A 72,089-nucleotide genomic window follows, 5' to 3' on the forward strand; every position below is an offset into this window, starting at 1 on the left:
ATATGTGGAGTAAGAAGAATTTTATTTTAAAAAATGAGTTTAAAATCAGAAAATTCTGTTCTTAAGTCAAATCTTAACCACTAATTACCTCTAAGATCTTGGGCAATTTATTTAGACTAAAAGCCTAATATCTATCTCAAAGAGTTGTATTGATATATAGTGACCATGCATGCAAAAGACTAAGTAAGGAGATGAGTATTTAGTTTATATCCTAACCATTTGTTATCTTTTGCCATAATATTTATTAATTAAGGAATTATTCTTCACGAAATAAATTGATTGGATAAATCTTACCTTTCTAATGGCTGCACAGATAATTCAGAAATGCATCCTCAAGAAAAATGATGTGTTCTAAAAATTTTTTCCCAATTTTTACCACAATATGGAGTGAGTTATTGGATATCCATTATTCTTTAAATACTTAATTAATAATATTTAAGACGGGGCACCAGAGTGGCTCAGTGGTTGAGCATCTGCCTTTGGCTCAGGTTGTGATCCCAGGACCCTGGGGATCAAGTGCCACATCAGGCTCCCTACAGGGAGCTTGCTTCTCCTTCTGCCTATGTCTATGCCTGTCTCTCTGTGTCTCTCATGAATAAATAAATAAAATCTTTAAAAAAATAAAATAATATTTAAGATGCTCAAACCTGGCCTTAAAACTTCAGGAAGTCCCTCCCATGAGTTAATTATGCTATATAAATCTTGCTCCTTTAAAAAAAAACAATACATTTTTAATACTAAGTTTCTCAGTAGTCTAGAAGTTAGTAACACAAATGAAAATTTACTATCTCAAGCAGTAGTATAATGAATATATAGAAGTATATTTAATATATACCTCTATACAAATAGAAGTATAATTAATATATAAAAATTATAAAGGCTTCCTAAGTAGTACATATTACAGTACTAAGTGATGAGAAAAAAAAGAAAATATATTTAGATAATTTTCAGCTTTAATTTTGGTGATCATCATATGCTTAAAAGTAAAAATCATATGTATAATTGGAACAAGAGGGTGTCTCTTTACGTATAAATAACAGAAGTACTTCTTATAGCTATGTCAACTTAGCTTGTATCAGACAAATTTACCAACCCCAAACTAGAAAACAGATAATTAAAAACAACAAACAAAGTTACTTCAAGGCTGCCAAGATATGAAAGAAGTAGATCCTGGACAAAAGGGAAGTAAAGAAGTGAGTCTAGATTTCCTAGGTGCTTCTTCCTATTGGCGTTTAACAATCCACATATGTTGGTGCAAAAGCCAAGATACTGAACCAATATTTTTGCAATCTTTCAAAGGTAAAATAACAGAATTAAATTTGAGACCCACCAAGGGGAAGGAGAACTTGTAAATATTTCAGTTTTTCATTTGTGATACTTGAAGAAACATTCTCTAAGAGTAATGGCAAGCTTAGAAAGAGATTAGCTCTCACAAAGTTTGAAACCACACCAAAGATGAGGTCAATTACTGATTGAATTATGATTATATATGCTTAGCCTACATTGAGACCCAAGGGTTAGACTGAAGAAAGCTATTAATAATTTTACTAGGCATGGAAGCAATATTGGAGTTCATGACTTGTAGAGGTGGAGCATTTCTGATTAATATACTATACTGTCACTCACACTGGAATTCAAGGTCAATGAGATGTAAGTCAGCTATCCAAAAGTGTCATACTCAGCTTTAAGTAAGCTTACTTTATACTATACTAAAGCATATGGACCTAATTGAATGGTCTATGAAAAACAAAGTAAAATATCTATGAAGAAACAGGATCCAGTATATTACCTTATTTCTAGAATTTTTCTTCCACAATGTTCAGAATTCAACTTTTAAAAAACGGCCTAATAAGAGACAAGAATGAATATGATGATGATGATGATGATGATGATGATGATATGATGATGATAAAAAAAAAAAACAAAATACATTTCCATTTCCAGAGGAAAGCCACAGTTTGGAGTTTTGAGACAGATTTTAAGACATGTGAAATTAGATTTTTCAAGAAAATATAGATATACTGGAAGTTTTTATAAGGGACCTGAATTCTAGGAAATGGTCATGAAAAATTAAAAGAATGAAAGCCATCCCATAGGCGAAATTGAGAAGTAAAGAGCTAGATTTAAAACCAGATAAGATAGCAGAAGACAAGATTAAACATTTGAAGAATACAACAAATGAAAATATCCAAAGGAAAGAAAACAGAAAGCAAAGGATACTATGAACATGTCTACATATGTGTAAGTGGAGTCCCACAAGAAATAAAATAGAATGATGCAGAAAATATATTTGAAATTTAATATCTGAAGATTTCCAAACTGATCCAATGCCATCAAGTCAAAGATTTAAGGAGCTTTTCAAACTCAACTAAAACACATATATAAAGAAAGTGATTTATAGTCAAATAGCTAAAATGTCAAAGGGAAAAAAGAATATTTAAACAATCTAGATATCTTCAAAAATGATAGGACTAATAGTGGCCTGATGACAGAAGGGAGCAAAAATGACCATGAAATTATTTATTTTCAAGTGCTGAGGTAGAAACAAAAATCGACCAACAAAGAATTCTACATCTAGTACGAATAACCTGAAAAATTTAAGGCAAAATGGAGAAAAAATTTTAGTCAAAAAAAATTGAGAAGTTTCATCAAAAGTAATTTTTTACTAAAGGTATTTTTCAAGCAAAAGTGTAATACTATTGGTAAACTGGACTTATGAAAATAAAAAAAAAAAACCTTCCACTCTGCAAAATATGGTATCAAGAGAATTAAAAGACACGTCAATAAGTGGGAGAAAATATTTACAAAAAAAACCCTCATCTAATAAAGGACAGTTATACAAAATAGGCGAAGAACATTTAAAACTCAACAATAAGAAAACAAACAACCCAATTTAAAAAATGAGCCAAAGATCTAACAGACATCTTACTGAAGAAGATCTACAGTTGGAAAATAGGCACATGAAAAGATGCTTCACATCATATGTCACCAGGGAAATGCAAATTCAACCAACAATGAATAACAGTACACATCCATTAGAATGGCTAAAATCCACTGACAACACCAAATCCTGGCGGAGTATGAAGCAAAAGGAACTCTCATGCATCGCTTGTAGGAATGCAAGATAGTACAGCCAGTCAGGAAGACAGTCCAGCAGTTTCTTACAAAATTAAGCATATCCTTACTATATGATCCAGCAATCACATTCCTTGGTATTGTACTGTCCTTTGTTAACAATTATACCTCACTAAAACTGTTAAAAATACTAAATTAATATGCAAGAAAAAAAAAAAAACTTTCTCCAGAAAGTCTTTTTTTGCCCTATGTCATTGTTCTCCAAAAAATTAGAATAAATAAAATGTGAGTGTGTGTACATGTGTGTGTAGTGAAAAAGACAGAATGGGAAAGAGAGATTTAGAGGTATAAGATTAATTGTGCAGGTACAAGTCCAAAATTTACAGGGTAGTCTAGCAGTCTAGACACAATTCTTCTAAGGGAAGAATTGCAGGTCAGGTCCATAGGTAGCCTGATGATAGAAAACTCCCTTCTTTGGGGAAGTCTACCTTTGTCTTAAGGCTTTCAACTGATTATGTGAAACCCACCCATATCATCAAGGGCAATATGCTTTATTCAATGTCAACTTATTTAAATGCTAATCCCATACCAAGCAAAACAAAACAAAAACTCTTCACAGAAACCTCTAGAATAGTGTTTGGCCTAATATCTGACTACCACAACCCAGCCAAATTGATGTGAAATTAACCATTGGGATGCCAGGGTGGCTCAGTGGTTAAGCATGCGCCTTCTGGCTCAGGGAGTGATCCCAGGGTCTGGAATCAAGTCCCACATCAGGCTCCCTGCTTCTCCCTCTGCCGTGTCTCTGCCTCTCTCTCTCTGTCTCTCATGAATAAATAAATAAAATATTTAAAATTTATTTTTTAAATTAAATTAAATTAACCATCATACCCAATTTCCCAGAATATAATAATTTTCCTGTTTGTCATTCCTTGTCATCCTACACTTTTTTTATTATGGTATTTCCCACATGTAAATGACTATCTTCACTGCTAGAGTATAAACCACATAAGAGAATGTAATTAATCTACCTCACCATTGCTACCTCGATGAGCAGGAAACCCACAGCACTTGGTAGACATTTAATATTTATGTCTAAAGTGAAAGAATGGAAGACTGTATATAAGAGATACTATGAAGGTAGATTTGACAAGGTGTGGTCATTGAGGCATGTCACATTAATACAAAGATTAATTCCAGTTATCAAGCCATGTGACTCCAAGGTACTAATAACAATTAGGATAAAAAGCTGATGGAGGGGTGGACATGTTAAAATTGAGGTTTTAGTGGGATACTGGAAATGAAAAATTCTGGGAGATTTGAAAGTATTGAAGGTAATCACTCAGGAGAAGATGGGACAAGATACGTAAGAATAAGAGTTACAACAGAGGATGAGATTTCCAAGGAAGCCACACAAAGAAAAATAAAAGGCTGCCCAATAAAACTTCTACTATTGTAGAAAGTGTATATTGTGCTTATTTTGATTTTTATCACTTTTATTAATGATGCAGCAGATACACTTCTAAGTCAGACTCATAAAAAGCGAGATACAGCGGGAAGTGAATGAAGAATTGCAACTCCTCAGAGTCTAAGTAATTTTATTCAAGTGTCAGGGTCTCCGTATCACGAGGTGGTTTGGGATTAGTGTCTGTGCTCTCAGCGAGCTGTCTCTTTTGACACATTGGAAATTGATAAGACAGAGATGGACAGCACTTGGACAAATGCTCATAGTTCCTGGATGAATTTAAAGAAAAATCACTTAAAGAGACTGAGAAATTATAACATACGTAGGCAGGCTGGGCGAGCATAGATTTGCAGAAAGGTACAGTTTTCAAGGGAAGTTTGCAATGCCACAGAGAGGTGAGGGAAGAGAAGGACTGGACAAGAAAATGTGCCATTCCTTCTCTTTTTAAGTTTTAACATCTACAGTTTAATAAAAAGCTGATATTAAGTACCTTAAATTTAGAAAAGGTATCTGCTAAGATATTAATTATCCTTCTTCTCTGTTCTCTGAACTGGGATAATTAATATTCACTAGCCTTTTTACTGTCTGACATTTTGACTTTTAGACCTCCAGGGCATCATCATCCTGGTCGTTCTTTCAAATAGCTATTATAACGATAACTGTCAACGATTTAGAATTATTTTAATGACATAATACCCTCTTTGCTGCCAATCATTTATAATAAACAAGAAATGAGATTTCATTTTTTCCAGGCTATCAGGATAAATTTATTCTAAACTTTGGCATTTATATCACCCAGAAAATAAAACAAATGAAGAATGCCCACGTCATGCTGAGATCTTTTCTTTTCTAACCTTGGTAAGTGCAGTTTAATATATCCATAAGACATTATTTAAAAATTTGTATTTTGTGTTTATCTCAGGATCTCAGAGACAGTTTGCAATATCAAACAGTGTATGTCAAGCTTTTATCTTTGGAAAAACATTTTGCTTAAATTGATCATTTAAAGGCTCAAGGGTTTATAGGCTCAAGACATATGTGAGAAAAGGGCTGACGGTGAAAGGAAATGTAGCTGGATTGGTCTTCATCCATTTGTTCACAGTTAAGAAATAGTTGGTCTAAAGGTTAGCTGAAAGTCTGAAGAGAAACTATAGAATAAAATGCTCTACAGATCAGAGGGCAACATTTGTCACTGTCTAAATGACTGGCCTTCTCTGCTAATAGGCAGCCCATATAATAAGTAATCGGAAATGACACAAGGGAGAGTAAAATCCTAGTAGGTGATAGAGAAGAAGGATCTATGGAACTCAAGAGGAAATCTGAAGATCTTTTCTATTATCTACATTAAATCTCTTGGAGGAGAACAGAAAATCTTATAAAATACCCAAATTGGAATTAGTCTATAACTTCACAGTATCTTTGCCTCTGTTTACATTCCAATTTGAATACCTACAGTCTGATATCTATCTGCACAATTATCCAGGCAGTATTTTATCCAAGGTTTCCGGTGCCCACTTTTGTTTCCAATTCCTCTGGCCTATACTCAGTCCTGGGCTTGTTAACCCCTTGGAAGCACTGAACTCCTCTGACTGCACCCTGCATATATATTTTGTTTTCCTGCACATCATTTTTCTTGAAATCCTTTTCTCATTTGTCTTGCATAATAATGCACTCGTCCTATATCTGCAGTCATTTATGTCAGCACACTTCACTGGCTTTTCTTACTCCTCAAGTTAAAAAGAAAGAAGAAAAAGAGGAAGAAGAAAACCAAGGAAGAAAAAGGCAATCCTCCAGGTATTATCTTCAGCCCTCTTTTCTTGCTTCACACGGTCACTTTCAACTATTTAAATCACAGGATAGCTTTCAAGATCAACTCTCTGACATGACTCTTAAATCTCCAACCTATAACCCATAAACCACTCACACTAAATCTTTCTCTACTACTCCTTTCAGAGGAACTTGTGGTTCTCTTTCCAGATTTTTCACTCTAATAGCAGCTCCATTTACCATATTGAATTCTTACTCTGTCAAAACACGATACAAAATTCTCTATTTAAGTTTCTGCTACTTCCATAGGAAAACATAGTATTCTCAGTTTGTCTCTTCATAAAGTGTGTTACTCTACCTAGCATTTGCTACCCTCTATTGTATTTTTTCTTTTAATTTTCTACCACATTACACTGTGAATGCCCTAAGACAGAAGGGCCTAAGTCTTATTCATTTTTATCTCTTCCATAAGATTTAGTACTGTGCTTTTTGAATATGGAGAGCCCTTAATAAATGCTAGTTGTTTTTCTTTGACAATGAAATCTTATGTCTCCCTAAAACATTATGAGAAGCTATAAATAAACTATGATGTAGTGTCTCTAAACAAGGAAGTGCAAGAATAAATTAGCTTTATTTTTCTTTCCAAAGAAGTATATTATATCTATTTTTAGGCTTCCTTGTGATATCTATATTCAGCGTTTTCCCTGGAACTACTTTATTGCAGATGTTCTTCCTGTTACAGAATAGACTTATTTTAAACAATGTAAGTAAGAAGTGAATTTTGCTCTTTCTTTTGAAAATTAAATATAGTTTTAAATATACTAAAATAATTTATATTTAGGCCTAAATTGAAGATATATCATTAATTTTAATATAAAATATATGCTTGATATATTGGGTCTTTTGTTAGTATTTTAATCAAAGCGCACACAAACTCTTCTCTATAATATATATATATATTAATTCCTTCAGTTTGTTTGTTTTCTAATGTGGGGTTTGAACTCATGAGCCTGAGACCTGAACTGATATCAGGAGTCAGATGCTTAACTGGACCACCTAGGCACCCTTGTATTAGAGAGAGTCTTAAATATTTTGTAAGAAAATCCCCAATATTGATAAGTATATTTATAAAAGTTTCCAATGTGCTATATTCTCATATAATTATTCTAGAAGGCCCATAATAGAAGTAGGTTTTGAAACAGATGGGCCCTGGTGACCAACTTATGTGCTTTAGCAGCTTAACTGTTATTGTGTGTGTGTGTGTGTGTGTGTGTATTAGCAAATAATTTTTGATACTGCATACTAGAAAAACGAATAAAACATATATATGTATCATTTGGTGCTCAGATATGTAATTTTGTATTAGTCCTTAAATGTTTCTTTTACTTCCATTGGATGTGAAGCTTTGTGAGAAAAATAACATTCTTCACTGCCTTGCATATCAATAGCATGCTATATCATTGTTTGATTCTTTTTTTAAAAGGCTGGTGAGATCCAGATAATTGGCCAAAAATCTAGATGAATAATCTTTGCTCTTTTTTCTCTCATCTCACATTCAATCCATCGCAAAATAATTTTGGCTTGCTTTCAAAATGTATCTAAAATCTGACCACTTTTTTTCCATCTCCATTGCTACAACCCTCATCTCACCTTAATCATTTTATACCTAGAAGACTAGAGGAACATTCAAAAGAGTCTCTCTGCTTCTCTCTTTCATTTCACAAACAATTCTTATAATTTACAGCCAGAATAATTCCTTTAAGGCCCAAGTGAACGAGGTCAAACTTATTTTAGTACCTTTCACTAGCTCCCCACTTCACCTTTTTTTAAAATATTTTATTTATTTGTTCATGAGAGACACAGAGAGAGATAGAGAGAGGCAGAGACACAGGCAGAGAGAGAAGCAGACTCCATACAGGAAGCCCGATGAAAGACTCAATCCTGGGTCTCCAGGACCAGGCCCTAGGCCGAAGGCAGGTGCTAAACCACTGAGCCACCCAGGCATCCCCTCACTTAAAGTTTAATAGGTCTTAGAATGATCTTCATAGTTGCTTACAAGTTTCTACATTCTGTGCAATACCCTGCACCTCCTTTCCACTCTATTTTCTACAACTATTCCCTCCCCTACTCCACTCCATCCTTATTGCCCCCTTGCTAATGCAAAAGCATGTGAACACACCTGGCCTCTTGTTCCACCTGGTATCTCTGCTATACAACACAAATGTTTACTTGGACTATTTTTTTCATAGACTTTATAAGCTTCTATAATAATACATAACTTAATAACTTAATAGTTACATTTTTAATTGGCATCTCCAACTAAAACATAAGGTCTAGAAGGGCATATGCAACTTTTAATATTAAATTTACAAATTATATTTATACATTAATATTCCATAAATAATGTAAAAAACATATTTGCATTATATATTGCTATAGTTTTACAGAAATTTATAGTTATATACCAAAACACTAGACTAGAGCTCAGCAAATATTAGCTTCTCTAAGTCACTTTAGTATGAATGAATTCTGAAATGAATGAATGATTCTAAAACACAAAGTCCCAGAGTTATATTTAGGCTTAATGTAGTTATTTGAATATTCAACTAGAAATCACAATCCTTAAAATTTGAGAATATCTTTCATTCCTATATATTTACTGCATTTATAGGCCAGTTCAATTACTACAGCAGTAACCTTTGAACTAAAAAAATGACATAAAGTTCCTGATTTGTCCTAAGAATTACAATGTTTTCTCTTGTAACATAAATGAAAATGAAGAAGAGCCAGGGTAGAGTATTATGTACAGACTGATCAAGGAAGGAAGTTATTCAGAGATTCAGAAAGGTAGAAGGTAGTTTTATCATACTGGGCTGGATTTCAAGAACAGACTGAAATCCTGGAAAAAAGACTTGGGGGGGCAGGGAATAAGAAAAAAAATGCTATGTAGGACATAGGATATAACTACTAATAATGCAAGCTATAAATTATAATTATCTTCTGCATTGCAGTCATCCAATCCCAGTACATAGGAAAGTTAGATAAATGGGAGCCTAGAAATAAGAGTAAAAGCAGGAAGACCATTATAGTAAATGGGAAGAATAGACTAAGGATTTCAACTTGTAAATCCCACCATTATCAGCCCATGAGCACTGTGCAACATGAACATATCACAGTAGAGGCGAAAAATGGCTAACACTTAGTTTGGACTCCTCCATTCCAACAGCATCCATTTCAATACAGTGCCTGTTTTGAACCATGTAGTTTTCATAGCCTATACCCTAGCACTAATTTACCGGTACAAAATAATTAAAGATATTTTATGATTTCACTTAGATCCATTTCATTAAAAAAGACATTATTTTTGGATGTTTAATGTCTTCACAAGCACACTCCTTCCTGCTGGTCAACATATCACGTAAAAACCTATATAAAGAGTCAGTAATTATGTCTACTTATATTCAGAGCAATGAAAATGTCAGCATGTTAAGCATCCTCATAAGATTACAACCTTCCCTTTACTCCAGAACACGTACAACAGTTAATTTAATACCTGGCATAATGGAAAACTTCAGCAAATCTAACAACTCCCTAATGGCTTCTTGCCACAGCTGCTTGATGGGGGAAGAGAGTGTATCAAATTTTTATTCCTATTTAAGCTCTAGAGAAACAGGCCTGTTTATTTATAGGAAAACAATGCTATAACAGTAGCACTTAAAATATATTGCCTGCCATTTTTAATATTTATTATTTCATAGTGACTGATAAAAACAGAAAGAAATAAAATTTTAAAGGCAGAAAGAGATATGGCTTTGCCAAATTCTTTCTGAGACTCAGGTTAAAAAAGCTATCAATGACAGGTCCTTTGGAGAGAAAATATTATTTAGTCAAATTTTAGATAATGACAAATAATATAACAGATAAAAGGCAACTACTATTTAATTTATTTGCTTTCACACTGAAAATTGAAACTATCGTGTAGATGACATAATCACTTCTTTCTACATAACATATATATGTATGATATATATGTATTTTATATATATGTAGATAGATAGATGATAGATGGATAGATGATAGATAGATAGATAGATAGAGATAAATTGAAAGCTAAGTAACCAAATAGATGGAAAGATCTAACTCTTTGCAATAGACCATACACAACTGTCAAGGGGTAATTCTGGGGAAAGAGATTTTAAGAGCAGATTGTGTGCACTGATAACCCTCCTTTTTCCTTGAAGGATATCATCAGACATGAATACATTCCTTTCTTGCTATTATTTCCTCTTATATTTCTGAGTTGGTTTCTCCCTTGAAATCATTTCCCCCACCTTTCCTCAGGGGTAAATAGTACCTCAACTAAAGAAAGTAACCTAATCTAACAAAAACCCTAAACATTTATATTTTGAATCCTTTTCTTTAAAAAAAAGATTTTATTCGTTTGTTTGAGAGAGTGAGCGAGAAACCACAAGCAGGGGGAGCAGCAGAAGGAGAAGCAGGCTCCGCACTGAGCAGGGAGCCCCATGAAGCTGGATCTCAGGGTCCCGAGATCATGGCCTGAGCTGAAGGATGCTGCTTACCCAACTGGGCCACCCAGGTGCCCCTATTTTGAATCCTTTTATAGCCTATACTTGGAAATAAAAAAGATAATTACTGGCTGTAAAATGCACCTTGTTATTACTATTTAATAAAAATTCTATGAAATTAAAAAAAAAAAACTTGAGGGAAAAGGTCAAAGAACAACTGGTTTTAAAAACTGGATGATTGGATGAATAAGTAATAGAAATGGGGCTAAGATATCAGCCAAAAAAATTTCCCTATGAAAGATTTCATAAATGACTAAGAACTCATCTAATACTTGGTTTTTCATTCTCAAGGATTATGTAAACAAAGTCTTTTATAAGTCTTTTGAAAATCATAATCCTGTCTAGAACCTAAACAATTTTAAGAAATGTGTGGCTGTTTCAGGGAAATGTGGAAGAATCAGACAAATGCTCATGAAATCATATTTCAAATGATAACACCCATATCCCTTACCAAAACACAAAGTGCTCTGTGACCTGCGCCCATCCAGCTATCTCCTTGCCCTCACTTATTTATTTTAGTGCAAGTGATGTGGAACAGGTCATAACTCCTGCATGCAATATTCTCCTTTACATCTCTTTGACTTTTTACTAGTGCCCGGAAAAATAAGAATTTTTCCCACCCTATTTCTTTCACAAACAAGAAAACAAAATCTTATTTATTTTCAAAGAATCAAATCAAATATATCCTCTAAAATTCTTTTCCTGGACCCCTGAAATGGGTTGAGTTCCCCTCATGTACCATACAATCTAAACAAACCATTATAAAATATCATAGCTTAAACATACTGTGTGGAAATTATCTGTTTTTTGTGGTTTGCTTCTTCTACTAGGTTATAAATTCCTTAATTAGAAAAACCTGGCTTTATTTGTCTCTGTCTTTCTAGTGCCCAGCATAATGATTGACACTCCAAAGGCGCTAAAGTGTCTATCATAAAATAATGAGATCGTCCTCAGTGCTTGGTAATTGGTAATAGGTCAAACCGCCTTAGTATCTGTGGAATTAGCACATACCACATTCACGTAACTTTTATTGCCGTATGTTGCTGTAATTGTTCCATTTTATTACTAGTTACTGTTGTTAATCTTTTACTGATTTATACTAAACATTATCATAGGTATGTTTGTATAGAAAAAACATAGAATATATGGGATTTGATACTATCCATGGTTCCAGGCATCCACTTCAGGTCTTAGAACATATTCCCAGTGGAAGAGGCAGGGGGCTATTCTACTCTATATTTTAGTGTCAATGGTCTGAACAGCAGTCAGTTTTCCTTAAAACACAAAAGCCAACAAATTATGTTACTGGATAACATCGTGGCCTAAAGTCTAATTTGTAGTTATTTAATTGAATAGGAAAAGTGTAAAACAAGCACATAGAGACTTTAGATGTTGATGAAAACATTTAAATATAAACATTTTAAGCACAGTCATATGCAAATATTAGCCTTAATCATTAACACTGAATATAAAATATAAAAATATACATTACAGTTTTATGATACTCAGATACCAACAGTAGCCTTGATCATAACATTGGTAAGCAAATATCTGATTTCTTAGCACAATTAACAGAACCTACATTCTTATAATCAAAAATTCACGAACTATTAATATTTTTGACATCATATAAAGAATTATCTTAATTAGGTTTTACTTTCTAAAATGTATGTATGTGCATTTGATGTCAAATTCTGAGTTAAAATAATAACATTGAACCATATTTTCTTTACCTCTGGAATTCTAAACAAAACACTTAAAATAACTCATTAAAGATTGCTTGCTTCTCTAGAAAAAAATTTTCCATAGTGTTGAATATATAAGCAGGTTTATCATCAGTAACTATAAGTCAATACTTAGAATCTTCTTCTTTTTTTCTTTTTTAGAGAGATCTCTGCACTCAGCATGGAGTCCAATGAGCGGCTCCCTCAAACAACCCTGAGATCTTGACCTGAGTGGAAACCAAGAATCAGATGCTTAACCAACTGAGCCACCCAGGTGGTCCTGGTAATGTGAATGACTTTAAGGGGTATTATTTCTTTTTTTTTAAGATTTTATTTATTCATGAGAGATACAGAGAGAGAGAGGCAGAGACACAGGCAGAGAGAGAGAGAAGCAGAGAGAGAGAAGCAGGCTCCATGCAGGGAGCCCGATGTGGGACTCGATCCCGGTCTTCAGGATCACGCCCTGGGCGGAAGGCAGGTGCCAAACCGCTGAGCCACCCAGGTGTCTCATTAAGGGATATTATTTCATCTCTTGATCAATCTATTGGCTAGGTGTTCCATTGAACTTATATTATTATTATTAATTATTATTATTATTAATAAAGATAATACAATAGAAGTCATTAGTACCCAGAAACCATTCTGTTGCAGTGAAGTGGCTAAACATAAATTGTATAGGAAAACCTTTGAAGGCCTATTAACAAGGTGAAAGTATACCTAATACACTCTGAGATATCCTGGTAATGACTAGATAAAGTTAGAGGATTTTTTCCTGTTTTATTAATAGTTATTATTAATACTTACCTGCTTTTCTACACACAAGTAGTCCTTGATACCAATTTCAGGAAACAGTAAGAAATAGTAAAATTTGTGTGTATAATGATTCTATGACCACAAGAAGTTTCAAAGAAGACAGATGACCAGATATTGCAATGAAAAAAAAAATTTCTAAAATTTACCCACTTTTGATTAATGTTTTCTCCAGTACTTCAGCCACTGTTAAAAATATAGAAGAGGAAAAGACTAACCAAAAATAGATGATCATACTAAAAATTAGTGGTGAAAACCTTAATGAACATCAGAATCACCTGAAGGTGATCAACCCACACCCCCCCTCACCCGCCCGAGCTGAGTTTCTAATCTGAACATTTGGGTTAGAGATAAAGAATTTGAGTTTCCCCATGCTGAGAGGATAGCAACAGATATTTGAGGTTCAACCGTATCTGTACATTATTGGCATCAGGGGAATATTTCCAATATACTCATGCTCAGGCTCACCATTTTCTCTGAGATTGATTGTTGGAGGCAAGACAATACCATACTGCGGAAGCTCTCCAGGTGTTTCCAATAAGTCTAGAGGAAATGTGCAGTTTTCAGGAATGATGTGAAACAGTTGGGCACTGACATATACACTGAATACCCAAAGCTTTAAAACACTAAAGGAGGATATTTAATAACAATTATTTATATCACATTTTCCACTTTGCAACATGCTCACCTATGCTTTATCTTGTTTAATTTTGATGTTTACAATAATTCAATACATAAGAAATAATTTCCACTCTTCGGAAAAATAATCAAAAGGTCAGAAACCTTTTTGAAAAAGTGCCATAGGTCGCAACTTTCATATGCAGGCAGCACAACTGAAATCCAAGCATTTGGGCTATAAGTTGGGTTGTTATTGCTGTATACCATATGATTCTTACATCTATAGGACACTGAAGAGAGATCAATGTAGGCAGAGCACATGCACTATTAGGTAGTAGTGAAAAATTATACAGGATATTATACAGGAGGAAAATAGATTATCAATGGGGTAGTGAAAATTATAAAGTAATCTTGAAAAAAAATCAAGTCAAGAATCTGAAGTGTATAGTAATGAATGAAAACAGGATAAAACACTGTCACAGAAATACATGCAAATCATACACGTAATTATATTCTAACATCTTATTATCTGGAATCTCTATGTAAAAAATCTTATGAATCAATCCACTGTAAAAAGCTGTAAAAGAAAATATAATTCCTCATTTTCTCTAATTATAACAATCAACCTCATTACAAACCTCAACCACAGAGTAAGAGGCTATTGGGCAAGATCGGTGATAGAAGAGAGACAATTAACTCCATGTATCCCTGCTCCCGAAAGAAATGGTTTCCACAATGTGGCCATTTTGCTACCTCTAGTCATGCAGTTTTGCTCTCTCAGTCCTCAGACCGATTTCTTGGGTGGTCAAAATGCTTTGGTATTTATCCAGCTGTCTTCAAGAGATAAGGAAAGCTTAGAGTTCTCTTACTCCTCTGCCATCTTAACTCCAAACACACTGCAAATTTTAATTCCAAGACTCTTCATCATCTGCTTCTCATTTCTCTGTTTGGTCTTAAGGAAAGAGTATGGTCCTCTTAGCTGTGGGATGAAATATGCCCTGATCTCACATGGGGGGGTGGTGCTATCTCCAGCTATCTCCACTGGGCTTTACATGACCTGGCCCATTCGTGAGCACTAAGAGCTATTGTTGAATGCCACTGGGTTAACCTCCCTCTATCAAGGGAATCTTGATAGTATTCTCTGCTGCATGCCCTAGCAAGTGTATCTCCTGGACACTGCCCTCTAACCTTTCTAGCTGCCTTCTAGCCTTCGATAAAATATCATGTCATTCCATGGTGGAATCACCTTATGACAAGTTATGGGCCAGATTCAGGGATGGGAGGAAACTCCTCAAGAATCACAAATTACTCTTTTTGTCCAAGTGGTAAGTGATAGTGGGGTGGCATGTCACAAGTTCATCCCTGAACATTGTACATGCTAATGAACAGGAGTCAAGTCAATGGATAGAATCTGAATGGTGAGAGGTAAGAATGAAATAAGCAGCCCAAATGGTGCCATAATTATTCCTTGTTCTCCAACAAGATAGGAAACAGAGAATAGCCTTGGCCACTATCAGGAAGGGGAATATTAGAAGACTGAGGGGCATTTATTTGATGTATTTGTGCATTGCGGTTGAGTCATTAAAGGACAAATTTTGCCCATGGAGACTGATCTCCCTCTCCTGGGAAAACTGAGAAGCTGAGTTGTTGCCTAAGAACAGATAAGCCTTCTCTATAGTATGACCCTGAACTACCGCATTCTGATTTACCAGAAGGAAAAGTGAACTATTGGAAGATCCAGAGTCCCTTCTTTGAGAAAATAGTGCTCAAGTGTCTCTCTTATCAGGTTCTCTTGAGTGGGGAGACCTGTTACACATTCAGTTTTCCAGATTTGGAAAAGGAGTTAAGTGGGAAGGGAAGTATCTGTATCATCACATTTACTATGCTGCCACAGGGCACCTGAAATCTCTTGTTATTTTGCCAGCAATAAACAGGCCAAGACATGAGACTGGTCTTTCTTTCAGAGATGAATTGATGATATCTGATAGCCTGAAACCAGTGCTAATGACTTTAGAGCAGAGGCTGATTCACACTGAGGGCCCAGAGATGACTCATTAATTCTAGGTCTTTGGCAATCATATCTCTCTCAGGCTGGGTTGCTACACATGTTCATTCATTTATAAAGGGACAAAGAAAAGCATCCAAGCAAGACAATTTAATTCCACACATATTCTTTCATGCATCATATAAACAAAACAAAACAAAGCAGCCCTACCTTATTCTGATGGTCAAGGCTAATAACCTTGCCAAGATGTTGACTCTTCTTCTTGCATGCTGGTCTCTGGAGACAAGGAGTCAAAATTTCCCTGGTGATCTCCATAGTTTACTTTCATGGGACCTTTCCTATGACTCCTGGCACAAGTATGACACAAGACCTCCATTCCTATAGAATATAGAAGAATGGGGACAGGAAGAAACAAATTTTGCAGTGGGCCACTGGGAGTTTTAGAAGTGCTTCTGCTTCTACTCTTTCCAGAGTGAGGTCTTCTCTCTATTGGGAATAGAACATTATGTGGGGGTGAGGAATATCTTTGACTTGATGGATATGGCTAAAGGATGGCAGTCTTAGATGTGTTGCCTCTGAGTTGGTGTTTCAGTTGTACCTTTAGAAGGATATACCAGTATTCTATGAAATGCTAACTACTTCTAAATTGTGTGATTTATCTATAACCAATGGATCCCACAGTCATGGGCTAATTCCCAGACTTCAACATGAAATGGTCACCCATTCATATACTATTTTGTGTAGGATTTCAGGTCTGTGGATGAGGTATTCCATAAACCACTGGATAGTCTAGGTGACTAGGGTTCTACAAGAAGAAAAGTCAAATCCATATCAAGGATAGGTATGTATTCCTATGAGGAAAGATTGCTTAATTTCACTTCTAAGACAGAAAGATCCTGATGTAATTACTTGCTGCCAAGTGGCCATTTGGTCTCCTTGAAATTATACTGTCATATTAGCATGGCTGCATTGGTCTCTGTTGTTGACTGATTAGATCTTCAGAAACTGCAAAAGCTAACTAGTTTTTATAAGTGATAATTAATGTTGATGGGCTCATATACAGCCTCCATCACTGCAACCCTAACCAATTTATTCATGCACCATTTTGCCAGTTTCATTGTGACCTCAACAAAGTTAATACCAAGTAACCAAGACATTTTAAATTCAGTTGTTCAATGTCTCTTCTACAGTGAATGCTTTATTCCTATGTGTTAAAATGTGATATAATATTCCACATTTTTTGTCCACTCTCATGTCTATCCGTCCTCATGTGTGATGCTTCAGTTGGCCATACCTTTAGTTTATAGTATATATTCTCATCTTGGGCTACTTCTCTTTCCATACAAGGTAGATGATCATTTTCGCTGGTCATGTACTCAATCTATGGGAAATTTTCCCTCATTACTGTCTTTTAAGGTCACTTCTAACTGAGGCTATTATGGAATAATAGTTCATTTTCAGCTGACACCCACATACAGAGCCAAATCATCTATAATCCAAGCTTATACCATTTATTCATCTTTTATCTGGCAACAACTCCCATATGGTCATAGGTACAAACCAGGGGAGGGACACTGGGGCAACTCTGGTGGGCAACATAAGGGTCTTGGCTTCCTTGTGCCTCTGTGGCTTACTTATGCCTCTGGTCCTGGTCAAGCTTGATGTTATACTATTTAATGATAAACTGTAAATAGGTCTGTCCAATTTCATGATCTGATGTGCCCGAGAGACCCTCATTCATAGTGGGCAGGTCATTTGCTACTTATGAGCAAGTATCCTGTCTCTTCCAGGAACCAATAATATACCTAGAGCCAGTTGTCAAAAGGGGTAAAATTCTCCACATCACTCCAGAATCTCAGAAGCCCACATTGTAATTCTCCCTTCAAAATCCATTGTGAGCTCCACATTGCATTGTTTCCTAGCACTGGCATTTCTGATCATACGTTTTTATGGCCACGTGGTAGGGTTGTTTTCATCAAAACCTAGATCTGCTGCAAACAGATCTTTTACTTTAGAAGAGAGGGATCAGGAAGACTGTTAGGGTGATCATGCAAATCTGACCCTTAAGAAGGAGAAGGAGGAGGAGGAGGAGGAGAAGAAGGAGGAGAAGGAAGAAAGAAGAAAGAAGAAAAGAAGAAAAAAGAAAGAAGAAGAAGAAGAAGAAGAGAAGGAGTAGGAGAAGGAGAAAGGAAGGAAGGAAGGAAGGAAGGAAGGAAGGAAGGAAGGAAGGAAGGAAGGAAGGAAGGAAGGAAGGATGATTGTGTGGAAGAGTCTTACATCACAATGCAGTTCTAAGAATTTTGGAGCCATGCCAAAGGGTAGACCTGTTGGATGTGTCTGATATCTCACATGAATGAACCTGCATTAGTATCCCTTTCTATGCTTAGTCATTGTCTAGGAGCAGCCTATGAATGTGTGATCTGGGTAAAAAAGTCAATGGTAGATACAGAGTATCAGCAGATGGGGTATTGTTCAATTATGCTATCAAAAGGAGGAACTAGGAGAGGCACATTTTCATGGCCTCCACAGACATAAACAACCTTCTGATTCTGTATTTTTGCCAAACAGAATGTGGAGAACAGAATCACTGAATCAGATTTACGCCTCTAGATGCGACATTCCATTGTACTACAACTGCTCTGCTATCAGCTCCCATCCTAGAATAAAGACATTGTGCAAAGCAGACTCTTTCAAAGATCTCATACAGAAAATAAGTCAAAATCCCTCTGCTCTAAGATTTCTCTTAAGCCTTTGAACCTACCTCCATTTTCCAGGAGACGGCACAGTATATCCCACTGGTTTGACTTTTCTCCTTTCCCACAGTCTTTTGGAGCTAGAAGCTACTAGGCTTTTATTCTCTTCTCTTATGACAGGGACTTTTAATATTTCATATCCTGAGTTATTATTACCACAGCTTTAGTTTACTAAATTTCTGACCTAATCAACAAGGAAGATTCTTTGTGTCAGTGAAAGGTGAAAGAACCAAGACAATCTGAAAAAAGCTTGATTTTTCATGACTTAAAATATTACTTTAGATATCAAAAGGTGAATACATTGTGTCTTCATCCTTTTTGTATTCCTGCTATAAATCCTACTTATTTCCAAAGCAAATGGATGCTTCTGGCAGACTAATCCTGAATAAGGGAACTTGAAAGAAAAAAGAAAAAAATTTTAATGCATTATCATCATTATGAGTTATGACCTAGCTGAGGAAAGCAATCAGAGAAACAGCCCTATATGGTAGTTTGTAGTTATTAACGCTTGCAAATTTTAGCCCTTCTGTTGCCATTGCTGAAGGAATCCCACTAGCCTGCTGATGATAGGGTGTGTATCAAGGCAGGTGGTGAGCAATGGGAGAATAATATCACAGTAATATACCTGTGATACACAGATCCTGGCTAGCACATCCCTTTGCCTGAATTTTTAGAAGTGATCTTAGCTCAGGTATTTTCACATGGAAGTTTTATTTTCCTGTGGAGTGGGGCCTTTCCTAGGACTTCTCTATTGTCCTTCATTATTGAAAGTCTAGCAATCCAGAACACAAGCTTAGAAAGGATTTCTCACCAAATTTTCTTCCCATTTTTGTCTGTCGAAAATACATTTGAGCCCATACACCATATAAAACATCTTTCAAGTTTCTATGGAGAATACAAGAAAAACATCTGGAATGTAAAGCCAAAAAAATATATATATATTTTTTTCTACAGAGCATAAGCATGTAGAGCACCCCACCCCCATTCAACATCATTTTTGCCAAGAGAAATAAATAAGAGGTGAGGAAAATATCTTAAATTTACTCTAACATGTATGAAAACTGTCCTTGAAGATCCTTTGTTTGAGAAGTGCTTAAGCACACAGACTACAGAGCCAAATTTCCTGTGTTTAGATTCTGATTCTGCCATTTAAGTGATGACCATGGAAAAATAATTTCACCTACTATGCCTCAGTTCCCTCTTCTATCATCTATCAAAATAAGTATATCTTCAAGGAGTTACCCCCGCCCCCCAATAAATAAATTTATATAAGAAAATATGTAGGGCAGTGTCTGGCGAATATCATTACTCAATAACTGTTAGCTATTATTACCATAATTCCTTCTATATCCCTCTTAAAGAAATATTCATTTAAAACCAAGTCATACCAAGAGTCTAAGATCACAGATTAATGATCAAGTTGTTTTCCTATCTTTAAGAGAGATGTTGAGGTGGACAGTCTAACAGAGTGAGAGAGAATGCTAGAATAAGGGAGTAAGATTAATATTAATTCAGCACTTCAAGTTTGCCAGACTTTTCCATGCACAGATTTTTCCCTCAATCCCTAACCCTAATTTGCTCAGGTTTGGTACAACCAATAGTGGCAGATCAGGAATTAGAACATGCTCTTCTCTTACAAGTGAATGTGATATTCTCTAAAAAAGTAAGGCAGAGAAGGCATAGGTAAATGCATATATTTTAATCAGAAGTTTATGCAGCAAAAGCTAACTTGACAAAGTTTATTATGAAATGGCTTAAAGTTTCACTTTACTCATATAGGTACTATTCACCTCTTCTAATTCTCCTGTCAATAATAAACATATATAGAAAAGAGCCTCTTGTGTTTGACTATTACTCATTGTATAAATATTTTATATGTTTACAAAGTCTTTGGTTATTTTCTGCTGCTAATAGTTCTTAAATCACTATAATTACAGAGTGTGATGTGTAAATATGAAATTTTAAATATATGTTTAATAAACTTGCCTTTGGAAAACAGAGTAAGGTTTTCATTAAGTTGTCTTTTCAGTTTTGTTAAATCTACCAGCACATAACTTGAAATGTTAATAAAATGTGCCCTTTAATTTTAGGTGGTGACCTTTATTAAAATTAATTTATCTCTACAGTGCATTTTCAAAAGTTGAAGGAAATAGATCAAAATGATGTTCTAATTCTGAAACACTAATAAATCTCAAATAAATATCTCTAAATACAGAACATAGTTCTTACTTCACTATCTTCTCACATGTAATGTACCTGGAAGGTATGCTATTGATTTATTATTGTGTTTCTTGATAAGCTTATAAAATATGTGCTTACCTATTTCTCCTCAAATTAGCAAGATAATATAAACATGTAGGTAAGCCATAGGCAAGGACTAAAGGACAGCCATTTAAAATCAGAGAATGTGTATAATTCCATTTCATCATATCTGTCTGATTCTAAAATGAAGTTAGCTTAGACTTGGCATTATATTGATATGATTCAAAAAGCTCTGTCCCCTGCTTATCTCTCCAATCTCATTTGTTCCTATTCTCTTATATAAAGAAACTCTTACAATGTCTTCTTGTTGGATGCTTTTGGCTTTTTATATGCTATATATATATATATATATATGTATATATATATATTTTTTGCTTAGAATATCTTTTCTTCCTCCCTTACCATCTGATAAATGCTTATTTATTCTTTATGATCATTTATTCTTTTTTAATTAAAAAGTATTTATTAAGTACTATGTAATAATATTGTTGGGGATATGGCAGGAAACAAGAGACAAAGATGCTTCCCATTGTGGAGCTTATATTTCAGTATGAGAAACAGATAACACATAAATGCTCAAAACATCAGAAGACGGTTAAGTATCATGAGAAAAACAAAACAACAAAAGGAGACAAAAACTACTATGGGTTTTAGATAGGAAGGAATTGACAATTTATAATAATGTGGGTTGGGAACATCTTGATGAGGAAGTGATAACTGAACAAAGATCTAAAAATCTAAAAAGCTGACTCAGCAGAGAGAGCCCCATGGTTATCTTGAAGAAAAGCAACCTATCAGTGAGAATGGCACATTAAATGTCTTGGCAAGGATGTGCATTCATGTTCAAGAAATTGTAAAGGAGACCAGGCTGATGTCAGCAGGGTGCATAAAAAGGGAGTTAGAAAATGAGGTCAAAACACAAAGGAGAAAGGTGCAAGTTACATATAGCCTTGAGGAGACCTTGCCTTTTGTTCTACAATGGAGCAGTTCAATTTCCTGCTTTGGTGAAGAGAAATTGCCATAAACGGAGTTATGCTTTCATAGGATTATTCTAACTGCTGAGTGTAAAACAGTCTCTACAGGGATAAGAGTTAAAACAGTGATATAGGTAATCCAGGAGAAAAATCATGGTGACTCAGAACAAGATTTATTTTATTTTATTTTATTTTATTTTATTTTATTTTATTTTATTTTATTTATTTTTTTATTATTTTTTTAAATTTATTTATGATAGTCACACACAGAGAGAGAGAGAGAGAGAGAGAGGCAGAGACACAGGCAGAGGGAGAAGCAGGCTCCATGCACCGGGAGCCCGACGTGGGATTCGATCCCGGGTCTCCAGGATCGCGCCCTGGGCCAAAGGCAGGCACCAAACTGCTGCGCCACCCAGGGATCCCGATTTTTTTTTTTTTTTTTAGAACAAGATGTTAATAGGAAAATAGTAATAGGTTATCAGAATTTGAAGGCAATAGCAACAGGATTTACTAACATATTGGAAGTGGACTATAAAAAAAAGAGAAAAGTGAATGATGACTCCAAGGATTTGGAAGAGAATCATAGAATGGTATTAGTTTTCTCTTACTGTTCCTCCCAGAAAATCACCCTTCTCTGTATAAGCTAGAGCCTTGCACTCACCTTTAATATTAACTGTGAGAACCTTCTCTTAATATGTCTAATACTAAAGTTTTATTTATATGGTCCCATTTATTTGAAGGGAGTACACTATTATTACCCCCATTTTATACTGAGGAGCTTATACTCATCACTCTGTATGGCCATAAATTATCAGGACTTCGTCATTCCCAAAGCACCATTTTTAAGGACAAAAACAAAAATGTATCAATTTCTGAATGCCAAACACCTGGGAAAATTCCTTTCTCACAATTGCTGCCCACTTCTATTTTGAATGAATGGATGAAATGAATTATTGATGAAGTTTTTTAAGTCGAGTGTTTTGAATTATGGCAAATTCCTTATTATGTCATCAAATATGTGTCCTTATGTGACCCACAAATCTATTTGAGGTTCTTCCCATTAGTGTTTTATTAAAGTAATTTTTATAAGACTGTGTAATGTATATGTGTCCTCTTAACATGATAAAAAATAATACATATTTTTTCTTTCTGCACACTTGTCCTTGAAGATTAAGAAAAATTCACAAATTTAATCATTCTCTTACTATAAATTTATATAAATGCAGGCTATTTAAAACATGATCAAGTGAATAATAATCCCATTTGAGCCGTTTTTCATTATGTTACAGATTTCCTTTTACTTTTAAAATTATTAACTTAAATTAATAAAGAATGGCCAAATAGCAGAATGAAATAACTAATAGTATGTGTAGTCCTCTGTAATTAAAAGTTGTTTCTAGTCAATGTTTGTGACAAAGCTTTTAAAAGCAAGGGGAAAAAGATCTAGCTGAGTCAATGGAATATACAGACTAAACTGGTTGCTATTTTTTTTGTTAATAAAATCATTACTGATTTCTTGTATGTTGTACTGTATTAAAAACTAATATATCATTAGTATTGGCTCAGTGCCTATGATTCTTTGAAACCTGGTATCAGTATTATAAAAATAATCATCATGGCCACTGTAGCATCTCTTTAGCCAAGCCATTTTCAATTATATTTTAACTAAACCTCAAATAAAGAATTTTCTAGGGCCTGTACCTTATATCTGGTTAAGCCTTGTGACAACTGACATTCATGTTATTCAATACTACTCAGGAATTATTTGGTTTTGCTTGTTCTTACCAATTTAGTCTTACTTAGAAAGATTCTTTTTCCTATAAAATTGAAATGGTGAGATAAGAGGTAATAAACTCAGCTAGAGCTTATTGTCCTTTTAAGTATCTCAGCTCAGATACAACTTTACCAGCTACATCAGCTCTGTCAGGAGCTATGGGCAGACCATAGACCATGGGCAACCAAAGTACCAAGTTTTCTTGCACAGCCAGGGGGTGAAGCTGCAGAGAAAGCAAGTCCACTCTGATGGAAGAGAATATACTAGCATACATACTACCCTACTTCACAAAACTGACAGATTCTTATTATAAAGTAAGAATAGAAATAATTGTAACTGAGGACTTCATGTTACTTTGGCCTTTAAGTTACTTGGCTTATTCCTCAAATCTAACAGCATGAAATGTATTATTTTAAGAATAAGGAAAATGAAGCCTTAGAGAGTTGATAGAAGTACCCCCAGGTAACTGTACAACTGGCATAGTTGGCCTGGAGCCCAGGTCCATCTTCACATCACCTTCCTCCCACTCCACTATGGCCAAACCCTGTATGAAAATTTGAGCATTTAGCTTGTCTCCAAAATTTTATTATTATAATCTGAGTTATACAAGTTTTATCAGGGGTTTGCTTGGTTAACTACGCATTTCCAAAATATCACATTGTCTTCAGTATATTGAAAAGAGCAGAAGGGTCTCAGGAATGTGTAGAGAGGGCAGCCCCTCAGTGGTTTGGCGCCACCTTCAGCCCAGCATGATCCTGGAGACCCGGGATCGAGTCCCACATCGGGCTCCCTGCTTGGGGCCTGCTTCTCCCTCTGCCTGTATCTCTGCCTCTCTCTCTCTCTCTCTCATAATAAATAAGTAAAATATTTTTTAAAAAGAATGTGTAGAGAAAATATATGAAATATTGTTTAGAGAATTCCAGCCATGATAAGATGCACCCTTAAGAGAGTGAGAGTAGGCCTGAGGAATATTTAAGCCATTAATTAGAAAATGTTTAGCAACTGATAGAAATGGGGGATAAGTGACCAGGAAGAGTCAAAGATTATACTTTAAATTCTGGCCTAAGGTACTGGTTAGGTAGTGGTGTCAATACTGAGAATGGAAAACACTAGAGGAAAAATAAGAGGAGAAAGTAAATGTGTCTATCAGAAATCTAAATAAAGATGCACGTGAAAAATAAAAGAAAAACCTTGGCTGGAGATACAGATTTGGAGGGTCATTGACATACATATAGGCTAAAAAGGAAAGCATTCAGTACTTTTGTTTTTTTTTTTTTAATTTTTATTTATTTATGATAGTCACACAGAGAGAGAGAGAGAGAGAGAGGCAGAGACACAGGCAGAGGGAGAAGCAGGCTCCATGCACCGGGAGCCTGATGTGGGATTCGATCCCGGGTCTCCAGGATCGCGCCCTGGGCCAAAGGCAGGCGCCAAACCGCTGTGCCACCCAGGGATCCCCATTCAGTACTTTTGGACAAAGAGGAATAAAAACTTACTAGGATGGAGATTAGGACTGCTGTGGATTATTGAATAAATAATAAAAATACATTGAAATTAAGACAGTGACATTTTTGAATCAAGGTCTGAGTACTGGAGCAGATTTAGATTCCTGTAAATTCTAGAATATGGTCATATTTTGTTGGGGTAGAATAAATAGTAAAGTCATTTAATGTGAAGAAGTCAAGACAAGGAAAAGCCATATATGACTAATGTATGAATGTTGAAATCGAGGAAAGTAATGCCAGTTCTTGAAATATGGATAGATTTATGGTATTAAGCACTTGGAAGGTACTAGAAGAAAGTGATAAATATGAGAAAGTACTGGTAGAGTCAACTAGGATAAGCCACAAAAAATAGGTTCTTTTCTAAAGAGTAGTAAGGATCTCCACTTCTGTGGCTGATCTGTTAACCAATACCTTCAGCTTCTGCCTCAACGCTTGTCTCCCTAGGTTTTGTCACTAGCTGATCCTTGGGACTGAATAATGCCTCACTTCTCAGCATAGTGTTTGAACGCAGAATCAACTCCTTGTTAGTGTGTTCTTTGAAATATCTTTCTGTTCAACATGATGAGTTGTTTATTTAGGGCATCACACACACACATACACACACACACACTCACAATGCATGTACAACTTAGTATCTTCCTAATAAGTTATATAAAAATGTGTGGAGAACTTTAATATGCATCACCCTTCTTTTATTCCTACATAATCCTTCTCTTTACATGAATTAAAATAGGAGACTTTATAGTATATCTTAAAAATAGTGTTACTACATAAAAAGCACAGGGGGTAATAATAGATATGACTAGTACTCAGTAGATGTTAGTCCCATGTTTTGGAAAATTCTTAGAGCCACAAGGGGAAAAGTACCTGGGGCAACCCAAAATTTCCCCATTGTAGAGATGACTCATGGATCCCAAATCAAATACTGACTCACCACATAAATTTGTAAAGACAGTTTAGTTCTAAAATGATTGTGTGAGCCTAGCCGCCATTTTTATATGCTTTTGACCAAAATAGTCCTTTAATATCTGCACAGTCTACCTTTGCCCTTCAGCCAAAAAGCAGAAATGAAAAAGATAAACAAGAATAGTGATGAACAAACATGAAAACTCTCAGTCAAATCAAGTAGATTACAGCATTAGCATAAGTAGGTAAAACAAAGTAATAAATACATAATATGATCTAAGATAATGACAAGTGTGCTGAATCCTAATAAAGTCAATTAAGTGGTAAGAAAATGTTCCATGACTATTCTATTCTAGAAGGGAGAGCTTCTCTAAGGAGGTGACCTTTGAGCAGATACCCAAATAAAAAAAGCTGAATCACATGAATATGAATAGAAAAACATTCCAAATAGTCACAGCCAGTGTAATACCATGGTTTTGATACATTTGAGGTGGGGAGTAAAAGTTCTCTCGAGTTTGAAAGATTCTAACAATTTTAATCTGTTGGTAAGTATAAGAAAGCTTCCTATTAAATCAATTGGGTTTTCAACACTATCCCTGCTTCTATATCCTCTCCCACTCCCTACCATGGCCTCCTCTATTATCCAGCTGAGACCGCAGGGGCTGGTAATATTTCCACTTTAAATGTTCGGTAAATTTGTCACTGAAACCACCTGTCCCTGGAGACGTTGTTTATGGAAGTTTTTAAATTACAGATTCAATTTCTTGAATAGATATGCGGATGTTTAGACTATTTCTTCTTGAGTCAGTTTTAACAGTTTGCATCCTTAAGGAATTCGTTCATTTCATCTAAGTATTTGAATTTATGGGCATTTTTATTTTAATATTTCCTTATACTTTTAATGTCTATAGAGACATTAGTAATGTCTTCTTAATCACTAATATTTATAATTGATTTTTTCTCTTTGCCAATGTAGTTTGGAGATTTATCAATTTATCGATCTTCTCAAAGAAGCAGCTCTTGTTTCCATTGATTTTCTATAATGTTTTGTGTTTTCAATTTCTTTTATTTCTTCTCAATTATATTCCTTTCTTTTCCTTGATTTAGTTATATTTGACTTTTCTTTCTCTATTTTCTTAAGGCAAACCTTATATTCTAATATTAGATCTTTTTCTTTATTAGTATTATTTTTTAATACTATGATATAAATTACTCTCTGAATGCTGTTTTATGTTTATCACATATATTTTGATATGCTATCTTTGATTTATATATCCAGAAGTGTGATTATTGGATCATATGGTAGTTCAATTTTTAATTTTTTTTTTCAATTTTTAATTTTTTTGAAGAACATCCATACTGTTTTCCACAGTAGCTGCACCATTTTACATTCCCAACAACAGTATATAAGGGTTCCAATTCCTCCACATCCTCACCAACACTTGTCATTTTTTTTATAATAAGCATCATAACAGGTATGAGATAATAACTATTGTGATTTTGATTTTCATTTCTCTGATAATTAATGAAATTGAGCACCTTTACATTACTTGTTAACTATATGTCTTCTTAATCTCTAAATTTTTTGGCCATTTTTTAATCAGGTTGTTTGTGAGGTTTTTTGTTTTTTTTTTTTTCTTTTTTGCTGTTGAGTAGTAAGAGATTCTTATATATTTTTGATGTTAATTCCTTATCAGATAGATGGTTTGCAAATATTTTCTACCATTCCACAGGTTGTCTTTCCAATCTGTTGATTACTGTGCAGAAGTTTTTAGTTTGATATAGTCCACTTGTCTAATATTTGGTTTTATTGTCTGTTCTTTTGTGTGTTAACTTCATGAAATCATTGTCAAGAACACCATCAAGAAACTTTTCCCCTATGGTTTCTTCCAGGAATTTTAGAGTTTCAGGTCTTATGTTTAAGTCTTTAATCCATTTTCAGTTGATTTTTGTGTGCAAGAAGGTTTTTTTTGTTTTTGTTTTTGTTTTTACCATTTTTAAAATAAACTTTAAGACACTTTGGATTACCAATATTTTATTTACTTACTATCTTCAGCAATTAAATTGTTCTTTTTGTAGCTATTCAAGATCGTATTTTTAAAATGACTGCTTTAATATTTATGGAGGTCTTTAAATTATTGATTACTTCAGAATTTTATCTGGTTAAAAGCTAAAAATGTCAGGAGTTTACACGTGACACCACTGTGAACTCCTTTGGGCCTTGACACCCCTAACAGAGATAGGAACTCCTTACTCTATGCCACCAGATGATCTGATGCCTGAAGGGATTATATTTATAGCAGCGCACTGTTACTGATTGTTGGCATGCTTAATTTGTCCATGCATGAAAGAGTTTTGAGCTCTTTGTATCTCAATAGTGATATAGTTCCTGGCACAGCATATATAGTTAATCAATGTTTGTTGAATATGTGTCAAAAAAATACTTCGCAAATAATTTAAGCACTCAACTTCATATTTGACATTGTTAAATGATACAATTCTACAAAAATCACTAAAGATCTGTTTGTTTTGTTTCCATTTTCTCTTCCACTGCAATTACTAAGTTGAAACTATAACTCTCTATCTTGCAAATTCAAATCAATTCAGCAAATAGGTACTAAGTACCTCTTATTTTGGTAAATACAATGATGAAAAGATGATCTTAAGTAGTTACAATCTAAGAGCAGAGATAAGTACAAATAACATTGAAATGTATGCAGAATGTGAAAAATATAATAAAATATCTAACGCAAAATAATGTATTAACACAAAAGAAAGAATATTCCTTCTATAAATCTTCCTGAAGAAATTTAAATGGGTGTGATTCATATACTTTATGTCAGAGAATATGAAAAAGGATATTTCAAGAATATAAAATAAGGAGGGACGCCTAAGTGGCTGAGTGGTTGAGTGTCTTCCTTTGGCTCAGTGATCTTGGGGTCCTGGGATCAAGTCCCACATCAGACTCACCATGAGGAGCTTGCCTTTCCCTCTGACTCTGTCTTATAAATACATAAATAAAATATTTTTTAAAAAAAGAATATAAAATAATGAGATAAAGTGATCAAAAATTGGTAAAGAAGTTTTATTCAGATAAAATATAGATATCTTAATCTTTAATCAGAGAAGGAAAGAAAATGTGTGTGCATCTGTGTGCACACACATGCTCAACCTCATTAAAAACAGTGAAAATCCAAGCTACAGTAGTGGCAGTGGAAACATACATTACCATAAATGTAAGAAATGTCATGGAAATGAAACTCAAAGGCACACTATCTGCACATAGCCTGATGCTTGAGAATAAATACAGTAATCAAGAAAGAACAGAAAAAAAGAATGAGAGCTCTGAGGATGGAATACTGTATAAAAATATCTATTTGGGAGACAAGATAGTATTTAAATTTTGTAAACTGATTTAAATTACAGTTGGCACAAGGTTTTACACTATAAATTTTAATGTTTAATAATGTTATGAGCTAAAGGATGTTTTTTCTAATTTCCTCTTTATTGTGGATTTTTTAATGGAATTTAGGGTACTAAAGTTTTTAAGGGTTTGTGGTTGTTAATTACTATATCTGCTTCCTTTGTAATTTTGTAATTTATATAAAATACTCTTGCACCTGCCAATAAAGTGATTATAATTGCCTCATCTTACCTTTTCTTATTTCATGTTATACGCAAAAATCTCCAGGTATTAATAAAATTTTTTAAGTCATGGAATCAATGACTTTTCTGAAAGCCATGGGAAATATATAACCCCTAGCAATTCTGTACTTTGTGAGCACACTACACCTTGCATCAGGACACTCATAAAAGTGCATAATCTTCTATTGCTTTATTGCCTCTTTGTGTTGTAGCCATTAAAAATTAGCCATTAAAATGTTTCTGGAGAATTAAAGTATGATGCTATGCCTTAGATCCTATTTTATAACTTTTTAGTAATGTGTCCCATAAGTTCCATTGCTATAGCTTCATAATAACATTTAGGAGGGTTTGTGCCAGTACCTTTTCATATTAAAATTTCAGTTTACACATAAGTGCTTAACTGTTTGATTTGTAAAGAGAAAATTGAGCAAGTTAATCCAACAGTACCTTCAATTTCTTTACGTGAAAATCAAGCATCAAAGTAAAAGGGACTTGGCAGATAATTCAGTTTATTTCTCTGCCTATAGGTAAATCTCTACCTAAACTGACATATATGTTAAAGATCCAAGGACCTACAGGTTATTTAGCTCTCCAATAACAGATTTTCAAGTCCTTCAAGTACTTGACCTTCTTCTAACGATTCCAATGACTTTCAGTTACTAGTAAACTATAATCATTGCACTCCCCCCACCCTCTACATTGAAATACTCATATATCTGAAGAGCAGCAGCAAGAATCCATCAGGTATCTCTTCTCCTGCTTAAATTTTATATATATATATATTTTTTTTTTCCTCTTTTTTAATTTTTTAAAAAGATTTTATTTATTCATGAGAAACACAGAGAGAGAGGCAGAGACATAAGCAGAGAGAGAAGCAGACTCCATGCAGGAAACCCAACGTGGAACTCGATCCTGGGACTCCAGGATCATGTCCTGGGCTGAAGGCAGACGTTCAACTGCTTAGCCACCTAGGTGTCCCTATATATTTTGTCCTTTATTGCAAACTTTCAAATTTATTTTTTTAAGGTATCATCCAAGAAAAATAGTTTCATGAAAAGGTGTCATACTAAAACTAATGACTTTATGAAAGACTTCTCAATATTTTTAACTGGATGAAGTAGACATTATAAAATATCTTGTGAATATAATAAGCAGATATGTTTCACTTTAAAGTATAATGATATATCTTTAAATGTGCATATTCTTTTTGCTTTTTGATATAAAACACAAATTTTCTTTCTAGTTTATGATTAACATCTCTCTGCCTTCTGGGCAGTGATTGTAATTCTTAAAAATACTAGTAGGGATTTTTAATCAGTAATAGGCCACTACTGGACCCATCATATTGCTTCCACAATTCAATTTTTCCCATTAGTATTTATTAGTAGATATTCTTCTTTGATGCTTTCATCATAGTTTCCTTTGCACTCAAGTATATCCTTGTACATTTTCCCAAGTTTGCAAAGTTCTAGCTACTACAATTTTGTTTTCTAACTGGTTTGAGCTGTGCAATTACAATTGTAAACATAAGCCTTTCCATGTTTCAATATTTGTTGTTATTTTAATCAGAAAAGTATACATGATAGACTATGTAATGAATATATGTTACTTTTTTAGTTTTTCATTGAAAATAGCCAATTTTAATGAAGCATGTAATTAAAAACTCCTATACATTTAGTGTCTCTGTCTTTGTTCCCATTTGTAGTATGACTTAAAAAACTTCTTAGAAAAGCCAAAAAAAAACAAAAAACAAAAACAAACAAAACAAAACAAAACAAAAAAACTTCTAAATATATCTCTTTGATGGGTCATTCCATTTTCTGACCGTCTCGACTCCTCCCCTGTCTGACAGCTGCCAAGGAAAGAAGATGTGAAACTTGTCATTTTTCTTTCACCCACTGTGATAAACACATGTTTTATTCATTTGTACCTCAATTCTTCTGTGAAATTGCTCAGGAAAGTACAATAAGAAAAATAGAATATAATGTATTGTTGATAAAGACAATTATTCTTGCAGGACTAGAACAGCATTTTCTAAAAATCAATTGATTCAACTATTTAACTTTAATTAAAAATAATGTGTCATTTTGTGATAGTTATAAAATTATCTGTTTTGAACATCAAAGCATAAAATAAACTAGAGAAATAACACTATTCGGAATTACCAAAAAGTCATTTCAATTTTGTACAGTTTTCATGCAGTCATTAGATCAAAAGTTCAGAAAATATTAAAAGGATCACCTTGAATACTTTTAAGCAGAGGGTTTTATTTATTTATTTATTTATTTATTTATTTATTTAAGCAGAGGATTTTAAGAGAAAAAGTGAATATTATGCAACTTTAATATTTAAAAAAGAGAGAAATTTACAGCCAGAACTTATGTAAGGAAAATCTGATATAAAAATAGACTCTTGGGTTTATTGATTATTGCTGTTGCAAAGCAGTGAAAATATTGTTTTTTTATTTTTTTATTTTTGAAAATATTGTTAAATCTGTTGAAGAATGGATAAAAAGGTTTAGTAACTAAATGTACTGAACATTAGACCACATAATTTATGTACCTTATTTAGTATTCACAAAACATTATGAAGTAGATTTATAATTCTCATTTTAGGCATAAAGAAAGAGAGGAATTTAAATATGTTTCCCAAAGGCACATATCTAATAAGCAGACACTATTATATTTAAAACTGTGTATATCTCACTATGGAATCCATCTAATGTCCACTATATGACAAATGCGTAATCAAGAGGAAACACAGATGTCAATGATTTATTTACACTATATCAAATATATGTAAGTGCTTAGTGTATTTTTAATGATTCAATGAACTCATCTTTTTATGCAACAAAAATCACTGAACACACATGAGAAGATGAATTATAAAGGCAGAGAATTTACTTGATGACAAAAATTCCAACACTGTGGATGGAGAGAATGACAAAGTCCATGAATAGTACCATGCTAGAGACGCAAGCCGTGAAATAGTGCAGTTTCTACTGTTGACTCTTTAGCATGAATTAAACAAACAAAACTTTTATTTATGCCAGTTTTTATATTTAACACATATCTTTAGATATTCTATTATTTATTAGAAAAAGAGCACTCTGATCATCATTTTGGTGATTATAGTCAAAGAGAATGTTGACAATTTATAGATGTTTGCAAGGAAAGTACCTAAGGAAAAGGCTGAGGAGATGCAGGTGAGAGATCCTGTGTTCTAGTGGAATCGATTATTGGTCCAGATATCTCACTTCTCCAAGGTAATATTTGTAGTATTTGTAGTTTTGACATGGATTCTTGTTGGTCAGAATTTCCATCACTACCATTGGATTTTGGGCTTTGAAATGTGACTTGCTTGGACCAATAACATATTAATAATGTGACTTTAGTGGAAGCTTGACAAGGATGCGCTTGGTGTTTGTCTGTTGTGCACAAATGATTTGCAATAAGAACAATACCCAGATAGTCAGAATCTCAACATGGTTTACATGGGGCATTCCATATGCTCTGGGCAAATTCTGTTTCCAGAATGTTGTTCCAAAAATTCGAGAATAGGATACATAAAGAACAGATTCCAATCCAACCTGAAGTTTAGAGCCTGAAATCCAGCCTATTCCTGTCAAGTTGTAACTGCCACAAGAATACTGAACTTGAAATTAAATTACTGCTTGAAATCATTAAGTTTGGAGTTATGGCAGTAACTAACCAATACCATTGTTAATAAAACCTGTGATTGCTATGATTGAACATATTTTTTAGGAACCCTCACATTTGAAGTTTAGATAAAATAGGGCTATCAAAGGGGTCATTTACTTTTTTGGGGTACAATGGAATTAGAGATTATTAAATATACCAAAAGGAATAATACCAAAAGAATAATTTCTTTAAGGATTGAGGTATGATGATCAATAGATTCTGAATTCATGTTAGATCAATGTTTGATAGGTGCCAGGGAATATGCTAGTGCTAGTAAACGAGGTCTAAGACTCAGCCCATCATACTTAGAATTTAAATTTCAGTATCATTAAGAATATCATTTTATAATTTTTTTCTCTTTTTTTAAAGATTTTATTTATTTATTCATGAGATACACAGAGAGAGGGAGAGAGAGGCAGAGACACAGGCAGAGGGAGAAGCAGACTCCACGCAGGGAGCCCGACGTGGTACTCGATCCCGGGACTCCAGGATCATGCCCTGGGTGGAAAGCAGGTGCTAAACCACTGAGCCACCCAGGGATCCCATTTTACAATCTTTTCTGAAATATTAGTGTTATACACTGCTACATTTATTATAATTAGTGGTTCAGACTATAAATCAGCAGTACAACCAAAATCCTGAATTCAGGGATAGGGAATTTGGTAAAATAGATAATTTTTGACAAAAGTATGACATTTTTCTTCTTCAAAATTTTAAACTGGACACTGCCAGTTCTCAAACTGACATTTTAATGCTCTCATTTTCTGCAGGACAATACTTCTTAGAAAGGTGTTGGGGACTCCAGCTGCTTCTTTTCCTAAGTCCCTGCCTTTAAGTTCTTACCTAGATCCACAGATTCAATTATGACTCTGTCAAACTAATCCCTATGTCTCTATTTTTCTTCTCTCTCCAGTGATTTTTTTTTTTACCTGCTCTGCCACTAGTTCCTCCATTCCTAAAACTCTCTCTTTCAAGTTTTCTATCGCTGATGATGGTACACTCTTCTCCCTACCGCAAAGGTTTTAAATCAACTGTTAATTTTTGATTGCATATGGTTGAAAGAAATAAACGTGTATAGTCAGGTAGAAATTTCTAGTCAATCTCCTCTTTTCAGTTACCATTACACTGTCTTGAATCTGGATTGTATCCCATTTAAACCACTACTATAACTTTTTAGTTGTATTCTCCATTAGATTAATCACCTTAAAACTGTGGGACTCTGTAGAAACAGACTTATTTTCAATGTCTCCTGGTAGCCTATTAAGTAAGGCAAGTACATAGACCATATCTTGGCACTCAGGATATCCTTAATTTTAATACACCTGTCTATCTATAAATGATTTTTTGTTAATCTTTATTTATCTTCATTACTAGAACATACTTTGTGTTACCTTGCTTTGGATGCTTACTGATATTACTTCCTTAATTTACAGCAACCCTCCATTCATCCCATCACTTAATATTCTTTTGCAGTTTTTCAAAGGTATTTCACATGTGACATATTCTCTATAGAGCCTTTACTTTTATCTCTAATACAGTAAGCTAATGGAGCATTGCTCACTGTGGTTCCTCATGATTTTGAACTACAATAGCATTCATGATAGCCAGTTAGATATTATAATTATTTTGATAATTATTTCATATTTTCACAAGGTCAGGGGCATTACCTTAAATTAAAAAAAAAAAAAAATATATATATATATATATACAGGGGGATCCCTGGGTGGCTCAGCAGTCTAGCACCTGCCTTTGGCCCAGGGTGTGATCCTGGAGTCCTGGGATCTAGTCCCACATCGGGCTCCCTGCGTGTAGTCTGCTTCTCCCTCTGCCTGTCTCTGCCTCTTTCTCTCTATAACTCATGAATGAATAAATAAAATCTTTAAAAATAATAATAAATTAAAGTAAAAAAATGAAAATCATATATATACACTAAAACTCCTGCATTTGTTAGCATGTGTCTCATATCACTGTAGTGCAGTACATTATTACTGAATTGAAATTAAAGATAACGTAGGAGCTATAAATCTACATACTAGATTCTAGCTACTTTAAAAGAAATAATAATAACTTGCATTTATTGAGGGTTTACTATGTGCTTGGCACTTTATAAATTGAAACAACACTAAGAGCTTGGTTGTATAATTTAATCACCTTTTACAGACAAGGAATCAGAGGTAAATACAGTAAGGTAAATTTGCTTGCCCAAGATAGTACTACTATTAAGTGGCTGAGAAAGGATAGAAGTGTAAGTGACAAGGACCTGTAGCCCATGTCCTTCCTGTTCCTCACAACATAACTGATGTGAATTAATGGATTAAAGACTTGAATTTAGGACATAAACCCATAAAATACCAAAAAGAAAACATAGGCTGTAAAGTTCTTAACATCAATCTTCACAATGATTTTTTGGATCTGACTCCAAAGTCAGGGGAACAAAATCAAAAATAAGCAACTGAGACTATATCAAACTAAAAAGCTTCTGCCCAGCAAAGGAAACCACCAACAACTATATCAAACCATCAATAAAATGAAAAGGCAATTTACTGAATGGGAGAGAATATTTATAAATCTTATATCTGATAAGGAATTGATATCCAAAATATACAAAGAATTCCATATAACTCAATAATAACAACAAAAAAACATCTAACTTTAAAAAGTGAACATCTGAATGGGTATACAATACCAACACATACACAAAAAGACGCTCAACATCACTAATCATCAGAGAAATGCAAATCAAAACTTTTTCTATTTTTATGTGATCTCTCATAACAATAAGATACTACATCACATCTGTTAGAATGGTTAGTATCAAAAAGACTAAACATAACAAGTGTTGGCAAGGATGTAAAGAAAAGGGAGTATTAGTGCTCTTCTGGAGGGAATATTAATTGGTACAATCATGATGGAAAATAGTGTGGAGTTTTCTTTAAAAAATTTAAAAAAATAGAACTACCATATGATCCAGCAATTCCATTCCTGGGTCTCTATCCAAAGGAAAAAAGTCCACAAATTTGAAAAAGATACATGCACTCCTATGTTCACTGTATCATTATTTACAATCTCCAATATATGGAAATAATCTAAGTGACCATTGACCTATGAATGGATAAAGAAGATATAATATCCACACATACCCTCCCCACACACAATGGAATACTACTCAGTCATAAAAAGGAATGCTATCTTGCCATTTGTAACAACATAGATGGACCTTGAGAGTGCTATGCTAAGTGAAATAAGACAGAAAAGAAAAATACTGCATTATTTCACTTATAAATATAACATATTTTTTAAAGATTTTATTTATTTGAGAGAGTGAGAGAGTATGAGTGATGGGGAGGGCAGAGGGAAAGGGAAGAGCAGATTCCCTGCTGAGCAGGGAGCCTAATTCAGGACTCAATCCCAGGACACTGGGATCATGACCTGAGCTGAAGGCAGACACTTAACCAACTGAGTCACCCAGGTACCCTTATAAATAAAATCTAAAAAACACTACATAACAAAACCCAGACTCACAGATTCCTGAGATTAGAGTGGTGGTTTCCAAGGAGAGGGGCAAAAGTGGTGAAAAGGATCAAGAGGTAAAAAGTTCTAATTATAAAACAAATAGTCATGAGGACGTAATGCACAGCATGGAGAACAGAGTCAATAATATAGTATTAACTGTGTATGGTGACAGATGGTGACTAGACTTATTGTGATGATCAATTCACAATGTACACAAATGTTGAATTGCTATTTTGTATAAATGAAACTAATATAATACTTTTTGTCAATTATACTTCAATAAAAAAGTGACTTTATGTGCTTGTGAAGAACCAGTAAAAATGTTATAATACATTGTAAGTCATTGAGTCTGGGACTCTAATCTGATTATACTGTCTACAGATCTTTAAAAGTTGGTACAAATGACAACTAAATCTAATAAAATCTAATCTGAGCAAGGAATTATTGAGTTTTCCAAATCCATTAAGAAACCTAATGGCCATGTGTTATGAACTAAGGCAAATTGTGTAATCTAATTTTGTTTTTTAAATGAGTCAGGTCAGTGTTATCTTCAAAAATGTCTTTTTCGTTATTAACTTTTAAAAGCGACAATAATAAGCATCATTACATTACGAAAGTACTGCATCAAGATTACTAAATCTCTGATCTTTAATTTGAAAAGGGATCACTGTAAACTAGCAGAAGTCAAGCCTAAGAGCAGGGTGCAATTAGCAGGGCGATAGCCTATGCATTTGGCAAAACCCACAAAGAAGTACAAGAGGAAATAAAAATAATGCAAAATTTCCGTAAATATCCATGAAATATATTAAGTTAGGCTTTTTTGGAAAAGTTTATTTTTTTTTTTATTTTCAGCTTTTTATTGTGTTTTTCTATTTTTCTGTGGTCTCTCAGAACAAACTAAATTTGCCACTTCAATAAAGAAAACATACCTGCCTTGGGGAGCCTTTCGTAGATAATAAGATACAGCAACAATTCTTCCAATGCAATTTTATTTTCATTTGAATCTCAATGCAGCAAAAGGTATTTTTAAAAATATAAAATGATCTCACATGGTGCCTGGTATATACTTATTAGGAGGACAACCCCAAAAGTGCCTATGTGCTTATGCTCCCATGCAGATTTTTCCATCTCCCATTCAGTGAATCATTCAGAAAGATGTTAAACATCATTACAATTGTACTGTGATGGGCACTAAAGAAAAACATGATTCCTTGTTACCAGTAGTTTGTAGTTTACTGGATGATACTAAATATTATCATTACTACAAAAGCTAATATTATAGGAGCTGTGGTTATGAAAGCATACATTTTGAAGCATATTTCATAAACATCTACTCCATTCTTAAGTCTTTAGGGAAATGCTCAGAGTCATTCAAGCTGAAACATGAAGCATGAGTAAGAATCCAACAGATAGACATGTGAGAGTATTAGGAAAAATATTACAGGGACACCTGGGTGGCTCAGTGGTTGAACATCTGCCTTCGGCTCAGGACATGATCCTGGAGTCTCCGGATCAAGTCCCACATTGGGCTTCCTGCTTCTCCCTTTGCCTATGTCTCTGCCTCTTTCTTGTGTGTCTCTCATGGATAGATTGGATAGATAGATGATAGATAGATAGATGATAGATAGATGATAGATAGATAATAGATTACACATGGCGAAGAAATTGTACAAAAGACTAGATATCTCAAAAAGTGAAAAGAGTAGATCTCAATTGTCCTCCTATCACTCAAAAATAATAATTATGTGACATGACAGAGGCATTAGCTAAGACCACAATGGCAACCATTTGCAATATATAAATGTATCAAATCACATGTTGTACACCTTAAATGGTGTTATATATGAGTTATATCTCAACCAAAAAAGAGTTAATTATAGCTGGAGGTTAGATTCAAATTGGGATATGGGTACAGGGAAAAGATGAGGTTAGAGAGGGAAAGAGAATCAGGCTGAGAAGCTGGTCACTTATCTTTTAGCTAAAAGAAGCAGCTGAAAAATATTCACAAGGACTAAGATATAACCATATTTATGGATGAAAATGCTGGCTTGGTCTGCAATAGATCATTTTTTTTCCTTAGAGGTGAGAATGTTAGAAGTCAATATACTATTAAAACAGACCACTGCTGGGACACCTTGGTGGCTCAGCGGTTGAACGTCTGCCTTTAGTTCAGGGCATGACCCCGGAGTTCCTGGACCAAGTCCCACATCGGGCTTCCTTCATGGATCCTGTTTCTCCCTCTACCTATGTCTCTGCCTCTCTCTCTCTCTCATAAATAAATAACATATTTTTAAAAATTAAAAATAAATAAAACAGACCTCTACCATAAAGAGTGATGGTGAAACTTAAATAAGTGAATGAGCTAAAATCAATAAGTTAGAAGGAGAAAACAACTTCATTTTTATTACCATATATTCAAGCTTACTCTTATCATAACTTCTCTCCATTCTGAAAAATATCTTGGTTAGACCCCACACTTTCCCAGGCACTTTAAGGTGCTAAAGAACAATATCATTTTCAACAAGAAAAAGTTCATTTTAATATCAAAATATCAACCTCATCCAAATAAATCTTTGTTCATCTAGCTTGTCTTGTCCAGGAAATTCACCAATACTGGGGAGATAGGAGCAGCCATACTCTTCCGTCAGGTTTTAAATAAATGAAGGAAAGAATGGTAAGGTATCAAAGACAGTTCTTCTTGAGTAGTGTTGCTATAATCTGGAGTAGGTGCAACCAATGTCTATACCACAGACCCTTGAATGCTGGTTATTTCCCTGAAGGTTATTTTGTAGATTCAGAGATATCTTTAGTCATGTCCTGAAGACCTTCTCCTTACCACCCATTTCCTAGCGAGGCGATGACAGTTACATGGCTTTAGAATTACTCTACCTTATCTATCTGTCAGGAATGGATCTAAAATATAAACCACACCTTCCAGCTATGATGTGCAAAGTAGTCCTCTTGAGAAGAGTAGGCTAAAGATTGCTTAAATCTAATCCTCTTGGATTGAGATTAAGGAAGGGGGTTGGAGAGTAGGTATGTGCACATTGGTATTCTAAACATTCTGAAAAATCCCCTTACTTTCCCCATGGATTATTTCACTTTCTAGCCTGAAGGATAGTGAAGGATAGGCTATGGGGTTCTCATTAACAAGCACTACAAATGTGCTTAGTCTCTCTTTTTAGAAAATGAGGGTAATTATTTTCCCCATTTTCAATAGCATTGGGGATCATCTTAAAGTGAAACAATTATTGAAGACTTATTTTACATATCTCCAGCAGAAGGAAGTGGTGGCAGAGATTCAGTTATCTTTAGGATACATAATCCGTAAGATTTAGGGGCACCTGGGTGGCTCAGTGGTTGAGCGTCTGCCTTTGGCTCAGGTTATGATCCCGGGGTCCTGGGATCAAGCCTGCATCAGACTCCCCACAGGAAGCCTGCTTCTCCCCCTTCCTGTATCTCTGCCTCTATCTCTGTGTCTTTTATGAATAAATAAATGAAATCTTTTTTAAAAATCAGTAAGATTTAATGAAGAGGTATAGAGTGAAAGGTAAGAAGAAGTCTGACTAGACAACATAGGGAGAAGAAAAGGCACAGATCAAGAAGCTGGTGCTCATTTCTTAACTGATTGTATTGTCCCGGGAAAGGGAAGTACCTGAAAACAATGAAAACAGCAGGTATAATATATAAGGTTCCTCCATTCTGCTACTAACACTGATGGAAATATCATTGTATCTGGAAATACATATATAAATTTATCAAAAGAGGTGACTGAGCTCCGTGTGAGGCTCCATGCTCAGCGTGAAATCTGCCTAAGATTCTCCTCTCAGGAGCATCTGGGTAGATCTGGGGTTGAGTGTCTACCCTTGGCTCAGGTCATGATCCCAGGGTCATGGGATCAAGTCCCACATCAGCTCCCTGCTCAGTGGAGAGTCTGCTTCTCCCTCTGCCCCTTCCCCCTGCTTGTGCTCTCTATCTCCCATACTCACTCTCTTTCTCAAATAAATAAAATCTTAAAAAAAAAAAACCTCTCTCCTCTTTCCCTCTGCTCCTCCCCCGCCTCTCTCTCTCTCTCACTCTCTCATAAATAAATCGTAAAAAAAAAAAATTCTGCTATGCTCATGTTATAGAAAAAGATAGGTGACCATATTATGTACAAAACTGTCTAATAGTTGGCTATTCACCCAAAGGGATATGGGGGACATTCTAATCGAAGGTTCATGTCTAAAATAGATTCTGTCTTTCTGCATATAACTCTAAAAACACAAGTATCAGAAGAAATAATACAAATTACCCAGCCATAGAAAAATCTTTTATACAGGTTCTTTCATTATATATCAGCAGAGTTGCATACTTATGAAATGATATTGTTTTAACTTGAGCTATACATTCGAATAGCTTCTGTCTTTTTACATCATATTCATTGGCTTAAACTCACATCTTTATTGTAATTAAGATTTTTTATTTTTATTTTTTAGTAGGCTCTGTGCCCAGGCAGAGCCCAACACGGGGCTTGAACACACAACTCTGAGGTCAAACCCTGAGCCAAGATCAAGAGCTGGACACCCAGCTCCTTGGAGCCATCCAGGTGCCCTTCTTGTAACTAAGATTCTTTTAAAGAATTTACAACTCTATATTAACCTTTAAAACTATGCCTTTAGTAAAGTGATAAATACTATTTAGTGGTATTAATTTTTCTTGTATAGCATAAAAAAAATGCTACAGAAGTGATATTCTGCTCTTCAGTATCAATTAATGTCGTGTTAGTCTTCCAGGAATACTTAATTCAGAAACATTCTCATTTTTAACTCTCCCAAAATGATCCTTACAAAAGGAATACTGAATATGTTGCATTGCAGAAGTGGTGACAGTGTTCCAGGCAGTGTAAGTAAACTCCAGCTGAAAGGAGAGGAACCCCCAACATTCTGTATGAGCAGGTCTTTAAGCCCTTGTAAGGAAGCCACTCTGCAAAGGCTCTATTAACAGCTATCAGCTATTTCTTTATCAAAGAAATAGTTTATCCTCTTGGCCACCTATTTAATTTTTTTTAAGTAGAGATTTATAAAAGTGTACCTAAAATACATATAATGATCTACAGGTCCTTTTTTTTAAGTTTTTACTTAAATTCTAGTTAGTTAATAAACAGTGTAGTACTAGTTTCAGGTGTAGAATACAATGATTCAACACATCTGTACAATACCCTGTGCACCTCACAAGTGTGTTCCTCGATCCCCTTCACCTATTTTCTTATCCTCCCTACCTACCTCCCTTCTGGTAACTACCATTTGTTCTCTAGAGTTCAGAGTATGTTTCTTGTTTTGCCTCTATCTTTTTTTCTATCTGTTCATTTGTTTTGTTTCTTAAATTCCACATGAGTGAAATCATCTGGTACTTGTCTTTCTCGGATTTATTTAGCTTAGAATAATTCTCTTCTAGCTCCAAAGTGTACATTCATATCCATTGACTTTTTGATTTTTACAGACTTCATGGAAGGCACAAAAATGACATATTGTACACATGGCAAAGGTGAGACAAAAATCGTGGAAAACAGAACTTGATCATCAAACAGCTAGTGAGCCACAGAATTGTTCTTAAGTGCTCCTCCGTTATTAAATCTAGGACACCATAATGAACTACTACTGTATAAAGGTAAAGAGCAGCTATTATGTTTACCACTGTACCACACCGCTAGAAGTATGGTGTAATTACAATGGCATAACTTTAATGTGGTCTAGGAAAGATGATAAAATATTTTCTTTCAGGATAGGAATAATTCTGACAGCTTAACTCTGAGACACCACTATTCTGCAAATACTGGTGATTTTCAGTATTATATTAATGAGGGTATTATTTACAAATATTTGAGCTTATGTCAACATTCTTATTAGGAAGTTATTCCCAGCAATATTTATATTAAAATTAAAAGTAGATGGAAAAATACATGGAAAGTATTGGTTTCTAAATAATTTGTAACAAATTACATTTCTTTAAAAGAGTTTGAAGTTTGAATTTTATCAAATCCTTTTCAATACTGGGTTCTTAATTTTTCAGTTACCTCTCGTTTTCAGTGAATAACATGTAATCCATTCTTATTTAGATTTTTATTTCCCTAAGTTCTTAGGAGGTTGTACATTACTGGAAATGTGAAAGTAGATAAAATTGAAATTTCTGAAAAACATTAGTGCTAGTATTTTCATAAAAATGCACTGTTCTACTCAACACTTTAATACCCTATTATTCATTGTTATCCTTCAATTTAAAGTGTAGGATTTTAATAGGGTTGGAGTGGAAGGATTGGGCATATATTACTGTAATAATCTCATTTTTACTTTTACTAATTTCCATTTCCATTCTTAAGACCCTGAAGTAGTACATGATCTTTCAGCACTTTCAATATCTAAAAGTTTAGATATATAAATAGTTGTTTAAATATTTAGCAAACTAAATATTTGTTTCAAATTTTCTTATTCTTTAAGTATTTTCTTAGAAATTATATTTCTTAAGATTTTTGTTTACTTTTAAAGGTAGTATGTCACTATAGTTAACTAACTAGAATTTAAATAAAAACTTTAAATATTATGGGACACCTTGGTGGCTCAGTGGCTGAGCATTTGCCTTTGGCTCAGGTCATAATTCTGGGGTCCTGGGATCTAGTTCTGCATCAGGCTCCCTGCAGGGAAGCCTACTTCTCTCTCTGCCTGTGTCTCTGCCTCTGTCTCTGTGTCTCTCATGAATAAATAAATAATTTTTTTTTAAAAGCTTGAAACATTGACAAATGGTAGTATGTAAATAATAAAGATTTTATATCAAGTTTTAAAGATCTTATTTCAAGTACTTACTTTTTATCAACATAGGTAAATTCATTTGACAATTATCCATATACGGGGGTCTTATGCACTATTTACAAACACAGCATCTGGAATTGAAATGCTTATTTATGTCCTTTATTAGCTGTGCAGGTTTTGGCTAGTTCGACCATTCTGTAGTTCAGATTCTTCATCTACACACAAGGATAATAATGGCAAATATAAAATAGGATTGTTAATATATGTTAATATATGCACAGACCTTAGCAGTGAGTCTCACTCAACCTGTGGTCCTTGGACAATATGTATTAAAAATGTCTGAGGATTACTGTGAAAAATACCAATTCTATCTTAACCGCCTAAAAAAATAAATATCTCTCTCCTTTTCTCTGTCTCTCTCTTCCTCTCTCCTCCTTGCTATCTCCCTCACCAGCTTCCCCAGTTCTTGCAGGTACCTTGATGATGGACTTCTAACCTCCAAAACTTTGAAAAAATAAATTTCTGTTGTTTAATCCACCCAGTCTATGGGCAGACTATTCACAGCTAACATTTATAAATTATACTAATTTTAGGCAAAGCAGATTTCAGAACAAGAAAATTTATTGGGGATGCAGAGGGGCATTACATAATGATAAAAGAAACAATTCCTCCAAGAAGATGTAACAATCATGAATACATATGCACCTAACAATAACATATCAAAATATATGAAATAAAACTGATAGAACTTCAAGAGAAATAGGTTATTTCTGGGTGGTGGGATTTCCTTAGCTGTCTTTTCCACATCACATGCAAATTCTTTGTCGATAATGGGTGAGTGATATGAGCCGTTACACTGGAAGAATTTTTTATCTAAAAATAGTGATTTTTTTTTCTAAAATACAGTACTTCTTCAGTGTCAAATTCCTCCAAGTAATACAAATTAGGAAGCAAGAACCCAGAAAAATTATAATGCATAAGCTCCATCTGAAATGGCTTATTTTATAACACTGAAAATGTATCAGATCATTGCCCTGATAGAAGGTTATCCTGAAATTAACTCATGACATTGCTAGAAAAGAATTATTTGTTAGTTTTAGGACAAGGGCTTTTAAGACACATGTATATATAAAAAATTATTCAGAAGAGTAACCATAACATGTTATTATTTTTAAAAATATCTAGTATTACATCAGGACTCAAATCTGGAAAACATTAATGGTAAGAGATGCAGAAAATCTTATTTCAACTTTTATTGTTTGTATATCATTTTACTTGAATTTACCTTCATGTGTGTTTATACATTTTTAAAAAGTCAGTTTGGGGAGGAAAAAAATTCTATGACTTATTTCACTTCTCTCTCCCCTACAAAAAAATAAAAGTTAAAAACAAAAATTTAAAAGAAAGTAACAACACTCCTCCTTACTTTTCAGAGTCTGCTCTTTTCTTCTACAAATAGATTTTAACCCTTTCCAAGTGTAGTAAATACACTTAGTGTCTTTATTTTTGTTTTTCATGTTTTTCTCATTATCTCTATCATTAAAATAAAAGGCCTTGACCTGCCAGTGGCTGGTGAGCCAACTGTCCCCTCAGAGGTGAGGGAGTCTGGATAGATGGTGAAGAGGAGGACTAAGAGGGGAAGGAAGGTGGCATAATGACAATAGCAAGCCACATGCCATCTTTTAATTACTGAAAATATGAAGCAAGTCTGGAAATCATATACTTTCTGTTGCTCAGTCTGGACCATGAATACTTCAACTTCTCTTAATAAAAAAGGAGAATAGATATATTGTTTAATTTTCTTATTTTAAGGGGATACGAGTGACAACTTTTTGACAAAGAATCATCCCCAAAAAACCACTGCTGGTCAACTATATCCATATAATCTCTTAATACATGTAGATTATTATAAACATTTTTGTGTTACGATGTGAGGGCAAATGAAATACTTTTTAAGAATTTTATTTTATACCAGGTATATTAAATAATTCAATCCTTCTCTCCTTCTCTCCTGCCCATATTCCTTCCCCTTCTCCATTTTTTTCTTTCTGTGAATCACCTTCAATACATATGTGAACTTGTCAAATTCTAATTCCTTGAGCTATTGCTTGTATGTATGTCCTTACAAAAAGCTCTAAAACCACGTCCCATCTCCAGAATTCTAACATCTGTTATGTCCCCATTGTTCTCAGGTCAAGCCTGCCCTTAACATCACTTTCTAATCCTCTACTTCTCTGAATTGATGAAGCGCATGAGACAATACAACACTCAGATGTACTTCAACTATGGCTTCCCCTACAGAATTATAATCATGCAAACAATAGTCCCTGGAATGACTTATTTGCTCACTTGTTTTCTAGTGGTGGCTGGCATGCTTACAGATTGCAGGTCCCATTTTCCTTTACTGCTGGACTAAACCAGACTTACATCTCCGAGTTTAACAATCCTGGGGAAATCTGCCTTTTTCTCTTTACTCTTCATAAATCAAGAGAAATTTGATGAGCTTTTCTTACATCTCATGTGCAACCCTGAACCAGATCCCATATTAGCATTATTCCTGAAGAAAATTAAGTCAGTTTAGAAATATAATTTTACTAATCATTCTCATCAGAATAAATGTTATGCATCTATCTTATTTATGTCATTACTCAAATGCTGCATGTTCAATTATAGATGAACAAAAGAACAGACAAATTATCTGTTTTCACATTGCCCAATTATAATTTTATTAATTGTGCCTTACTTTCTTTGCTTCTAAAGAAACTACGTTTCAGTCACGACCCACTTTTCACTCTATTTTTAATTGACAGTGTTATTTTCTTTCGATTAAATTGCAGTCACAAAGCACCTGAGGTAGAAGTCTAAATAATCTATGTTAACCTGATTATAGATGGTTATAATCATTTGGCAATTTTCATTATTTTTGTTATTTCTGAACATGGAAAAAATGAACAGGGAACCTAAGTGATACAATGGAAAGATGGAGACGTGTTCATTTACCTCCTTGCCTTCTCTTTCTTTTGCCTTCAGTTAAAAGCAATAGAACAATGCTGATATTATAGGTATGTATATCAAGGCAATGGAAGCAAAAGCGTATTTACTCAAAGGACAAATACATCAAAAGACAAATGAACTAAATTTATTGATAGGCAAATAATCAAAATACCATATTTAGTAAGATGAGAAAACATTTTCAATTCTATTATTATTAAGATGTATGACTTTACAATCAGTGAGGTATTTTTTTAATAAAAATAATGACTAGAGTAAAATGTGGCAAAATCAGTACCTCCATTCATGGCTTGATGAATAGGCATATAGATATAAATTCTTCTGATAACAAATTTAAAGTCAATAACAAAGGGTTCAAAATAACCATATTCTTTATCTCAGCATTTATTTTACAGAAGCTTATCAAGAGGAATTAAGCATATGCAAATATTATTAAATTAGACTTTCATATTTAAATATATATATTTACATATACTTTCAGTGGAAAAAATGATAACATACTAGATTAAAAGGTAGAATCAATGAAAATGTTTAAGTTAGATAGGACAGTATGTGGCTATTTAAAGTTTTCTGACATCAATTATAAGGAAACTATCATGGTTGAATTTAATTACCATCTTCAGGTTATAAATTCAGCATATGATCTCAGCCAAAAGATATCTGTACTCACAAATTTAAATAGAGGGAAGTGGTAAGAAATACATATGTATTATAACAGTGTCTAAATAATGGGCTTCTTGATGCTCTAAGTATTTTTTTCTTCTTAAAAAACAGATTATAAAACATTTTAAGAACCTCGCATTAAATTTGTTAAAGACTGTCAGTAAAATACCTATATTAACTTTGTATGGTGACAGATGGTAACTGTGATGAGCATTTCATATATATAGATAGATTATATAGATATATAGATATATAGATCTATAGATATAATTGCCAAATCACTACATTGAACACATGAAACTAATAAATTATTGTATGTCAACTATACTTCAAAAAAATGAAAAAGAAATCCCTTTAGTTTCTTGTTCTCTGAATATCTTGGACTTTTCTATTTAAATAATGAGAACTCTCCACCAAATTTAGACTTGATTAGCTTTTTGGCTTTTATTTAGGATTATTTTATAAGGTCTTCTATTTGTATGTAAGAATAATACTATACACCTTTAAAATTCTTTTAAATTTTAAATAACAGAGAAACATTATACTACTCTAGTAAAATAGCTGGTCTAATGATTAGGTAGATTAAGATTCAAACACTCCATATGTCCTCCAGTGTTATATGGAAACTTTCAGAGCCAGGCACTTCATATTTAAAATAAGACAAAAGCACACACTTCATCGCTTATACTACTTATAAGATCTAGAAGAAATCTGTGGTTAAAAAAAAAAAAAGTAGGTATATATGGGCTAGCTGGTGTCCTGTTTCTGTTACAATAATCTGTAGAAAACTTTAAATTTATTTTCCGGACTGTAGTGCTCTGATTCTATGTATTTGATATGAAAGTAGCAAATTAACTTGAACATAAATACACACATATAAAATAAATAGAAGTTGTAGTTGTCCCTTTGGTATTCTTGATATCCAGGGCAATTTTAATGTATGTAACCAGGTAGGGGCCATTTGAAAGTATTTATAAAATGATAGACCAGAGTTTCAAACACAAAGGCATATTTAAGTTACAAATAGAATGGGATGTTTTATAACTGCATCTCTAGTCTACACAAAATGATTATTGATTGAATTTTATACCTGCAAGGATTTTATATGTGCTTCGTTTAACAATGAATGCATGGTATACATTTATGAATCTTCTAAAACAATTCTCTTAAAAAAGGAGCTCAAAGTGTAGTGAATAGTTCATACTAAAACTGTCTTTAAAATATTACAAATACAACATAACAACAGATTAACAAGACATGATTTCCCCTCCATGATTTATATGGAAAAACTTATTTACTATTAATTTTTGTTTCTTTGTTTTAGAGTGTTTTTCTTCACGAAGCACTTACATCAGATCTTACTCTTCAAGAACAATATTGTTAAAAGAATATTTCTGATGCTGTTTTGACAAATGATAATCTATGTTAAAAATAAGGATTTTAGAAAAGATGGTATAGCAAAATTTCCTCTAATACTTTTCCTCTCAAACAAGAAACAACAAAAACAAACAAACCAAAACAAGGGGAGGGGGACGAAAAGAGAGTGAGAAACTAACCCTTGTACTTAATGATGTCAGGAACCATCATGATAAGTGGTGTGAAGACTAACCCAAGGCTAGGGGATGGCAAGGAGGGTGCCTGCCTCAGCAGATCCTCAGCAAAGTCAGCGGAAATAAGAACTCTGTAGTCAACATTAACCAAGCTGTTTTCCATGAATGGCCTTTCTGATACGATGACTAAGAGCAGGGATCACGAGTCAGAGAGACAAAAAGAAATAAATTAAGTAAAATAAAGTAAGAAGGAAGATAGAAGGGAATTAAAGAAGGAAAGGAGAAAGAGAGAAGGGAAGGGAGGCCAGAGCAATCCCCAAATCAACAGAAAACTCAAGTTCAGGATCAAAACGATTAAGTGATCCCCAAAAATACAATTTACATTTCATAGAATCCATATCCTTTGATGAAGATCCGTTGTGAATATGTGTGGAAGAGCAGCAGAACATTGTATCTAAGAAGCAAAATCTGTAAGAAAATGGACATTGTTCTACTCGTGGAAGGGGCATTCTTTTTTCATTCTGGTGTTTTGTGTGTGTGTGTGTGTGTGTGTGTGTGTGTGTGTGTGTTTTGTGATCCTGTATTACATATATATTATGTTCTTAGAACATTAAAAGTTGAATGATGATTTGGTTCATTTAAGCAAGCATTCAGTGATGAATTTAAAGGTTCATTTGATTTGGATGATTTTTTTTTTTTTCTTTTATATGTCTAGAGGGTTTTGTTTGCTTTTTGCCAGGGTCGCTGTAAATTCATCATTCTAGACGGGACCTGTGACCTCCATTTCTGAAACAATAAGCAAGAATAAGTTGAAACTACATCTGTTTAATATATCCTAAGTATTTTTCATGTTGTAATTAAGACCTCTTAAAAATCAATAACAGATTAATGACTCCTTAGACAATGTAAGACATATGACCTAGCAATACACATTAAATACTTTTAAATGACTTTCAAACAAATGAAAAGTTGGTTAAAAACTTTCATAATGCTCAGGTTGAAAGAGGTTAGGAAACAAAGAAAAATTAATATATTGTAAGTGCGATTATAAGTTAGCATGAAGTTGTCACTGAAGCATACTCGTAGATACTTGTTTTTGCATACCTGTGACCCAGAAATCCACTTCCAATTTTTTTCACAAATGCATATATACAAAGATGGATGGTTTATAATGTTTTTGCAATATGAATTTTACTGAGAGTGCAACATAATGTTCATCAATATAAAATGATGATGTAACAGTGAAACATGCTATTATGTGACTAAAATAATTACTTAGATCTACATAAACATATGTAAAACAATCCCCAAGGTATGTTTAAAAAAATGGTTCATTAAAGTGGTACAGTATGTTCTCTATAAGCACTGACTATTTCTGGGGGTATGTATATGGAACAAAGATGAGTTGTTATCTCTGTTAGAAGAAATTGTGGATCTTGGGAGGGAAAAAGAAATTACTTCCACCATCCATTTTGAATACTATATATGTGTGTGTATACATCACAAATATGCATACATACATGGGGACTACATATATATATATATATATGCATGTGTATATATATATATTCACACATATATGTAAATTTCAATTAATTCTAATAAAGTTAAAAAGACACTAAGTGCTTGGAAAGGAACCATGAAGAATATTTAGTGATTGTATAGTGATATTAATGTTTGAATACAAATTGATATGCATATAATAAAACATTTACATATTACTGTAATATTGATAAGGGATATATTTATTTTAAGTCATTACATAAGATTCAGCTTTAGTCATCAGATGTCCCTTGCACTATAAAATGATTCTAAGTACATTGATTTGACAAGCTCTGATTATATTCTTTGTGCTAAAGCAAATTATAATCAGCTTTCTGAGTCATTTCAGACTGATTTGAAATATAAAAAAGCTGCTCACATCCTTTAACTAATTTTTACAGCTCTTTCCAAATTGAAGAAACTTGATTAATATTTATTTTTGTAAACTTTAAAAGACAGAGACAATTATTTAAATTGTAATTTGTTTTTTTAACATCACCTGATATAATAAAATGTTAACTAATAATTATAACATATTAAAATAATAAGTAGCAGCTTTTCTTACTCAGAGAATAGCTTTCTGGCCATTTAATTTTCTTTCCATAACTCCATTTTTATATAAAAAGGACTCTGACCACTCAAACTAATCCCCAGTTGACAATAGCTTTTACTTTATGAGTGAGAGGAAATGATCTATGTATAGACTTAACTGTTAAAAGCAAAAATGATAATGACAGGAGACATGAGGATGACATTTTGACAAAGAGATCAGAGATGAAAAACATTGAAAGTAGTCAACAGACTAAGGTCACTGTAAACTACAGTGATGAATGTTCAGAATGATGATTATTAAATAAATGGTTAAATTAATCTAGATTGCTCTTTTAAGAATAATATTAACTAGCATAAAATATGTGATTTTTTATAATAATTATTTTTAAGATTTTAGTGTTTGCAGAGAAAAAATATTAGCTTACAAATATTAGATTTATATGTAAATCTCAATTGGCTAATATAAAAAGGATACTGCTGAAAAAGAGATCTTGAATCCCAAAGATAAAATTTAATTCCTGATAAAAAAAAAAAGTGCTTAAAAAGACAGAAAGCTTAAACACTCGGTAGAAAGGAAACTGAAAGGCCAAAATTATTTTTTCTAATTACTCATAGGAATTGCTCAGAGAGATGAAATTAATGAATATATAAATATATTCATATATTTAAGAATGATCTTGTGGATGTGATATGGCAACTGAAATTATACAGTATCTCAGTACCTCTTCCCCAAGCAGTTGTATCATACATAATAATAATATCATATTATTCTATATGTGCACTGAGTTTTTGTGTCTTTACCTTAATCTTTTTCTACTTCTTCACTTTTCTTTTGTGTGTGAAATACTCTTGTGAATTTTCGCATGTATCCACTTTTTAGAATTATCTTCTTTCATCCCTTTTCTCTTGCTAACAGCTAAGGGAACTATAGACACATCCTTTAAAGCAAAAAATAACTCCTTACAGTAACTATGTCCAAATTTATATTTTTGACCAATATTTTCTGCCCTTGAATCAAGAGGGATGGCAGCCAAAGGCCTTGCTCTTTCTGTTACCTCTGCAGTTTCAGCTTACAATTCTAAGGCCATATGGAAAAAAAATCAACTGTATCTTGAAAAATCAACCTTTGAACTACTTTAATAATTCACTAGCCCTTCTTGATCTGGCCATAGACCCTGCTTTGCTAAATGTTTCCTAACTGCTATAATGTCACACTTAATTTCTTTGTTTTCACATAGAAAAGAGAAGACTGTAAGATAATATGACAGGTTTATGTGCAAAACTAGCAAGAATGTAGATATCTTGGATTCCAGAATAAAAATTTTAAAAATAAGGAAAGCTCAAGGTATAATAGGGAAACATACACTGCTAAATACTATAAGGATGGTGAAGAAAACTTTGATTCAAATTATTTACATTAAATGATGGTAGAGTACATCTGGCTTTCTAGCAAAAAGAAAAAAATAAAGAAAAATGTGTGTTTAAACATTTAAAATTTAAACATAGGGTTCCTGAATAGCCCATTTGGTTAAGCATCTGCCTTTGGTTAGGTCATGAACTCAGGGTCCTGGGATCGAGCCCCACGTCAGACTCCCCACTCAGTGAGAAGTCTGCTTGTCCTTTTTCTCCTTGCTTGTGCTCTTTCTCACTAGCACTGTCACTATCTCTGTTTGTCTCTCAAATAAATAAATAAATAAATAAATAAATAAATAAATATTTAAAAAATAAAATTTAAACTTATAAAACATATAAACATATAAAAATGTGTGTATGTGTGTGTTAAAAAGGATTAGAATTATCCACAGAATTGAATGGGTTTTTGGAAAAGATAGATAATTCTATCCTATAGAGCTCTTCCAGTTGTGAATATACAATAAACTGTTTATTATTAAATGCCCATGTCTTCAGAGTTATAAGTTCAGTGAAAACATAAGATCTTGTTCTATTCCTAAAATTATATTTTTCCTGTAAAATATATGGAGGGATTTCAATTATGAGAATTGAAATCTGAAAGAGGCTAAGACTCGGTATGAATAAGAATATATTAAAAATGAATGGTGCACAACTTTCTAAGGTTCTATGAAGACAAGTTTAAGAGTAGGGAGTTATATTATTTAATAGTTAATACCAAATAATTAATATCAAACTAATACTATATCCGCAGGCTAATATAAATTCTATGCAAAAATCAACTTAGCATATATCAGGAATGGTTCTAAATATGCCGGTTTTATTAAATCTTAAATCTCTAGCACCCTAAAAATGGTTACTCCTATTATGCAAATTTTTGAGTCAAGGGGAAGTAATCATAGAGGGGCTAGTATTTGTCAAAGCTGGGATTCAAAGTCCTGATGTTGAGCTCCGAATTCTTTCTCACCTGGCATGCACACCCTGCTCTTTTTCTCCTTTCTCCTCTACTTCCTATAGCAGAATCCCTTTTTACTAGTTGGAACCTTTACAAAAGCAAAAAACTTCCTACTTTCCAGGTCCACGTATAGGAGCCTGGAAGTCATCACTCCATTCTGACAACAGTTTGTTAAAAACCTAACAGACTGAAAAATCCACTCTTCTTGGATCCAAGTGGGAAGACACAGGGCAGGTCACTTCTTCCAAGAAGAGAAGGACAGAACAAGAGAATTCAGGGAGTCGTGGCTTGCTGGTACAGACTCAGAAGCAGAAATTGGCCCAGAAAAAGTACTACAGTAGGAAACCCTGAACTGCATTTGAAAAATTCCTGGAGACTCAGGATAGATAAGCCTGAGAGTTAAAAACACCAAGGAAACCCAGTCATGGGGGGATCCTCACAATATGTAAGATTCACCTCCAGAATCTCTAGGAAGTTCCTACAGTAAATACCATAGAAAAATCCCCTTGGCTTCCAGCCATCTTTATATATTCACCTATTAGTAGACACTTGGACACACCTGGGTTGCTTCCATACCTTGAGTATTGTAAATAATGCTACAGTAAACATAGGGGAGCATATAGAACTTATAAAACTCAAAAATAAAAACAAATTTAAAAACACAGCAATTCTATTACAAAACGGTCCAAAACTGTTTTTTTTGTATTTTAACTCCAGTATAGTTAATATACAGTGTTATATTAGTTGAAGATGTACAATATAACGAGATTCAACAATTCCACATACCACCCAACGCTCATCATGACAAGCGCACTCCTTAATTCCCATCACCTATTTCACTCATCCCCTCTAACCCTCCTCTATCCTTTGCCCCTTTGTTTTGTTTGTTAAATACCACAAATGAGTGAAATCATACGGTATTTGTCTTTGTTGGACTGACTTATTTAGCATTATACACTAGTTCCATCCATGTCATTTCAAATGGCAAGATACTCATTCTTTTGTTATGGTTGAATAATATTTCATCATATATATATATGAGTATGAATATCTTCTTTATCATCTATGAAAAGACACTTGGCTTGCTTCCATAATTAAGCTATCATAAAAAATGCTGCTATAAGCATTGAGGCTCATATATTCCTTTTTTTAAAAAAAAGGTTTTATTTATTCATGAGAGACACACAAAGAAAGAGAGGCAGAGACAGAGGCAGAGGGAGAAGCAGGCTCCATGCAGGGAGTCCAATGTGGGACTTGATCCCAGGACTCCAGGATCATGTCTTGGGCCAAAGGCTAAGTGGCTAAACCACTGAGCCACACTGGGATCCCCTCATGTATTCTTTTAAGTTAGTATTTTTGTATTTTTGGGTAAATACCCAGTAGTGCAACTCCTGAATTATAGTGTAATTCTGTTTTTAACTTTTTGACATAGCTTCAAACTGTTTTCCACAGTGGCTGCACCAGTTTGCATTCCTACCAACAGTGTAAAAGGGCTTCTTTTCCTCCACATACTCTTGTTATTTCTTGTTTTTGATTTTTGCCATTCTGACAGGTATGAGATGATATCTCATTGTGGTTCTGATTTGCATTTCCCTGATGATGAGTGATGTTGAGCATCTTGTCATGTGTCTGTTGGCCATCTGGATGTCTTCTTTGGAAAAACATCTGTTCGTGTCTTCTGTCCATTTTTTAATTGAATTATTTGGTTTTAGGGTGTTAAGTTGTATAAGTTCTTTACATATTTTGGATACTAACTCTTTATCAGATATGTCGTTTGCAAATATCTTTGGTTTTGCTGATTGTTTTCTTTGCTGTTCAGGACCTTTTTATTTTGATGTAGTCCCAATAGTCCATTTTTTCTTTTGTTTCTCTTGCCTCAGGAGACATACCTAGAAAAATGTTGCTATGGCTGATGTCAGAGACATTACTGCCTGTGGTCTCTTCTAGGATTTTATAGTTTCAGGTCTCACATTTAAGTATTTAATCCATTTTGAGTTTACTTTTGTGTATGGTGTGCGAAAGTGGTCCAGTTTCATTCCTTACATGCATTACAAGGATCATTCCTTGCAATGCCCCTTCCCAGCATCATTTGTTGAAGAGACTTACTCTTGCCCATTGGATATTCTTTCCTGCTTTGTCAAAGATTAATTGATTATATAATTATGGGTTTATTTCTGGGCTTTCTATTCTGTTCCACTGATCTATGTGCCTATTTTTGTGCCAGTAACATATTGTCTGTAATATAACTTAGTCTGTAATTGTGATGCCTCCAGCTTTACTTTTCTTTTTTCAAGATTGGTTTGGCTATTTGGGGTCTTTTGTGTTTTCATATAAAAGTAGGATGGTTTCTTCTAGTTCTGTGAAAAATGCTGTTGGCATTTTGATGGAGATTGCATTAAATGTATAGACTGCTTTGAGTAGTATAGACATTTTAACAGTATTTGTTCTTCCATGAGCATGAAATGTCTTTCCATTTCTTAGTGTCATCTTCAATTTCTTTCATCAGTGTTTTATAGTTTCCAGAGTACACGCCTTTCATCTCTTTGGTTAAGTTTATTCCCAGGTATCTTATCATTTTTGGTGCTATTGTAAATAGGGTTATTTTCTTAATTTCTCCTTCTGCTGTTTCACTGTTAGTATATAAGAATTCAGCAGATTTCTACACATTGACATTGTATCTTGAAACCTTACTGAATTCGTTTATCAGTCCCAGCAGTTTTTTGTCGAGTCTTTCAGGTTTTCTGTATATCATGTCATCTGCAAATACTGAAAGTTTTACTTTTTTCTAATCCAGTTTGGATTCCTTTTATTTCTTTTTGTTTTCTAATTACTGTGGCTAGGATTTCCAGTACTATGTTGAATAAAAGTGGTAAGAATGAACATCCTAGTCTTGTTCCTGACCTTAATGGAAAAGCTCTGTTTTTCTCCATTGAGTATGATATTCACTGTGGGTTTTTGATATATGGCCTTTATTATTTTAGGGTATAGTCCCTCTAAATTTACTTTGTTGAGGGCTTTTATCATGAATGAATGTTGTCCTTTGTCAAATGCTTTTTCAGCATCTATTAAAATGATCATATGGTTTTTATCCTTTCCCTCATATTGATGTGATGTATCATGTTGATTGATTTGGGAATACTGAACCATCCTTGCATCCAGGGAATAATTCCCACTTGTTTGTGGTGAGTGATTTTTTGTTTTAATGTATTGTTGAATTTGGTTTACTAGTATTTTCTTGAGGATTTCTGCATCTATGTTCATCAGGATATTGGCCTCTAGGTCTCTTTTTTTGAGGTGTTAAATTCACATTTTGGTATCAGGGTGAAACTAGCCTCATAGAATGAATTTGGAAGTTTTCCTTCCTCTTTCTTTTTTTTTTTTTTTTTTTTTGGAGGGGGGCTGGGGTGGATAGTTTGAGAAGAATAGGTATTAACTTGCCTTTAAATGTTTGATAAAATTAGCCTATGAAGCCATCTGGCCCTGGACTTTTGTTTATTTAGAGTTTTTTGATTACTGATTTAATCTCCTTGCTGATAATCAGTCTGTTCAAATATTCTGTTTTCTTCTCCTTCAGTTTTGATAAGTTGTATATTTCTAGGATTTATCCATTCCAATTTGTTTGCATATATTTTTTCATAATACTTTCATATTTTCTTATAATTATTTGTTTTCTGTGATATTGTTTTTTATTTCCCCTCTTTGATTTATGATTTTGAGCCCCCCCTTTCATTTATTTTCTATTGTATTTATTTCTGCTCTAATTTATATTATTTTCTTCCATCTGCTAGTTTTAATTTTTATTTACTTTTTTCCTAGTTTCTTTAGGTATAAGTTTATGTTGATTATTTGACATTTTTCTTGCTTTTTGAGGTAGCCTAGCCCTGTATTGCTACACACTACCCTCTTAAACCACTTTTACTGACTCCCAAAGGTTTTGAACCATTGTGTTTGCATTTTCATTTGTTTCCATATACTTTTTTATTTTTATTTTATTTTTTTATTTCCTGGTTGACTCATTCATTGTTTAGTAGTGTATTATTTAACTTCCATATATTTGTGTTCTTTCCAGATATTTTCTTATGGTTGATTTCTAGTTTCAGAGTGCTGTTATCAGAAAAGATACATGGTGTGATTTCAATCTTTTTGAATTTGTTGATCCTGGTTTTGTAGTCTAATATGTAATCTGTTCTGGAGAATATTCTGTATGCACTTCTTTTATTATAGGGAGGAATGTTCTGAATGTAAATGTTAAAGCTATCAATTCCAGTGTGTCATTCAAAGCCACTGTTTCCTTGTTGATTTGTTGTTTGATCTGGCCATCAATGGAAGTGGGTATTAAATTCTCGTACTATCATTGTATTACTATCAAATATTTCTTTTATGTTTGTTGTTAACCATTTTATGTATTTGAATGCTCCCATGTTGGGGGCATAAATATTTACAATTGTTACTTCTTCTTGTTGAATTGCCCCCTTTATTATTATTATATAATGTCTTTCTTGGTCTCCTGTTACAGCCTTCATTTTAAAGTCTATTTTGTTCAATATAAGAATTGTGGCTTTCTTTTTACTTTTCAAACTATTCTGGCTTTCTTTTCACATGCCTCTGCATTATAAATATTTCTCCATCCCCTCACTCTCAATCTACTGTCTTTAGGTCTGAAATGAGTTTCTTATAGGCAGCATATACATGGGTCTTATTTTTAACCACTCTGTCACTCTATATCTTTTTTTTTTAAGACTTATTTATTTATTTTAGAGAGAGAGCATGAGTCATGGAAGGCGGATAGAAGGAGAGGTAGACAAGCAAACTCCTCCACTGAGTGAGGAATTCAAGGCAGGACTTGATACCAGGACCCTGAGATCATGACCAGAGCCAAAATCAAGAGTCAGAAACCCAACGAGCTGAGCTACCCAGGTGGCTCCCCACACCCTATATCTTTTGATAGGAGCATTTAGTCCATTTATATTCAAAGTAATAATTAATAGGTATGTATTTATTGTCATTTTGTTACTTGTTTTGTGGTTGTCTTTGTAATTTTACTCTGATCCCTCCTTCTCTTTCTCTCTTTCATGGTTGCTGGTTTTGTATGGTGATTTCTGCATATAGCAGTCTATGTTAAGTTGATGGTTGTTTAATTATGAACTCATCCTTTATACCTCTCTCCTCCACATTTCAGATATTTGGTATTATATTTTCCATCCTTTTGTTTTTTACTTCTCTTGACTGATTTTTTACAGATATATTCAATTTTTTATTTTTATTTTTTTGCTTTCATACTTCCCATTTGTCTTATCTTACTTATGTTTTTTGTTTCCCACTTAGAGAGTCCCCTTAAACATTTTTTGTAGGGCTGCTTTAGTGGTCATGAATTCTTCTAACTTTTGTTTGTCTGGGAACCTCTTTATCTCTCCTTCTATTCTGAATGATAGCCTTGTTATAGACAGCATTCTTGACTGTATATTTTTTTCCTTGACACACCTTGAATATATAGTGTCACTCCCTGCAGGCCTGCAAAGTTTCTGCTGAAAAAATCAGCTGACAGCTCTCTGAGGTTTTCTTTGAATGTAAGTGCCTTCTTTCCTCTTTCAACTTTTAAAATTCTTCATCCACATTTTTTGCTATCTTAATTACTATATATCTTGATGTGGGCCTCCTTGGGTGGAATTTGTTGAGGGATTTCTGTGACTTCTGAATCTGGATCTGTTTCCTTGCTCAGGTTCAGGAAGTTTTCAGCTCTTATTTCTCCAAATACATTTTCTGTCTCCTTTTCTTTCTCTTCTTTTGGGATCCCTATAATGCTAATGTTATTACACTTGACGGTATCACTCTAAGTCTATTCTCATCATGTAGTATTTGTCTCTCAACTTCTTACCTGTTCAGCCTGATTGCTTTCCATTACTCTATCTTCCAGGTCACGATAACGTTCCTCTACTTCCTGTAGCCTACTATTTATTCCATCTATTGTATTTTTAAATTCATTTCTTGAGCTCTTCATCTCTGATATGTTATTTTTTATCTATTTGTCAAGTGTCTCACTAATGTCCTTCACCTTTTCTTAAGTCCAGGGAGCATCTTTACCATCATTACTTTAAATTCTTATTAGGCATATTACTTATTTTTGTTTCATTTAGATGTCTTGCTGTGATGTTTGTCCTGTTCTTTCATTTGGTATATATTCTTCTGTCTCCTCATTTGGTCTATCTCTCCGTGTCTCTTTCTGCATGTTAGGAAAGTCAGCTATGCCACCTGCTCTTGAAAGTAGTAACTTTATGAAGAAGTTGTCCTGTAGTACTCTGCCATACAGTGCCCCCTGTTCACCAGAACCTGGCACTTCAGGAGAGTCTCCTGTGTTTGTTGCTTGAGTCCTGCTATTGTGTCTGAGTCACTTTTTCTCTTCATCCAGATATCTGCACTGACTCTGCTTGTTAAGGGCTATGCTTGCTTTCTGTGGTGTTAGTGAGACCCAGGCAGGTTGGCTCCAAGGGGGTGTGACCATAGGGTGGCTCCAGGTGGAGTGGTGGCACTTAAGCAAAATTTGCACTGAACTGCGAGTCCTAGCCAGATCCGCAAAGTGCAGTGGCCATAGCCTGCTGTGGCAATGACTGGGGTTGCCCAGCATCTGTTTGTGGTGGCTGAGCAGGACACACATGTGGTGTTAGCAACACTTACACTGAGCCCAAGGCTGAGGCCAGCAGGCTTGGAGTGGGCAAGTCCTCAGGAGACTTCATGGGTGATGCACACTGCTAGCAGGTTAGGTAGCAAGTGTCTGTGCAGTGCCGCCTCCTGCAGGTGGTTCTGTGTTTATGCCAGGGGTCGGGGAGAAGTAGGTGCCTGCCAGCCAGCCCTTTTGTTCCTCATAAAGTCCCTCAACACACTTTGAAAGACTATAAACAGATCTTCCGCCTGTTTGCCCCAGGTGTTGTGCAAACTGTCACTTTTAGATTGTCCCCTCCACGTGTTGTTGTCTCTTTAAGAGTGGGAAGCCAGCTATCATTCACCCCCAGGGCTAGCCCAAGGCTGAATGAGCTGACTTTTAAAGCTCCAGGCTCCAGCTCCTGCTGGTTATACAAACTCTAAGACAGCCTCTCTGGTTTTCAAAGCAAGACATTAGGATTCATCTTCTCTGTGAAGGCTCCTTGGTAGGAGGGACTGTTTCGTTCCCTTCTCCATACCTGTGGCTCCCTTACTGCTGCCGGCAGCTCCTGACCACCTTTTATGCCCTACTTAATATCTACAGTTAGTTGTGGAGTTCCTTCTGCCAGTCTTCAGATTGCTGCCTGGCTTATTTACACAGATATGAGTGATATTGAGTTGTAAATGTGGGATGGGATGAGTTTAGGGTCCTCTTCCTCCAACATCTTCCCAAGCTCCTCCCAAAAAATGTCCCCAAAATAGTAACAGATGCCTCACGGGGGGGAAAAAAAAAACAAACAAAAAAAACCTACACATGCAAATAAGAATATGAAAGGTGCTCTACATCGTTTTAATTAGGAAAATACAAATGAAAACATGAGCTACCACTACACACCTATTACAATGGCAAGAGTCTGCCACTGAAAACATCAAGTTCCAATGAGGATGTGAAGCAAAAGAAATTCTCATACTTGGCCAGTGGGAATGCAAAATGGTATAGCGGCTTTGGAAGACAGTTTGGCAGTTGTTTACAAAACAAAACATAATCTTACCATATGATCCAGCAATCACACACTTTGGTATTTACCCAAAGGAACTGAAAACTTGTGCCTACACAAAAACCTGCACATGGATGTTTATAGCAGCTTTAGTCATAATTGCCAAAACTTAGAAACAACTAGGATGTCTTTCAGTAGGTGAATTGTTTATTGTTCTGAACTATAAAGAAAGGAGCTATCAAATCATGAAAAGACATGGGGGAACTGTAAATGCATATTGGTAAGTGGCATGAACCAATCTGAAAAAGCTACATATGTTATGATTTCAACTATATAACATTTTGGAAAAGGCAAAACAATAGACAATTAAAAAGTCAGTGGATTGCCAGGGTTGGGGAAGGAGAGAGATGAATAAGCAAAGTACAGAGACTTTTTAGGATAGTGAAACACAATATGACAACGATGGGTATATGTCATTATACATTTGTCCAAACCCAAGTATGTATAATATCAATACTAAACTCTGAGGTTAACTGTGGACCTCAGTTGATTAGAATGTGCCAATGTGGGTTCATTCTTGGTGTACCTTTCTGGCAATATTATCAAGAAGAGGGAGCTATGCATGTATAGGGGTAAATGGTACATGGGAAATCTCTGTACCACCTTTTCAATTTTGTTGTAAACAAAATTGCTCTAAGGGACAAAGTCTTAAAATATCCCCTCCATATCCAAAATGTTTCATTTCATAATTTGGAACTACTTTATTGTATATTTATCCAGATATTTCCAGTGTTAGTTACTTGAATAAAAGCTTCAAAGGGTTTTTCAATAATATTCTTAGGAATAGAGAGATTTTTCAATATAATTATTTTGTGTCTTTCATAAAATGTGTTCTTATCAAATTTCAATGGTATTATATATAATTTCTAATGTACAATTGGGAATTATACATTAGTTTGCAATATAATAATATATTTATAATTATTAAAGTGTAAATAATATTAGATACTAAATGTGTATGCAGCATTTGTTGTAACTCTACCACAGCAAACATAGTTTATAATTGAATTCTTTTTAAACAAATACCTTCAGAAATACATTCACCATGTCACCAATTTTATCCCTTATTTTAATTGGTAATAACACATAGGTTTTAATTGGTAATAACACATAGGTTTTTTTAATTAAATCCAAAAGAATATGCATAGCAATTATTAACAATAAATAATAAGACTGTCATGGATGTGAACTGGTGGAGGATCTATATTCGAGAGTTGCTACATTACATTTTTTTCTTGATTTGCATTCCATCGATCGTTAGCAAAGTCGATGATTTCTTCATATGTTTATTGACAACATATGTTCTCCTTTGAAACTCTTATTTGTGTTTTTGTAGATTTTTGTTTTCTTCCAGATTGTGACTTGTCACTTTATTTTTTAAGTTTAAAATATTTTTTTAATTTTTTTTTTTATTCGTTTGGGAGAAGAAAGAGAGAATGAGAGCATGAGCCAGGGAGAAGGTAAGAGGGTGAGGGAGAAGTAGACTCCTGGCTGAGCAGGGAGCCCAACAAAGGACACAGGGACACAAGCTCAATCCAAGGACCCTGGGATCATGATCTCAGCTGAAGGTAGACACAGTGACGGTAATGAAAATTTTTGCTCTTAACATGGTAAACCTTTAAAGGCATACCTGTTATTTTCTTTTAAAAAGAGGGAGAGAAAAAAAGAGAGACAAAGATTGGCATTATCAAGTTTTGGAAAATATGTGTAAACTGATGTTTAATACAGCCATTTAGGAAATCCATTTAACCAAATATTAAAAATTTTATAACTCATATATCTTAAATTATTTCATTCCCAAAAACAGAGTCAACAAAGCTCTCACTTTATGTACCCGGAAATGTATACAACAAGGTGTACAGAAAGCCTATTCATAAGAGTGTTGTATATTCACAAAAGAAAATGTACTACAGCTGTGAATATTAATCAAAATAGGAATAAATCTGGATGCCTGGGTGGCTCAGCAGTTAAGCATCTTCCTTTGGCTCAGGGCATGATCCAGGAGTCCCAGGATTGAGTCCCACATCAGGCTTCCTGCGTGGAGCCTGCTTCTCCCTCCACCTATGTCTCAGCTGTGTGTATGTTTCTAATGAATAAATAAATCTTTTAAAAATATATGAATAAATCTTACTAAGGTATTATCAATTGAAAAGCACAAGCACAATGCCCTTTTAAATTTTTTTAAGGAAAGGATAATATTTTTAATATTCATGTATATATAATAAAAATAAAATAAATAAAATGGAAGGGAAGGAGAAATCTTAAATCCAGCTTGTGATGGCCCATACATGGAAGGTAGGTGAATGGAACACACAAGAAGAACACATATTGCAGGTAAGATTTTATTTCTTGGAGTTCTCAAAGAAAAATTGCATTGTACAGAATTAGGCAAGGAAGGCTTTATTCAAGACTATGACCCTGGGAGTCAAGGCTATTGAAATAAGAACAAGAATTGAAATAAATTCAGTTGAAATAAAGGGCAAGAGATATTTCAAGAACTGGGTGAGCTCATGGAAAAGTACTGGAGCACATTAAGGAGAAGGTTAGTCAATGTGATGAGACCATCTATCTGTGTTTGCTAACTGGTACTAAACGGAAGTTTGACTCCTCCCCTCCAAAAGGCTAGATGATAGGGGTCCTATCTTCCTTGATGATTGCATTTCAAAGGTATCAATGCTACCTCCTTGAGAAAGACACTTTTGGGTTTCAAAACTTTAAAAGGCTGGAAGAAGATTTACAACTCAAAGGAGTAGAGAGAAGAATTTATAATCTCAAGAGTTTTCTGATGTAAAGGGAAGTCAGGGGCCTATCATCAGGAAAAACCTTAAGTTTAGTCAAGCTAAGGGAAATGTTAAGGCTGTCCTGGCCAGGATGTATAATATGATATGACATGACATGATATGATATCAAGATAATGTTAATAAGATATAACTAAGTGCAATAAAATATGAATATCAATGCCGCATGAACTACTGATACCATTAAATCATAAGCCACAGATTATAATTATACTAATCAAATTCTGTGTTTTTAAAATCCACAAAAATAAAGATTTAGATTAAAATCCACAAAAATAAAGAGGATTTTAATACATTTACATACATCATTTCATGATCTATTTGAATTAGATCACAGAGATCACTGCATTAATCAAATTATAACTCATGGCCATATATATTAGAAATATATTTTTTATTATTTTTATTTTTTTAAAGATTTTACTTATTTATTCATGAGAGTCACAGAGAGAGAGAGGGGCAGAGACACAGGCAGAGGGAGAAGCAGGCTCCATGCAGGGAGCCCAATGTGGGACTTGATCCTGGGTTTCCAGGATCACACCCTGAGCTGAAGGCAATGCTAAACCACTGAGCCACCCAGGCTGCCCAAAATATATTTTTTAAAAGTTAAACCAGAACTCTTATATAATTGCTTGATTATGCAATAGAGATTTCAAGAAAATATGTGACATATTAATTTCACTACAGTAGAAAGAGATTTATCCATAGTCCAAGTGGAAATGTCTTTGTCTTAAATATTTGAATGAGTCAGAAAAATCAAAGGTAATCACTAATTTTGCAAGATTTGCCTCCATAAGATGGAAGAAATAGTATTCCAAAGCTAATTTTCTTGGTAGTTCACATTTGTGATATCCTCCCTATAGACAAATAAATACTCAACCAATTTCTGAACCTAAGAATGTATGGTTTGTTTAGCAGTAATATTTTGTAATTGAATTGAATAAAAAAAAAAAAAAATACTACCTCTCCCTTGCACTCTAGTTACCAGTCTTTTAAAGGCTAAGTATTATTTGGGTGGAGTGAAACTCACTAACAGACATGACAAGAAAGCTTGCACTTTGTTCCAATATTCAGCCCCTATTAGGATAAACTTCTTTAGTAAGTATGACTATAAACCATTATTTCTAAATTAAGAAAAACATAGACAAAGTAAAAATGTCAATCAAAAAAAAAAATGCCCTGCCATTGTTTGATTCAAGCTAATAAACTTCAATAAGACAAATCAAACCTTGTTACCTGGGCCATCCATATGATTTAAGCAGTTGCAAACTTTTATTTATTTATTTATTTATTCTCCCAAGCAGATCACATTGTTGTCTTTTCTGTACTCACACCCATTTCAGATAGGTAAATTCTCTTGGGAGCATGGTCATTACAACAAAACTGATCACTGTGTTTTAATGGAAATAATTTTGTGGATATATCCTTTTCTAATAATGCTTGAGAAGAATATTTGATAAAAGGTCATTGAAAGCAGTATTATAGAGATGCCTGGGTGGCTCAGCGGTTGAGCATCTGCCTTTGGCTCAGGGCATGATCCTGGTCTGGGGATTGAGTTCCAAGTCAGGCTCCCTGTGAGGTGCCTTCTCTCTCTCCCTATGTCTCTTCCTCTTTCTGTGTCTCTCATGAATAAATAAATAAAATCTTAAAAAAAAATAAAAAATGAACACAATACTATATATTTGATGTTAAGGGAGTATTTTCAAAGAAGGGAGAAATCACTCATCTCTGCCAACTTCATGGCTTTGTGAGTGTTACTGTCCTAATTCAGTACAGCCTAAGAACCTTTGTAATCCCATAGAATGAAATCTGCACCCCAGGTTGACTTTCCTTAAAGGAAAATAAGCACCCTTTTAGGCACAGTGCTCAATATATTTAATGATACTATAAGTTTGGAAAAGCAATTTTTGTTTCACACTATTACATTATGCCAATTACTATTTTTGGAGCTGCAAAAATTATAGAAGTTAAGAAATTTAAAGGAAAACGCTGATAGTCAAATATTCTCAGTGAAATCAGAGGATTATATACATTTATATGAAATAAAATTAAACAGGTTACTCACAGGTGAAAAACATTTAAGAAAAAAGGCTTCATGATAATCACTAATTATTCAATATTGACATTATTCTTTTGCCATACAACTCTGTTTGTTTCCCTAAAATTAATATTTAAACAAAAGCTTTTCAGATTTAGAAATGTTCTTTAAATTTTTAAAAGCAACAACAACAACAACAACAACAAAAAGACAACCTTATCCCCCTTGGTTTACAAGTTCTCCATGCTTTGCATCACGTAGCAACTCTGGAGAAAAATCACAATTCATTATTCAGAGAAGAAGGGAAGGCATGCTACATTTTTAAAGGTTAGACTGAATCTAAATATTTGTTGAGAATACAAAGTAAGCAGGAGAATAAATCTTTATCATCAATTCTCATATATCTTGGAAAGATACACACCTGGAGGAATTTTTCCTGGATAAAAGTATTTAGTTTGCAAAGTGAGCTCAGGAGGAAAGCAGACACATTTAGCAAAAGGAATGTGATAAGCATCCAGTTGGACTTAAAGAAACAGAAGGAGAAATCAACACATGGAAGGACAAAATGCATCTTACAGCAATTATCTGCAAAATGGCAGCAGCTGTTCAAGCTTTGGGATGATTGGGATTCTGAGAAGTCCAGATAGAAACATATGGTACAGTTCATCACAAAACAATTTAAAGCTATTATTGTTCATGTTATATCTTTATGCTATTCTCAATGAAAGTTAATGGGTACATAGGTTTTTCCCTGACATATCATGAATGTGTGATGAGTCTAGGGTCCACAAACATTTAACTGGGTCAGAAATAGGCTGTTCCATAACAATCTACAAAAAAGTAATTTTTATCCATATGCAAGAAAAATAAGCCCATAATTGCCATTAAATTTCTATAACATTATATATATGTGTATATATATGTGTATGTGTATATATATGTATGTATGTGTGTATATATATATGTGTGTGTGTGTGTGTATATATGCCATAGTTTCTAGATTCATCTCTCTACTTTGTACAGTATAAAAGTATATTACAGCTACCTTTTTGGACTTTCATGTAAAATTCAGTTAATAAGAAACCACTAAGCCTTTAAAAGCTATGTAGCATCTCTTTTCTAATAGATATTCTGTATTCAGGAAAAATAAAGTGCCCATTAGCACCTCCCACTTATTTGTGTGGGCCCATTATAATTTTAACACTTATAAAAGGATGTGTTAATGGTGACATTTCAAAGCATTGGTTTCAAAGGATGAGGGCGACTTTATGAAAAACAATCAGAATAAACACCCTTTTCCAGTTTGTAGAAATATATATATATATATATATATATATATATATACACACGTACACAAATATATATAATTTTAAAAGGGAAATTATTAAAATCATTGATATCTGTAATAAAATCTGACATGAATAAGAGATTTTACAGAATTATAGTATTTTAAAATGTTACTAATTGTCTAATCAAAAGTATTTGAGATAACAATTTATAATTTAGGTAAAGATTACTAAAGCCACTCTATATATCTGTAGTATACATATTTTTTTGTTATTTTTTTCTGTATAGGCTTCAGTTAAAAAGTTAGGGGAAATCCTTTTGGAGTAAAGTTGGAAAATAGAACACAGTATTTTGAAAAGAAAAATAGAATCATCTACTGTCTCTGGAAGTTTGCTTCATTGTCCAACTTTTATATTTGAAAAAATCCAACTTATTTATAAATATTTATATCTTTAAAAAAGAAGATAGGGACGACTTGGTGGCTCAGTGGTTGAGTGTCTGACTTAGGCTTAGGGCATGATTCTGGAGTTCCAGGATCAATCCCTCAAGTCCCTCAACGGGCTCCCTGCAGGGAGCCCTCTTATCCCTCTGCCTATGTCTCTGTGTCTCTCGTGAATAAATAAATAAATCTTAAAAAAGGGAAATAATAATTTTATTGCTAAAATATAAAAATGAATCATTTGCAGAATGGTAGATACATAGCAGAGGTATGGTTTCTAAAGATTTAATTCTTAACCTAAATTGGAAATTTTATAAGTTAGATGACAATAATTATTTGTAAGAAAAATATTCTAATGACTCACTCTTTTTTCAAAAAATGCACAATTAATATTTCAAGTGATCAATTTCTCAAGTGATCAAAACTGTTAAATTTCAAAACAAGGTAGTAACCTTAAGTATGCTAAAATGAGCACAGCCTTTTGAAGAATAAGACCCTACATAGCTGAAGTTCAACATTTTATAAATTGAATGACTTCAAGTGACTTTATCAATCTCTGTGTTAGATTTCTTGGGGATAAAACAGAGAGTAATAATATGTATCCCATTAGTGGCTTGAAGGAAAAAAAATCTATTCAGTTATTTTTTTTTTAAGTGAAAGCACTTTTAAAATAACTGCTTGCAACCCAGAATCACATACGTAATTAAACTTCAATAAACTGTGTAACAGATGTTCAGCTAATGGGAATTGCATGTATAGCTCTATTACCCAAAGTGAAGGGTATTGATACAATGTGAAGTTTTATGAAGCCATACAAATCTCTTATAACACACTATATACAGCAGTTACAGAGACTTTTGAATTTAGAACAAGAACCACAGAATTATATATTAATAATATAACATTATAATCTCTTTTGCTCATTGTCTATCTACTTTAATTCTCCTAGAGGCATGAAATAACAAAAACAAGAAATTTGCGTTGGCCAAATCTGTGAGAGAGTTGAAACCAGAGGGCAATCAGGCTGCACTTCCTCCAGAGCCACCCAACATCTTGCTGAAAGAGGTGGTGGCCGAGTAAAACATCACAGCTATGGTTTCTAGATTCAACTCTGGAGTCCTATCTGCTCTGTTTTCAAATCGCACAGAAGTTATTCTATTGACTTTCAGGTATAAGACATTACTGGGGAAAAAAAATTTATTTCCTTTGTATAACTGTAGAATTGCTCCTGTTAGAACACCCCAATGGGTAAATACCCTACAAATGGGTAATTATCTGATAAACAGTGTTTAACTTCTTCCTGACATAGTTAAACTGAATTTGAAATCACATGAACTTGTTTAAAAAGCATAACAAACTTTGCCACCTTTTCTAAATTTAAAGTACAAAGGAAAAAATGATTTGTATTTTAAATCTCTCTATTAAAAAAAAATGGGGGGGGGCAGCCCCGGTGGCGCAGCAGTTTAGGCCTCCTGCAGCCCAGGGCGTGATGAGTCCCACATCAGGCTCTCTGTATGGAGCCTGCTTCTCCCTCTGCCTATGTCTCTGCCTCTCTCTCTATGTGTGTGTCTCTATGAATAAATAAATAAAATCTTAAAAAAATGAAAAAAATTTTAAAAAAGATTTTATTTATTTATTCATGAGAGACACAGAGAGAGAGAAAGAGAGAAAGGGAGGGGCAGAGACACAGGCAGAGGGAGAAGCAGGCTCCATGCAGGGAGCCTGACGTGGGACTCGATCCCAAGTCTCCAGGATCAGGCCGTGGGCTGAAGGTGGCACTAAACCACTGAGCCACCTGGGCTGCCCTAAATCTCTTTTTTCTGTTAATATGTAGGCTCAGCATTTATTTCAGTATAGTGCACTTTATTTAAATATTTATGTTGAGAAGCCAATAATATTACATATACAAACTTATGGGGTTTTATGGGAATAAAGCATCCTAATGTATATGCAAAAGCTTTATGATTTGTGAAATGTAATGATTTTAGGTGTTAACGTTTCTGTGAAATAATTATTTTCTCAATGTTAAGGAGTTTAGTAAGTTATGTAGGAGTATATGGAGATAGATGAATTTTCTAAACTTAAATCAAACTTTGGATTTTACTTGATGCTTTTCATACTCCCAGGCTCACTTAAACAATAACCAAGTGAGTTGTGGTGTTCATGAGAAAAAGAACCTAGTAGTCAGATTCCTGCTATGGAAAGCACACTATGGCCCAACTATTTACTTTTTACTAGGTCTTGTCACTCTGAAGAAAACAAGAATCACATTAAATACGTGGCCTTTTAACAATGACTCTTCCACTAATTGTCCCTAAAACTCTCCTAGAATCAAACCCCTTAGGTTAGTTATTCTAATTCCCTAGGGAGGAAGATGAGAAAGGAGGAAATTAAAAGGGTTTTTCTTTCACAGATGCCAATTTTCATCCAGAGTCAGTTCTTCATTTTCCCTCACCGGATTTATGAGAAAAGCCACACATCAACCACAGTAGGACATCGCTGAAGTATTCAAAAAAATCCTATGCCGCCTAAGAACAATATTTCCCATGTGTTTTTACTACATTTAGAAATATCCTAGGTCAGTGGAAAGTTCTAAATACTCCAGGTACATGGAGAGTTTAATTCAAGGGATTTCCTATTTATACTATTCTCAGAAAGTTGTGATGTGAATCAGGTTAGGTCACTAATCAACACATTCCAATGCTATACTTTGCAAATTTCACTTATCCCAATTCCCTCTTGATTTTTCCCCATCTGACTTAGATTCCGAGACAAGACAATCAATCCAGATTCTAACAGGATTAGCATTTTAGTGAGCACTTTATATGCGTTCACACTGTATTATGTATTTGATCTTATTTTGTCCTGCCTTATGAAATAAGTAATTTTAGAATAAGCATTGTTGTAAACTGAGCAACAAGATAAGTGGAGTCTTCAAACAACTTTTTTGTTAAAAGTATAGGTACCGAAAGTTTTAACCCCACAAATTTGTTAACAAGACATAGATCCAGGCATTTAGTACACACACCTTTGTGTAAGCAGACACAAAACAGTTCCCAGCTGTCTGTCCTTCTACATAATCCAACATATTTTACCCAAAAGTTTCCTTAAGAAGATGCAGTCTTATTCTAGAGGTAAGATTCCATTACCTTATTTTCAGAAAAATACATCCCTCCAATTTTTCTCCTACTCAAGCTGGACACAAGACTATTTAAGGATCAAATTTTGCATTCCATCCATAAATAGTACAAACTGCAGGGCATGCATACAGAAGTATAAGGAGTAATATCAGAATATTCTAGAATATTCAATTCACAGATCTTGAATACCGCCTATATTATCGAGATATCATTCTAAAATTCATTATGCAGATAAGCTAGTCACTAAATTCATCAATGAAAATCTAAATGTTACTATTTGTTATCTTAATAGAAAGCCTCAGATATTGGTTGCCAATACAAATAACTAAGCTGTTCTAGTAACTGCCTCTAGAGTGTGGCCATTGTGATCAGATACTAGCTGAACACTCCAGAAGGATAAAATTCTGAATAGAAAAACTTTCCTTGGGGCAGCCCGGGTAGCTGAGCAGTTTAGCACCTGCCTTCAGCCCAGGGCCTGATCCTGGAGACCCGGAATCGAGTCCCACATCAGGCTCCCTGCATGGAGCCTGCTTCTACGTCTGCCTGTGTCTCTGACTCTCTCTTTCTCTCTATGTCTCTCATGAATAAATAAATAAAAATAAATAAATAAATAAATAAATAAATAAATAAATAAATAATAACACTTTCCTTAGAATAAGACCTAACACAATTAAAATCCACATTTATGTTGTAACATAATATCCACCATAGCACCCAACCTAGAGTTAAAAAGGAAGACATTTGGCTGTATATAAGCGATTGGCTCGCAGTCAGTCTACTAATACCAGAACCATGAATCAAACCTAGAGTTTTCTAACTCAGTCAAGCTCATACTAGTTCCACTTTAGCAGGGTGACTTGTGGCAGCATAATCCACCAATATAAAAACCATAAAACCTTAAATATATAAACTCCTGTCATTGTCAGGTTTCTGCAGAGATCTATCCCTCCTCCTTAACAGTAAACTTAAAAGGAGACCAATAATTAAAACCTTAGTAAATTTAAAGATTACAGGCCACAAATATGCCTTCTGCAGCTTTACTTGTTGTGACTAAATTCCTTCTTTAAAACTTGATGAAATGTTTATGTAACACCTGAACAGAAACAAACAAATAAATAAATAATCAACCAAATAAATAAAT

Source organism: Canis lupus, chromosome 38 (genome assembly GCF_003254725.2).
Source record: "Canis lupus dingo isolate Sandy chromosome 38, ASM325472v2, whole genome shotgun sequence".
Taxonomy (NCBI): Eukaryota; Metazoa; Chordata; class Mammalia; order Carnivora; family Canidae; genus Canis; species Canis lupus.